Here is a 69,868-nt window from a genome sequence, read left to right on the forward strand (position 1 = left end):
TTAAACATGTCCAGAATTACTAAAATGAAGCAGAATCTTGTAAGGCATTTGGGGGTGGCATTGATTTCTAGCTTTTATCATCATTTAGACTCATTGCTAAAAACACAAGAAACTTGTAGTCGAGTAAAGAAATAAGATTAAAACACCATCGTTTTGAGATTAGATTCAGAGTTAAGCATAGTGTTTTGGGCCGATAATTTTGAATGTAAACACAATATGAACAACAGAGAAAACTTAATCAGAAAATCTAGTGGATGATAAAATTCCAAACAGAGCACGTAGATTTCTTGAGGTTCACTGCTCTACTCAACATTTTAAGCAGGTTTGGCTGGGAAGAAGCAAAGTAAATTTCTTGTACGTCTGCCCAAGTAGTTAAGTTAAACATATCCAACAAATAAGGAAATAAAGAAAGACCAAATGGCTAAAGAATCATTGGCGTAGAACTTCCAAAGCAATTTACTATTCCTTGTTCACAACTTCATTAACAGCTAACTGGACATCATTTAGCAAATGTTTTACAAGTTGAGAAGGAAAGAATCAGGGTTTTCAATAGAAATAAGAGGCAACCCAACCTTCATTTCAATTTTTATTTTTTATTGACATATTTTGGATTCCAATTCACATAATCTCGCAGCTTTCACAATTTCATCAATCGATTTCTTATATAATCGAGGACTGCATCCACGTTCACTGTCCAAGCAACTGCAACAGGGGAATAGCCTGTCCATGGATTGCTTGTATTCCAACTGCAATAGAATAAAATCAATTTAAAGAACAATTTGCATAAAATACAATTCTCTTAAGAGTATGCTAATCTGCTCATACTTTTTTAGTCCTTGATCCATCAGCGTGTGCCCAACACAGATGCCCTGAGTCTCAACCCTCACAACCCCATTCCTGTATGTAAAGAGATCAGGACGGACTAGTGCTACAAAACTGACAGGGTCATGAAGGAAAATCCCTGAAACATGTCAGAGAGGTCATTGAGACAAATATGAAAGACTACAATTATTGAACAGGTAAGTGCAGGGTTATCACATATAAGTAGTTACCATAAACACTATCAGATTTCACATGCCAATCTCTGTAGAATTTACATGTGTCGCTTACGAATTTAGCGTACTTTCCTTCAGATTGCCGCAATTGAAGGAGGTCATCATCTGAAACCGCAAACAGTGATCAAGTCAGAGAGATTCTATTTCACAATTCCCATAAGACATCACAGGAGAAGATGGTCTGGAAAGTCAAGCAAGCTATAAACTGGAGGTCCACCTGTAAATTTAACTTGGGTCGTAATATTTATTCCAACAACAGTAATGTTTGCCCCGGACGTAAACACAACATCTGCTGCTTCCGGGTCTCCATAAATCTGCAAGTCAGAGATTGGTGTCTTTGTTGAGATGAATCCAGTCAAGTAAATTTGGATAGTCTCCTACTTTGCAACTTACAACTAGAAGTCTAGAACTCAACATCAAACTATGAATGTGGCATTTAAAGTTACTATTAAGGAACAGTAACATTAGACTCATAACTTTTGGTGCAATAAAATTCATTCTCCTCAGAAAAGGGAAATGAATAACAGTCTTAGCAACAATTAACTGCAGTTATACAAGTATATGAGGCGAAAGTAGGCTAGAGGGATGAAAAAAAAATCCCACACAATTTTTCAGGACAAAGTTTTCTTCTAGGTAAAACATGAAAGAACTTGGTCAACCACTATTTACTTGTAGGATCATTATGACAGAAAGAAGGGCACTTACATTTGCTTCAGCAGCAGGATTTACATTTCCCAATGCAAAGAAGGCACCACCAAGTACGACCACCCTCTTCACCTTTTTCGCAAAGGAAGAATCCCTTTTGATTGCCTGAACAAGGAAACATCAACAAAATAGGGAAGATTATTAAGAGTTCAGAAGCTCAGGGCAGCACAGAAAATAAAATAAAAAGGATACTTCAACTTACCAATGCTAAGTTTGTCAAGGGACCAAGGGCAAGTATAGATACTTCACCAGGATGTTCAGAGACCATATCAACTAAAAATTCACAAGCATTCTTCTCAATTTTCTTTGTTTTTGGAGGAGGTAGATAAATGTTTCCCAACCCATCAGAACCATGAATAAAGTCAGCAACACGTGGCGTTCCACCCTTTTTCCAAAAAGAAACATGGTTATGACAAACTAAATAAAGTTTGTTATTAGAAAATTAAAGGAGGAGAAGGGTAATTAACCTATTAAATGTAATGAAAGTGGGCCCGAGAAGAAAAAAAAAATGACACAGAACTATAAAGTTGTAATCTCTAGAGGATGTTCCATATAAAAGTATAAAAAAAGCAGGCCATATGTTCCAAGGTTAATCTCAGTTGTGGTCCAACTCTAATGAAGACGACTAATGCAGGTTAAGCCAAGGAATACAAATCAAAATAATTACCTTTAGAGGCTCGGGGCTACCCTCCGCCACAGGCAAACCTTGATGCCCTGCGATCTCACACTATCCTTTTGCGCATTAAAAAACACTAATTGATCATGAACATACTCAAGAAAAGAAAAAGGGATAGACAGACAGACCCAAAGTCATTATAAAGACTCACTGTAAAAGAAGATGGATATCGACTGATACAAGTACATACCAGAAGCAAGGCATTGCGAGTGGCATCTTCTGTGGTAACATTACCAAATATTGTTGTCAAGCCCAAGATTTCCAACTCCGGAGTTTGAAATGCCATTAAGATAGCCATAGTATCATCTGCCAATTGCAAATAGAAATATCACACATGAAAACATGTTGGAGAAAAAAAAAAAAAAAAAAAAAAAGAGACATTCTTCGCTGTTCTAGTATATATAAACCAGTATCTATATATCCACAACCAAAAAATTTCCCAATATCATTTAATCAAACTTAGTAAATGTTATTTGAATCCTGCCCTATGCAGGAATTATAAATTTTTTAAACCTCGAACTGATTCATAAGAGGGCATATTGATACATTGAATGTAACAACTTCCCACCACCGCCCAACAAAACCTCCCCACTTCTCTTGTTCTCTAAGTTTTTCTTGCCTTTTCAAATGTTATAGCACATGCTTTTGAAAAGCTTTTGCAGGTACCACATCAAAAAAAGCAGTTGACTTCTGAAAAATCAAAATGTTAAAGTCAAAAAACTATTGTTGCCTTTCATTCTCATCAATTCCCTGTTCCAAAGTACCTTGGTGAAAACTGGTTTCCTGGTAGAACCCCATTTCGCCCTAGTTGTTGCAAAATGGGAAAAATAAGCAGTTTTTCGCAACAGATTGGGGATTCTATATCCGAAAAATAAAGTGAGGTTTGGTGCTTTGTCAGTTCCAAACTAATCTTATCAAAACGAGGCGAAAAAAGTCAAACCAGAAAAAGTGAGACATTGGCAAAAACATAATTCCACAATACAATCACATTTCACATACACAACTAATATATTTGCTAAAGGTTCTCATGCTAACGCCAAATCATTATTTAACAAACAAACAATAAAGTATTCGAAAAGAAAAACTTCAAAGTAGAAAACTCCGTTTGGCTGCTGAGAAAATGTACCAAAAATAAGGTAGATCAAATGAACGAAAAGCACAAGCTAAACTTAACTCTAAAGTTGTAAACAATTGAGCCTAATTCAACTGTTTTTGTTTTTCAGTTTTTTGGGCTTAGTTGAGGCAAGTTCCTCACTTTCCACAACTAAAAGCATCCCAAAACAAAAAAGTCAAATACTTTAGCCTCGCCTCTTTTCTTTTCCCACATTTTTCTCAGCAACCAAACAGAGGAATAACAATGCAAAGAACCTGATCAAGTGAAAAAAACACATGGAATGGAAATTGAACTCACCAATTCCAGGGTCAGTATCGATAATGAGCTTCTCGCGCTTCAGCTGACAACCCAAAACGCCGTCGCCTTCGGCACCGACCACCACACCATGAGAATTCGCCATCACGCTCTCCATAACCGCTGTCAAGCTCAGAACGATTAGGGCGTTACTTTCAGACAGCGAGAGGAGTATCTATATAATGTGTATGTATATGCGCGCGTATATTATATTATACACAACCAACATATACATACACACGTATATATATATATATATATATATTGGGGTTTGGTTTCGTCCGATTCGAAGGGACGAAGAGGGCGATGCGAAACTGATGAGCTGCCGCAAGGAGTCTCGGAGGTCTATGTATATTCCCTATAGTCTCGGTACCAAAGCTGAGTAGATGACGAACTGCCTTCTGTATTTTTTGACCAATCATAGCCCCACAGGTGGCATATTCTTAGTGGATCTCATTCTTGCCTAATCTCTTCATTCATTCATTTTGATTTATTAACTTTAATTACTTGGTTTTATTCTGTCTTCATTGTAAGTTACAACTTACAATGGTGAAAATTCCCAACTCAGCATAGTATTCTTCATTTGTGCTAAAATTGAGAGTTTAGTTGGGGACGTATCTAATTCTAGGCCTAGGTTGATTGAGTTTATCTCAATGGGTTTATTTATATTTATACATTTTTGGGTCATATTTTTGAAGTCTTGATTATCATCACTGATGTGAAATTCAATAATGCGAAATTGGTATTATTGTTTTTTATTCTTTATGGGATAATAAGTTATTTATAATTTGTGAATTATCTTAACCTAACATTCGATCTTGTTCAGTTTTTATTGTCAAATTTGTCATCCCCTTAGGTGCGGGAATATTCCTTTTGATGGTATCATGGGCTAGGCATAAAAAGTTTTGGCAAAGCCAAGATCCTGCAATATTGTAAAGCTATCAAAATGGGACCGGATGTAATGGGTGTGCCGTGTGGGGTTATTTTTGTTCCTTTTAACATAATATATTAATGTCAACTTTTTGTTTTCACATGTTATTTGTGGTTGCATACTGCCAAATGAATTCGTCTTTCTATTAAATAAATGTCAATTATGTTAAGCTTAATTCCTTGGCTATTAATTATTGCGGAGATAGGAACATGAATCAGAATGTTTATTAATATTAGTAACTATCAAATAAAGAGCATTACAAAAGTCAAATTTGGATTACACATCAGAATGCAATTCTCTGACTGCTCACGTTAATTTAATTGGTTTTTATTGCACATCCTCTATTTAGTTCACGGAACTCAATTCTTATGCCTTTTTCAGGATGAATGAAATGTAAGATTCACATTCGTTGGGTAATATTGAGAAAGTAAATCAATAATTTTCTTTTCATTTTCATTCCCTTATTTGGTTTGTGAATAATAAAAAATAAAATTGGTCTAATTTTTAAATTATATCCTTATTTATTAAACAAAAGCAATATTTTTTTAATTAATTTAATAAAATATCAGGGTTAGTTTAGTCCACAAAATAAGCAATAAATGTTTTCCCAAAAGGGAGGAAAACAAAGAGTTAATTACACTTACACCTCCTGAGGTTTATCGTCTTTTCACATACACCTCATGAGGTTTCAAAACTGTTGCATATAACCCCCTATAGTGAGACGAAAAATGATGAGAAATTATGCAAAAAGACATGTAAGGGGTAAAATGACCTAATAAGATTACTCAAGGTGTAAAGTCCAACCTAAATACAAATATTTTTGTTTTGTTTATTTATTTTTTTATCTTATAAGGGGTTATATGTAATAGTTTTGAAACCTCAGGGGGTGTATGCGTAATTTTTGAAACCCCAGAGGGTGTATGTGAAAAGACGATAAACCTCAAGGGATATAAGTGTAATTAACTCTGAAAACAAAACCTAAGCTCCACTAAGGATTTCATTTTCTCCCCAATAAGGGAAATCATTTCCCTTAGGCCAGGAAATAGAATTGATTTCTCATTCACATGCCTCCAAAATTTGAATCAAACAGACCATTAATATTAAGATGCTTATTCCAGTTGTTGAGCAACTTAAGGATGCACATTCAGTCATTATTCGAATATATATCTATTTAATTAATTAATTAATTCTTATCGATGAAATTTAAATTTAGAATCTTTTCCGACAAAAAGAAATTTAATGTCATCCGCTAAACTAAATAGATAGTACTTGAATTAACCTTAAGGGCTTATTTGGTTCACGGAATTAATTTCCCAATAATTCCTTTGCATTTTCCAGGGAGAAGGGAATGTGAAATTCTCTTTCTTGTGTTTGGTAAGCTTGGAAAAGTAAACTAGAAATTTAAAGCAATAAATGTTGTGTTTGATCAGTTTTCCAATTGTACTAGAATCTATTATTTATTTTGAAATAATAACACGGTTAGTTTTGTCAAAAAACAATAAATGTTTTCCCAAGAAAGGGAAAATCAATTTCATTGCTCTAGCAAAGGTTTCATTTTCCTCCCAATCGGGGCATCAGATTCCCTTAGGTTATGAATTAATTTGCCTTCTCTGTACTTACTAAACATGAGAATGAAATTTATTTTACATTTTTAGGCCTCTAAAACTTACACCCAATGAGCTCTACAGACTTAAGATGTTACTATTTCTTATTTAAAAGATGATAAGATAGTAGTATAACTTTGGTCAAAGATAAGTGCTCTATGATTATAGTGATACAATTTGATTTCTCATAAACTCAAACTGACGAGCAATTTCAGACTCCTCCATGGTGACAGTTTCACTTGTGACTGCATACATCTAATATTTTACGCATGTAAAATATTGTAACTTTGATTAAAGATCCTGCAATCAGATAAAAGATTCACAGCTTTCAATAATAGAGTGTCGGTCCAGATTAAATTAGAGTTATTCGTTGGAAATAGATCCCGGCCCTACCTACCACCTGCATTATAATTGAATCAAACAATGTGGTGGGTCTGGTGACGCCAGTATTACAAAAAGCACATATATATCTCTATTTATTAATTACTTTGGAAAGGTGATAATCATTGAATTTATTTAATCATAGTTGAAGTAATACACAGCAAGATGGCATCATAGCAAAGCATGCATGCCTAGCTAACGAATGTGCTCATGCTTGATTGATATTATCATTTGGTATTATAGGCAACCAAACCACTTTGCCTAGCCAGAACTTTAGCCTCTTTCACAATGTTGCTCTTCAGAACATGGTAGGGTTTGTCATTTGAAGACATGATGTGTACTGAATAGCTCAGGTTCAGCACAGCACATGGCAGTATACATGTGAAAATAAATAAAGGAAATGCACACATGTCTGGTAGTGTATAGTGGTATCCCACACAATTAGCACATCTTCTATGACTAAACAAAAACATGTGGCCACACATGTTTACCCCTAATGAGGTTGCTCTCTTTTTGTTTTGTTATCCTATTGTCATGTTAATTGTTATGTGCTCATACTTTGGTGGAAAACACAATTATACCCTAAATACTAAGAGGAAATCCTCCTCAAGATAAAGGATTTTTGGAATTTGCTCACTTGCAAAGATAATTAACATAAAAGGTAATTAATACTGAGAACCTCCTTAGTGTTCACGAGAAGATAGAATAGAAGAAAAGAAAAATCTTTTTACAAGTGACACATATGCTCAAGTCTCAACACATTGATTTTTAAGAAGACTAGACTTTGGTATTCTATTTTCAAAACTTTGCAGCGGCCACGGCCCCTCTTAGTCCCTTCTATATTCCGTCCCTGGTCAAATGCACTGATGTACTTTGGGCGACTGGGATTTGCATTCTGCACCATCTCGTCAAAATTTTGTGCTGCAACATTTGGCCCCTGCACCATATGAAACTATGAGATGCCAGAGACCTACCAACCTTTAGACAAAGAGCACAACAACCAGCACTGCACACCAATGTAAAAATATGAAACCACATGCAACGTTTAACAAAAATTGAATGAACATGACAACCACTCCTTTCTTGTTCGATCATAAGGGACTCTGTGAAACATTGGGAGCAGCAGCCTAACCAAAATTGAATTTCTGACTCTAAATCAGAAAAAGAGGAAGTTTAAGGACTTCCCGTATTCATTTGATAACCTAACATGCACATATGTCATATGGTCAAGTCTCACAGAGAAAACACATGTGCAGGCACACACAAAAGAAATAGCAACAAATGTTTTGGCAAACCAGCCACCAAGGTTCCTTGAGAGCGATTAGGATCCAATATTAACCACTTCCACAAGTATCACAGGCTAAACATCATAGCCACCACAAATGAGAGAAACCTTTCTCTATGGAAATCCTGAACCATGCATAATTGCAGATAAGCACATACAATATCTGGGAACACAAATATCCGTATCAATGAGCTGCCGGATAACCTCATGTATAAGCATAAGCTATGAACACAAATATCTGCATCAGATTTAACATACCTTTTTTAGTATATAATTGCTCACATCAGTAGATTCCATTAAGTAACTTCACGCATTTTGTTGTTTTGGGAGCTTATGATATTGGCAGGTGTCTTTACCAGACTACCCTTAGCATTTCCAGTGGCTTGTCCAGTGGAATTCCTAGTATTTGTTGTCTCATTTGCTACTACGGACTTCTTTATCTGCCAAAGAAGGGAGGGCAAAGATAAATTAAAAGTAAATGGGTGCAAAGATAACAATAGTATTAAATATTTCTAACATTATCATGCATATATCAAATTAATCTAACCACCCAAGTTTCAATCAAAATTGAGCAAAGATATCATGCATGTGCCAACTGCCAACCCAAAATTCACTTACACACATATACAGATGTATGAATGTCCATAAAATGGGGAAAATACACAGGCCAAACTTACAACAGCAAGGCGCTCCTTGTGAATATCATTTGTAAGCTGCAAAGACATAATCAAGAATTAATGAAGCATTAAAAGTTTTTTTTTCCCAATGTATGAAATACATCATCACCATAAGCACAAGAATAGGTCCTTAAGTTTAGAATACTACAAATAACAGTTCAATGCTTACTGGTTTTCTGAAGCCCTTAATCTCATCACCACCAAACCCAGGAAGAGTTATATTCCACTCTTTTTCTGTATGAAACAAAATAAGATACAGAAGATTAAGCACTACATGTACATAATGTGAACATAAAAATCATCGAGGACTTCTGCCACATAACTAACCAAGATGTAGAAGTATGTCTTTTGCTTCTAATGTAGTTGATTTTCGATGCTTGGCTAATGAGCAACCAAATGTTGTAACCTGCCCAAAGGAAAAGAAAATACTGTCAGCATAAGAATTATGACAAAAATAGAATAGCAATATCTCGAGAACTATCATAGAGTATAATGGAAATTGCTCGATCATTGTCGAGTATATTAAAAGAGGTGAAGCAAAAGAAAAATAAGCCTTATCCTATAAAATTAGTCCTGTCTACGATAATGCCTTATTACTGAGGCAAATTCTTCATGCCCAAGCATTATTTCAGCTAGACAAGATCTGGACAAAGGATATCCATGAGTTCAACCAAAACAGAAAAGATATAAATATTTAAAAATTTAGAAAATCTGAACATTAGGCATTTCAAGAATTCAGGAAAAATTCCCTCTTGAATTGCCACCAACTGACCAATCAAATACATTCAATGAAAGACATAAATGAAGAAGAAACTGAAAATTCCTTCTTAGAGAAAAACAGAACAAATCTCATAACACATAAATATGTGTACTACATGTTCTTCCGATTCTTTTGTCAAATAATATACAGATTCATACTGCAAGAACAAGCTCAAAAAATAACCATGGATAGAAAGCCTACAAAAAGGTCCAGTTTCACGAAATAATGCAATTCTATCCAGCCAAGAATTTCTTAGACATAAATGCTGAATAATAATCAGTGATCTCCTTTGGGTGGAAGACAATAAAAATATGAAATATTAGCTCAATCACTCACAGAATCAACAAATTCATCTGCAATGTCCATGAGAATGTCTTCAACTTCTGGATCCAACCTCTCCAATGGATCAATCTGTCAAAAAGCAGAAAACTTAATGACATAAGGCAAAAAAGAAAAATCAAATTGCACATGAATTCTAAATGAAAACAAAGATATTATATGCATCCACTCTAGCATGAAATGGATGTCTTCTAAATTTAGCTTTAACAATGTACAGATGAAACTTCAACACAAATTCACAAGAATATGATGATAGCAGCAAGAAATATAAATATGAAATATAGCCAACATGGCTAACCTGGTTGACTAGCTCATGGATGCTTCTTTTGCTAAGTATTCTATTACAAGTTTCATCAGTTTCTGCACTAGCAGTTCTATTTTGGTTCCCTGGTTGGACTGTGTTAGGCTGCACTGCTGCAACAGAGGAAGACTTCTGATTTACCAGGCTCTGACCCCTTGTAATTTGTTGCTGACGGGGAGTAGCCTGTGGGACCCTTGATGGTTGAACTTGTTGCCCAAAATGCTCATTTCCCTGATGCGATGAAGAAGGTTGTTGATTCTGCACAGATGACATATGCTGCTGCTGTGAAGCTGCAGGCAGGGAATGGTGCTGTTGCTGTGAAGCTGTAGGAAGGGGATGGTGCTGTTGCTGCGGAACATGTGATCTTTGCTGCAAGGATGATGAGTTCAGCTGCTGCCTATATGAAGGGGATGGTATAGGAGGCTTCCCTTGTGATCCAGATGATAACCATGGCTGAGTATGAGGCTGCAAACCCGGAGATGTATTTTGTGATGAACTAGGAGATCCCACAGTTGAGACTCGTAAAAGGCTATGCCCTTGGAAATTCTGCATAAAGGAAATGGAATTAGCAAAAACACTTATAGAATAGGAAAAAAGACTTTAAGTCACTAGAAATTTTTCACAAGGCACAACAAGAACAAGCTGTTAATAGCAGATTATAAAGGTTTAAAATAAATGAATTTGTGATCCAACTGACCCCGGAAGAGACGACAGGACACAAAATTGAACCCCCAGAGAGTATTTGTCTTATAAAATAATGAAGGAGAAATGATTCCAGGTTCCCCGATTCTTGGAAACAAAATTAAAATAACGCTATAGCATTTTTTGTTAATCATCATCATCATCAAATCCTTGGATGAACAATGAACTTAATAATGCAAGTCCAATAATTCCTTTTCTTCACCAAAATGTAGAATGTCCAGTTATTGATGCAAAGAGGCAACTGGAGAATATGCAAGCACCCACTGTACATTGCAGTAAGAATGAACAATCCACCATACTTATATGCAAGCAAAAAAAAAAAAAAAAGATGGCTTCATAATAAAAAATTCCTCCATAAGCCAACCAGGAAAACCTTAACAGGCAACACAACTTCTTCATAGGACAGAGCACTGTTACATGATATATATAAATTCACATGTGTCTATGAACTACAAAATCAACATTAAAACCGAAATAGTAAATGTGGAAACTGCATACTGACTTGGGAAGAAGGGGACTGAGCACTTGCGGTAGAAGGTGGTCTAAGAGAGGATTGCACAGGTCTCTGTGGATGGTGTGTAGTAATACCAGCTGGCCGCATTTGAGAACTCGAACCCATGGAACCCATCATCCCTATTCCCTGCATTCCTTGCATTGGCCTCACCTATATGTCCCAATACATCTAATCAATATTCAAGCAAGTAAACCACACAAAGACAGCCGCAATCTACAATAAGAAAACCAACCATCTATCTAGCGGCTTAGAAAAAATACAAAATAGATACAGAATAAAACCACAAAGTTCAGTTCTTTTGGTCACCCAACATGTCAAATAGTCACTATAATAGTTAATGGAACTAAAAGGTCACCTGGGAAGCATTGGAATTGGAAACGGGTTCGGGCAAATTGACCCCGCCCCGGCCCAGACCACCAAAATGCTGGCCATAAGAGCTCGAGAACGAAGTGGGTTGAGAAGGAGAAGGGCTAGGGTGGTGCGGCGGAACACCAAGGGCAATGCCGCCCCTCGAGTGCGGAGGCGCGGTGGCGGAAGGCGAGGCGGGAGGCCCGGAGGAAGCTGAAGAAGAAGGCGAGGGGAAGTGAGCAAAATGAGACTGCGGCCATGGGCGAGTCAATGTGGAGGGAGGCCTGGGCTGTGAAGAAGGGCTTGGAAGGGACTGGGGGGGCTGAGAAGGGACTGGGGGTAATGATGGGGTTGAGGGTTTAGGGTTAGGGTTAGGGTTTGGGGAGGGGTTAGGGATTGAGGTTGAGGTTGAAGGGGTTGCAGCTGAGGAAGGTGGTGGGTGTGGGTGTGGGTGTGGGTGTGGGTGAGGTTGGGATTGGGGTTGGGTTGGGGGTTGTTCAGTGGGGGGTGGTTGTAAGGTGGAGGAGGTTGGGGTTGTGGTGGTGGTGCTGCTGTTGGAGTTTTGTTGGTCCATGTCAGTTTGTGGGAGTTGGAGGGAGGGAAATTTGGTTTTTTCTTGGATTATGGTTTGGGTTATTTATAGGGGAGTTGAATTAGGAAAAGTGGAGCTTTTCTATTGGTTTATGTTAGATTTATTCTGAAGCCCATGGGACAATACTTAGGCTTTTATAATTTGAGCCCAATTCCATTGGGTTTCAAATCTGGATAAGGGAGATGGGAAAATAGCTAATTGGTGATTTTTAATTTCTAACTAGTTTGACAATTATTTTGTATATTATCATCCCTTTATCTCCCTCACATTTGCCATCTCTTCCTTTGCTTGGAAATTAAAATATTTGGTCGTGACATTCATTTCTGTATTTCTTATATGACGAACAAAATCCAACCCAGTTGACATGTCCACATGACTCTAAGTTCAGAAATGTTGTATTTGTAAAAGATTATAACATTGAAATTCTAACATATCCATAGATCATACATTTCAGACATTCATTACATGTAAGGTTTGCTTTACATAATGAGATGTTTCAATTTCAAAAACAAATAATAGTTTGGATAACTAGCAAGTCTCCAAAGAGTGTTCTTCTCAATACCCAACAGTTAATGCACTAGCATGGACTGCAGATTCTCCCTTAAAACTGCCTGTCTGTCCTGTCTACTCCCTGTAATTGACATCCCTTTTCCAAAAAGTAGAGCTTGTCAAGGCTGTTGATATAACACAGAAGGTAGAACACATCTCTTCCCAGTTGTGCATTTGGTACAAATTGAGCCAATCCCTGCCTAAGATGAAATTCATATCAGGTTTCCAGCATTATATGTCAGCAGATTTTGATATTTAAAGTCATGGCCACTGCTTCTATGCCCCTCACGAAGTCAAAGACTCATTTCTAGATGTAGCACTTTCATCCTCAAGAACTTGGTACTGCAAGCTCGGGTTTCCAGTCTCAAGTTCAGTAACAGGAGCAGGATCCTTTTCCCTGTTTGCAAACAATCATGTGTTCTTGTAATGATTAATTTCAATAAGGTAGATTGACTATTTAATACAAGGTTAGAAGACTCAGAACGTACGTTACTGAATAAATGATGAGTCCGATAACTACGACTGCAAAAGCTAGATAGTAAAGCCAGTCTACCTGCATTGGAGTCAATATCAAGTCAGGTTTGCTATCAGTGTGAACAAAGGGGATGGAAGGTGTGAACTTAAATAATTGCAAAAATTCAAAAATTATAGAGTGTTACCTGCTGGTGGTAGAAAAAGATGCGAAAAATAACTGCCCACATATCAGCTGTGAGGATAGAGAGATTTAACAATGTGGCTCCACTCAGCTGTATGCAAAAGACCCATTAGAGATATTAATAGTGAGTAGCTCTCAAAATTGCTTCACTCCATGGGAGGCAATGTATCCAATTGCTTTCTAAATTTGTAGTAAGTTCATTCAGATCCTAATTTGTTAATACAGTGCTTGCTAGAATTAAACAACTAAAGTATTTCCATCCACTTCCCTTTTTCAGGTATTTGCAATGGCATTGTAACTAGTTTTGCATCATATAAATGCTTGCATGCTAATAAAGCCATACTGAAAAGTGAATGATATTCTATAAGGCAATTTTGCCAACAACGGTTAATAAGAAGGAAATTGACCTTGAGAACGATTGGAACAAGTGTGTAGAACATAAAGCCTGATAGAGCATAGCCAGCAAAGGCTAATATCTGGAGAAAAAAAAAATAGCATTCAACTTAAGAAGCAAGGAAGGGATGTAAACCTAGTTACAAAACTAATAAAGGTGGAAGAACTGCCCAGAATGCTGCAGAACATTCACGACAGGATATAGGTACGATGAACAATCTTTTCACAATTTAAGCTGTGTATAATTTAAGCTGCATTAATTCACATGTTTATTTATTTGGTCAAATCAAATCACATATAATACAAGGCTAAGAATACTTACAATATCTGTAGACCACTTGATTGACTCCAGACTCTTTAATTCCATGATAGATCTAAAAGAAGGTTAAGGAATTAAAGAAATTATGTGTTCTTCAATGCAGAATCATGGTACAGATTTTATGAAGCCACTGTCTTGCATGCATTTCGTATGAAAAGGATACATCTGACACACACTCACTAGGAATCCATAAACGCCGATCATGCATATTACTTCAACACGGTCTTTTTTCTTAACACAAAACTCCTGCAGTTTAGGAAGGACTATGAAGATAAGCAACTCAAAATATGATATAAAAACAATAATATGTACAAAATCTGACCTGAAGTAGCTTCATTTCATACAACTGATACCTTTCTACAGGGATAAACTGACAGAAATTACAAGAGCTCAAAAGGATTCACCAACCTCACCAACATTGCTCATTGCAAAGAAAACTGTTCCTGCGATGACAAGAATGTCTCCAAGGAGAGGTCTTGAGCCACCTGAAGGATGAATGAAAATGATTACAAGATGCTACATAACTCGGTATGATTCCACTGATAGATTTAGAACTGTTTAAAGGATACATGTATTTCATTTTTTTTTTCTTTTGAAAGTTTTTAGTATACTTGTAGTTTCAATAACCAACTAGGAATACTTCACCCATCAGAGATAATTCCATAACTCAAAAGAAAATCATCTTTTTATAAGTTTGAAACATTATTCTTCACAACAATTACTCAAAAATAGAAAAATAAATCCAAAAAGGCATAAGAGAAAGTCACCTCCACCACCCGCCCCTGCATCAGAGAGGAGCACCAGACCAAGCCCCACCACACAGATGGCTGCACCAAACATTTGCCATAGGGAATATCGAGTGCCTAGGAAAATCCATGTGAAAATTATGACCCAAGCTATTGTCCAACAGTCCAATAATGTCACACTAGTGATTGATGAGAACTGGTATGCTTTGTTAACTGCATCAAAAAACATAAAGTTCATTTTTCCACATATCATTACCTATATGCAGTTGGGATTGGCCATGAAGGGTATTTTTTTTAAGATCTAACTCATCCTTGGTGTAAAATCATCCCCAACAAACATCAAAGAATGACCAACCCAATGTCACAATGGAGCCAGAGATTTTATCCCAATTCCCAACCACTAGCAAATCGATGTCCAAGGGAGAAATGATCAATAAGAACTTTAACCAGCATTACAAGCAGCAAATAAACCCCAGAAACGACTGATGCTGAGCATATGAAAGAAAGCTCAACCATTAGCACTCACCAAGATAGTTCCCTTCAACATCAACAAACCCCAATAGAAGATACCAATACCAAGAAACCTGCAAATCCCAAGTTCTCAGTTTCTTCATTGCCCATATCACCAAATGGAACATTAATGGCGAATCACAGTAAAAGTAGCTTAAACGACATTTTTTTTTATCTATTTCTTGAAACAGGTTAATAATGAAGGAATTGAAATTTGGAAACTGAGAAATACCCGCAGTTTGTCACGCCTATACAGCAAGATGCCCCCATAAACCAAAACCAAACTTATGTAAGTGAATGCAGTCTGTGTAATAGGCGTATCCACACCTGCACACATCAATCACAAAACCATTATATATCAAAACCCAACAAGAAATTTGAAATGGGTTGGTTTGGTTAAGGTTAAGGTTACCGAGATTGGCTATGAGAGAGGAAGTGAAGCTCATGAGTGCGAGAACAAAAGACACGACCTGACCCAGGAGCAATAGGTGCAGAGTTCGCAAGGTTCCATGGCTTCTCCACCAGCTGCTTGTTGGGCACAGGTTCATTTTTATTTGTTAATTGCTTGTTGAGAGTGAATATGTCGTATTAATTATTATGACCACTTGTATTTGAAATTTATTTATAGTAAGAAATATTAAGAGGTCGTTATGAGATTTGGAGTTAACGTCTGAGATCTGCTACAGTCTTCAGTCTTCACTGTGTGTGTAGCTACCGTTCTTGTGTTTCTCAACAGTGGGCGCGGGAGATATCTTTTTCTTGGCAAGTAGAAACCTGTGTCACGTGATGGTGGTAAATTGGAAATTTTGGAGAAAAAATTTAGATGCATCGTGTATTCATGTAGGTAAAGCTACTTCCGTGTGTGCAAGTTTGTCCACACGTGTGCGCACTTGAGCGAGCATTCGAATACTATCACCAGTCGTTCGAACGCTCACTCACATGCACATTTCTAATGGAAACTCACTTGAAGTTTTTTATAAATGTAGGATATAAAGTGTGTTTGGTAAGATATGTATAGAATTTTTCATTATTGATTGAATAAATAAAAGATCATTATGAGGTAGTTTATTGTTCATTTGCAAATTATTTAAGGCATGTTTACTAAACTAGAATTAAAATGAATAAAAATAGTATAAATTAGAATAAGAATGAATCATAATAAGGATAAATCAGAATCAAACATATTTACTAACCGTAAAGAATCAAAATGGGAATCAAGGTGATTCTCATAAAAGTGTGCAATAATTGGTAAGAATCATAATCAAATCCAATTTGATTACTCAAATGTTGTTGTAAAAAATAAATTATAAAAGAATATTTGTGTAATGAGTTTTCATAAAATGAAAGTGAGGAAAAACAATTGGATGAGAGGCCATTTTTGGTTTTATATTTATAGGGCATTTTTGGATTATTTTTAAAAAAATATATGATAAGGTAGTTTTGGCGTGAAAAGTTCATTATGAATTTCTCAATATCGGGAATCTCATGAGTTTTACGCTCTCCCCCCTCTCCAAGTTCTTAGGCCTATTTAACAATATGATTTGACTTATTTGCCATTTTTATAACCAATTCATCTAACAATTAATTTTCTTTACTCCTATAAAAAATTATTTTTCTTTACTTATTTTTATCTCCATAACTAATTTGTCTAATGGTTATATATCCACCATTTTTTTTTTATGTTTGACACATAGATTATCCAAAACTAAAACCAATAAATTTTCATACAAATATGACTTTTTCTCATACAAAGTATAAATAATGTTGTGAGCTTATTCATATGATGGCCATATAAAAATAAGAATTGGATGACTATTAACACACATTTATGATGAAGACAATATATAGTAAAAATCTTAAAATATCAACTATTGAACACCTATGATTTGATTATAATTACAACTATCTGAGCATTGTAATTTTATCATAACTACATAAATTTTACAACAATAACATGAAACTCATGAGATATTAGAAGAAACTAAAATTAAGTGATGAATACACTTATTTGAGATGCTTTGAGAACCAAGAACAGGAATCATTCCCAAGGGCTTTTAGAATCTTCTTGACGAAATGAATTCTAGCAATGTTGTGATTTTTATTCAGCAAGAGGATTGTGGCTTCCACCTCTTAGCCACTTTGATCAAAGCCTGTCAGCATTTGCTAAAGAGGGGATGGTCCTTAATTTGTCTCATGTTTACAAGAAAAGGAATCATGTTATTGACAAATTAGCTAAGTGGGCTATGCAAAATTGATTTCATATATGGCAATTCTGCAAGATCTCTTCTTTTGTCAGGGGAAGAATCCGCACGAATTACTTGAGTTATTCTTTTGACTTGGGCCTGTTCTTGTTATTTGGGTTTAGCCCGCATTTTACCAAAAAAGTAAAAAGAAATAGATTTCATGCATCTCACAAAATATCCAAAATCTTTTTTTTTTTTTTGAAACAAAATAATAATATATGTAGGAGGAATCAAAATCTCTAAAAGGATGCTTGTAAAGTAGTCGTTTCTGTTTACAAAAAAATTATAATTTGACACTAATTGTCTACTTACAAGAATTAATTGCCCCTTAGAAAATAAAGAAAACAAAATTAAATGTAAATTGCCTGTGGTTTGCTCGGCGAGGAGAAACTACTACTTACTTAGTTAAGGAGTAAAGGACCTTACTTGCGTTCATTAATACTTATTTAATACCACAAATTAACTATTAGTCTAATAATAATGTTAGAGAGGTCATAAATTCAAATTTTTCAAGAAAAAAAAAACACTCCTATACCAAACACATATAATATAGGGTCAGTTTAATATTGCTGTGAGAAAAAACAGCTGTGAAGTAAAGTCAGCTGTAAAGTAAAGCAATTGAGTGTTTGGTAAACTATGTTTTCAAAAGTGTTGTGAGTGCAAAAAACAGCATCAAAGTATTTGGTAAATGTTAATGTAAAAGTGTTGTGACTGTGTATAATTACTAAAATGGACATGATGCTGAAAGTGTCTTTCATTTATTTGTTTGGTAAAAATAAAATGTTTTTTATTTGTTTTCTATATTTGTGGCTTCAAATTTTTATTAGCATTAATTTTTTTAAGAACAACATTATTAAATAAGTATGCCTATTATTTTTTAGGTATATTATAATTTTAATCGTACAAATAAAATATCATAATTAATTATTACAATATAAAATATAACTAACAATAGACATTTTTTTAATTCAAAATAAACAAATAAAAATTATAGAAATCAATAAGGGTATTATGGGTAAAATAAAATATTCATTATTGTTGTGATTCACTACAGCTTTCAAAAGCACCTAGAAATCTGCTTTCTGTTTTTGTTGTGGGGAATTGAGAATTGTGAAGAAAAGTAATTTTTAATTTTTTTTACCAAACACCAAAATTGCTTTAGGTGATTGAGAATTGTCATCCACAACAGCTTTTGGGTCCTCCACCACAATCTCAAACGAGGCCATAGTCATGTTATTGATTTTACTCAACACGACAAGAAAAATTTGTTCTTAGATTTTGATGCAAACAACTTTTTTTTTTTTTTGGTAGCCGAGGGTGTTCTGGGCCAGTTTTCATGCACCAAACTAATTCCTTAAACCGATCAAAGACAAGCAATTCAGGCCGGGCTTAGAGGATTTACAAAAGATTTTACCTCTTTTATTGCCTGGCTCCAAGAGTCGTAATCCCTTACTGCCTGACTCCAAGAGTCGAATTGACAAACAACTTTGCATACAAGCAATCAAAACATAATCATCACCCGAAGTTTTATAACTTTAGTGGATAATGGTCACGATACCATAGTGGTCAAAGTGGGCAACCAACTCATTACATCCTTAAACGTGGCTTTGCTTAAGGTATGCAAGTATTGCAACCAACTTCATGATTTTTTTACCTTCATGAAAAAAAATGATAATAAAAAAGAAATAGATAAAAGAAGGGCTAATGGATGGTAGGGTTTTTTTTTATTGAAAAAAAAAAAAGAATTAATTACCCTAAGCTACATACTAGTTATTGTTTTTAATATGTAATACCATGATCAATAAAATGTAACAATTAGGTCACTTTATTAAGAATTAGGTCATTGCATTTGATTTCTCTCTCCACATTATAATGCACTCAACCCATACTTCCCACTACCCACCTTGATCTCATTCTCTCTTCTCTCTCCTCCGTTTCTCTTTCTTCTTCTTTTTTTTCCTTCTCCTTTCTCTTTCTTTTTTTTTCTTCTTCCTTTCTCTCATTTCCTCCATCAGTAACTCCATCCCCCACCTGCGTTGACCACCAGCCCACCCTCTCTCTCTCTGGACGACGTCGCAAGATCGATCTGGACAACGTCGCAAGATCGAGAGCTCAGACTTCCTGATCAGCGAGTTCCACGACCCCTTTCGCCGATTTATGTTTAGGTTCTTGATTTTTTTGTTTAGTTCAGTTTCTGAAACTGCAGTTTTCTGCAGTTTCTGGAACTGCATAAAAAACTGCTGTTTTACAGTGAACTTTCTGCAGTTTGTGAACTGAAACTGCAGAAACTGCAGTTTGTGTGAACTGAAACTGAAACTGCAGTTTCTGAAACTGTAAGTGAACTGAAACTGCAGTTTCTGGAACTGTAAATGAACTGAAACTGCAGAAACTGCAATTTATTAGAGTTGAAACTGCAGTTTATTGGAGTTGCAGTTTCAGAAACTGCAGTTTATTTGAGTTGCAACTGCAGTTTCAGAAACTGCAAATGAACTGAAACTGCAGTTTATTTGAGTTGCAAGCTTGTAGTTGCAGTGTAAATGAAACTGCAGTTTATTGGAGCTGCAGGCTTGCAGTTGCAATTACTAACTACAAGTGAAACTGCAGTTTCTGAAACTGCAAAGTGAACTGAAAGCAGTTTGTGAACTGAAACTGCAGTTTTTTTGGAGTTCAATTAATTAGAGGGACCACTAGTACTACCCAGTTTCTTTGATAAAGATTTCGAGATATGAACTAGTTCAATTAAGCTGCAACATAGTAGAGAGATGGACAGAGGAGAGAAGAGAGATAAAGGGAGAGGGAGGGAAGAAGAGAAGAGAGGGGGAAAGAGAAAGGGTCTGATACAAACAGAGACCATGAACGCCCAGATTTGTAGAAGATGGCCCGCAAAGAAAGTATAAGGCTTTTGGTGTGTTTTGAGTAATAAAAAAATGTGTCAGTACCTAATAATTAATAGACCCAAAAAAAAATTGGAATTTCTCCACAATTATGGAGATAAATATTGACAACTAATGGGTAAGGCTAAGGCAACATTTAATTTGAAAGTCAAGAGGCCAGCTTTATTTGTAATTGACTTGCTTATAGTTGTTGAATACATTTTAATGTTTCCCTCTTTTTCAAAATTGTCATAAAAAATTCTATATTTGTAAGTACAACGTCGCCAAAGGGATGAAGTATAAGTTTAGCAGAAAGATCAACTGGGCATATATGCAAGAGGGCTGAGTGTTAACTAGGAATGAGCTCAAACTTACTTTAGCTTGAATTTCCTGCAACAAGGAAAGCTTCTTACCAACCAGAGCTCAAAATGGGACACCTCATATTGACCTAATCGATCATCACTCTATCGTAATGTTAGTCAACTTTGTTTACATACAATACACAACATGACAGCTATATATCTCCTTCATTTAATGATCATTTCATTAATTCATTAATCTCTCTCAAGACTTAGACTTCGACTTCTTGTATAAATTCGAGACCTTACATTTTATGAAATTCACGAACTAAATAAGAATATAATGTTCATGTATTTTATCATGTAACTATTATTGTAAAAAGAAAGGAGATGTAGGGTGAATGATAGAATTAGTTAGTGACTGTGGTGTTCATAATGCATCCTCAACAACATGTTTATTTCTGTGGCAAAAAGTTTTTTTTTTTTTTTTTTTTTTTTTTTTTTCTGTTTCGTAGTGGGTGGTGTATACTGTTTAGGATAGCTGGATAGGTGAGCCAAATTCAATGTATACAAGCAGTGGTTTCCTTTTTCGGTTTATTTTATAGAAGATACAGCTGCGCGCGCCACCAGGAAGCAAAGCAAAACAAGAGCACAATAATCGTCACCTTTATTAATAACCCCACCAAACCAACCCAACCCAACCCAACCCTCCCTCACAAATCACAATAACACAACACAAAACAGGACTGGACCACTTCCAATTTATTTATTTTTTAAATAATTAATAATTAAAATCATATATCGACAATTCGACACCATGAAATCAGCCACGCCTTCTCAATAACGGTGCCCGACTGCCCACGCCACCCCCCCTCCTTTTTTTTTTTCCTCTCATGCATGATTTTCCGTGGCCTTTTTAATCATACCTTTTTTATCTTTTAATTCTACGTGTAAATGTGTAATGACTAATGACATCAATATCAATCACGAATTCACGACAAAGTTAGTTTAGTCATTTTCATAACTTTCTATGAGATCATGATTTTTCGTAGAATTAATTTAACAAAAATATAATTCAAGCACTACACTAATTAAAAATAAAACTTATATGTCTTTGTAATAAGAAACGCGGCATCTCTCTCAAGAGAGAAACAAAAACAAAAATAAAAGAAAGAAAAAGAGAAGAGAGAGAGAGGATGACAAGTTCTTCTCTACTGATTAAAATGAAATAAAATATATATAGACTGTACATATAATTTAGCCTTTCAGCTTTTATCTCTGAAATTTCACTTTGGTTTCCAGGCTGTCTCTCGGATAATTCCAGTTTTTCAGATTAATTTAATTCCTAAAATCCTAATTATTTAATATTGAATGATGATTATTCTAATTTTGTCCCTTTTCACCGTGCTTCCCCATCTTTCTCTCTCTCTCATTTTCTTTACGCTTTAAATTTTAATATTCCTCTGACCTTCTGGATAATTCTTCCGCCTTAAGATTCTGGCTTTCATTTCCGTCTCCAACTTTTCTTCTTCATATTCTTATCTCGCCCGCTGCATTTCGCAAGTCTCTCAATCCTTCCCTTCCCACAGGTACAGAATCTCTCCTTTTTAGTTTTTTCATTTTTATATATTTTATTTTCATTTTTGGAAAAAAAAATTTGGCCGGTTTTCGATCCCTTGCGTGTTCTGTTTGGTAGCTGAGAAAATTAGGGAGGAAAAAAGAAAAAAACAGATGGGCGAATCTAGAATCCGTAATTTTCGCTTGGTTTGGTTCCCTACAAATTAGTTTCTAATACGCGGATCTTCTGGACGATGATGGTTATTATTATTAGCCATATGACTCGCTGTTTTTGAGTCCCGAAACCGGAAGACGTAAATTTCTTTTCTTTTCTTTTTTTTCTTCCTTTCGTTTCTCAACAACCAAACAGCGAGCGGGCTTACGATTTTTAATCCTCCGATTTCTCAAAACTTTTTAACGAAAAACAGTTTGAGATTTTGTTGAAGTTCGTCTTATTAACTCATTCTCCTTCTCGATCTCAGATCAGTTGTCGTATCGACCTTAGACGATCTAATCAAATCAATAATCGCCGAAAACAAAAAAGAGAAATTCCATTTCCGATCAAGGAGATCTGAAAGCAGAGATTTTGAATCACAGCCATGGCGGAAGAACACGGATGCCAAGCGCCTGAAGGTCTCCGACTCTGTGCTAACAACTGCGGCTTCTTCGGCAGCCCAGCCACCATGAACCTCTGCTCCAAATGCTACAGAGACTTTTGCCTCAAAGAGCAACAACAGGCCTCGATCAAATCCACCGTCGAAGCCTCTCTCACCGCCTCAGCTTCCGTCTCTTCTTCTTCTTCGACATCCAGATCGTCTTCTCCGGTGATCGACTGCCTCTCTCAAACTCCTCCGCCGCCTCCTCCGGCGTTGACCTTACCGGAAGTCGCCGGAGACGCGAACGAGGCGGCGGCGGTAGCGGTCTCGCAGCCGAACCGGTGCACCGTGTGCAGGAAACGGGTCGGGTTGACCGGGTTCAAGTGCAGGTGCGGAACAACCTTCTGTGGGGTTCACAGGTACCCGGAGAAGCACGCGTGCTCGTTCGATTTCAAGACGGTGGGTCGAGAGGAGATCGCCAGGAGCAACCCCTTGGTCGTAGCGGAGAAGCTCGAGAAGATTTGATCTGGACTGTCGGATCTGATTACTTCATCCAGAACAATTCGAAAATCGATGATCGGTTGAATTTAGCAGCAATTTGTGAAAAATGGGGGGAGCCCAAAAGTCGAATCGTTGATGTCATAATCGCGTCATCACCAGCGTTCATCACGCACGTGTGTGTTGTGTGGGTGAAGCTGGTATGAATTATTATCTGCTCCTCTCTGCTTTGGCTTATTTTTATTATTAATTTCGAAAAATAAGTTAATTGTCGTGGGCTTGCTTGTAAGTTGCAAAAATCGAAAACTTTCTGTTTGGGATTGAAATTTCAGGTCCAATTTCCTTGTAGATTAATCTCTCTCTCTCTTTTAATCTCTTGTTTGCATCTGCCTGAATTTTTTGGATGTTTGTTTGTGTGTAATTCTTGTTTCGACAACTAGTCACAAGAAGTGGATGATGTCTTGTTTTTTCATACTCCACAAGCAGTCAAGCACAGCTTTCTATGTCCATCAAACTTGTCCCTGTGATTATCTTTTGTTTTGATGTTGGCATGCCAAAAAATGAAAGCTTCACTTGTGGTTGAGCACTTGAGCCCAAAAGAGTGAGAGAAAAAGCTACCTTTTCGTGTTCACTTTGCATAATGGGTGTCATGGCATGTGATTTTAGGAATCTTATAAACCCACTAAAATTTGGAATCTTGAACCCTTTGAAATTAGGAAATTTGACGCATAATATGAGGTTTTGTAGAACCCATGTAATGTGATATTTCTATTTCAGTGTTTGGATGTTGGCAAATGGAGTGGGTTTAGAAGATCAATTCCTATTTTGGATTTGCAGAAGTTGTGTTTGGTGTCAAGTCAGAGAGTAGTGGGTTTAGAAAGAAAAAAATCCAATTCTTAGTTTTAGATTTGCAAATGCTTTATGGGTGTCGCCAATTAAAAAAAAAACACCAGCCAAACCCATCGGGACATCCAAAAATCACCTCAAAAGGTTTTTTGATCTATCCATTGATATTTGCTTTGTGTTCGTCACCTTGATAAGAAATTGAACAAAGATTAGTAAATAGGTTTTGGTACAAGTTATAAGTTATAACAGGATTCCTTCAATATGTAACAAATTTTTCTCGGATCAACCTTGATATAAGGTATGTAGTGGGTTCTATTTTCTTTTTCTAAATAAGAAACGGAATAATTTTATTAACACAAGTACAAGTCCAACAGTGGCAAGCAGTTCAACGAGTATACATATAGAACCTTAAGCACTCAATTGCTAAACAGCCTTTAGATACAAGAACAACGAACAATATATCAAAACAAACATTACAGAAGATCTAATCATACAAAATGCAATATAGCAGCCTGCAAATTTGGATAAATAGAAGAAAATGGTATGTCATGAAATTTAAGGATACAGAAGCCTACATGATGCCCAAACTTTATTCCATAACAACTCCACCGCCTCCCCACAAATATTTTCATAGTGGTGGTCATGGTGTTGCTGTCGGATGGAGACGGCTATAGCCTTGGGTGGTGATGTTGTTGGGTATAGAGAATAAAAATAAATTGGGCATGATGTTGGGTTTAGGTAATTAAGGGTATTTTTGTAAAATTTTTTGAGTGTAATAATAAATTTTTATAATTTTAAATTTATTGTTAGGTGTAAATAGCATTTTGAGGCTATTAATAAAAAAATTGGGTCCGGATAATGACACTAATGCTTTATTTAGTGTGTTTTGGATATTCATCGGAAAGCCAAAATCATGGTTAATACATTTTTAGGGAATATTAAAGCTCATTTTCAGTCTGGTCTTGTGAAACAAATGCGTCCAAAAGTGATCAATGTATCACATTTATTCACATATTTGTTCCATTAGGAAAAGAAAAACTACCTACATGGTTTTGATCACTTCCAGACAAATTTGGTGATCAAATTAGTATTATTATTCTTTGAATTGCAATAGGAATCTAAAACATTTGTCGTTTCAGGCTGATTGTTAACTACACCAATGCTTATGTATGATTAAGGAATAGGATCTTTACTTTATTTTGCAAACCATTGGATGTAGCACAATTAAAGGCAGTATCAACAAGATCATTTACACAGCTGGATTTAATGAAAAATAAAAAGAGCAACCTTTCCTGACAAAAACATAACTAAATTTTTGCACTGATGCAAGAATCAAATTCCAAATTTCCAAGACATCCACACCCTTTTTTCTTTTAATTTGAAGTAGGATCTGCACTCAGGAACTTTATATAATCTTCTAATCTTACTAGAAACAATGAAGCGACTGAAATTGTATAGTTTTTGTGGGCCTATAATTCATCGTTGACAGATTTTTGCCAGCATGTTTTAGAGGCGCTCAAACTTTCCAACCATACTTGGTCCTTCACAACGAAGATTGCGTCGTTGTTGCGATGCCATGCCCAAGATGCGTGTGTTTCATTTACTATTCTCAGTCGTCCATGACCAAAACTTGGCTCTCGGTACAAGGAAAGAGGGGAAGGAGGGTCCTTGAACCTACATATATACCATCATATCATAAAGTTTAAGTAAATTACACAATAAACAAGGTTATTGACAGATAAGATAAAGTCAGAGAAATCAAATTTGAGTCAATTAAAGACTTATAATTCTTTTTTTTTTTTTTCAAGTGATGTTCGAGCACTACTCAAGATTTAGTTTTCAAAACCAAAAAAAATTAGTTGTCAAACTTTCTCTGCACAAAACAAGCAACATTCTAGAAAGAAAATAACTTGATCTATTTTTAAGTGTTCGGATAAATTTGTATCGAATTAACATACTCACCCCCTTACGCAAAAATCAAATCAATATATGGATATATAAATGTTTCTATTTTCACTTAGTCAAATAATGTAACATATATATTACGTTGTTACTAAATTTGAGAATACTTACGTTAATGCGAGTCCTTCTCGGTTCCCTCCGTCACCAATAGTCATATACACCGGACCACATGGATCCGCCTTATTGTTGTAAATCCTAGTCTGCAAGCGCAATTAATCATTAAATACAACATCAATCAGTCATTAACTTTAATTAATCAGCAATCAAATTGAAAAATTATCAGACTTACAAATCGTTCATATGCATGAACATGTCCTGCAAAAACCAAGTCCACCCTTGCATTATACAACAACTCCTCCATGGCCACCCTCATGCTTTCACCTTCACCCTGATGGGCAGTATTGGAATTATACCACGGCGCGTGTAGAAGCACCACAACCCACGGCGTCTTCTTCCTGTCAATCTTTGCCAAATCAGCTTGAAGCCACTCGTACTGCTCCGAATCGACGTCAAAGTCCGCGTAGGACCCAAGCATGATTACATGGGTCCCAGCAACTTCAAAGGAGTAGTACAAGTTGGAGGTGGACCCACTTTCTTCGTACGGCATTCGCCACCTGGCATTGTAGGCTATGAACCCGGTCGGGTAGATAATGGGGAAGGTTTCGACTTCATGGTTGCCTTGGGTGACCATCCATGGGCGTTTGCTAGCAACGGGTTCAACAATGCGACCGAATGAGTCCCAAAGGGGTTGTTGGGTATCAGCATAGGATAAATCACCAGGTAGCAGAAGCACATCGTAGTTTATGCTTTGAATATGAGCTAGGGTCGAGTTGGTCCATTCAGTCTGTCCGAGATCACCTGTAAGTATCTTATTTGTTAGAAATAAATAAAGTTTAGAATGAACAGTTATATTATTTGATGAATAAAATTTGATGGGTGTAACTGTAATTAAGAATACTATGAATGCACTAAAAATATATGAATTTGGTTAAGATAATCTTTAAACTTTCATAACCCAAGAGCCACTTCTTTGTTCAAAGTTCATCAGCTGCAAAAAAAACAAAAAAAGCTATTTTGCGTAAGGATTCATCGGTTTAGCCATGCAAACTTGTAAGTCCAACTAGGCCTTATTTTCTTTACTGACTTGTCCATCTCGGCCCATTTCCACTTACCGATTAATGTTTGGCAGCTGGCAGAGACTCTTTAATGCAGCCCAACTATTAAGGTGAAGGGAGAGGGGGATATTTTCTCAAGGAAAGATTCCCTCAGGAAAAGATTCCTTTAGACCAGTATAAATCCAACCATATATTAATGAGAAAGGGAAATGAGGCTCAAGCTTTTGTCTCAACTCTTAGATATTTTATATATATGGTTTGACTTATGTGAAACCCATTGTACAGGAGAAAGTGAAGAAAATAATTGGATTATTCTATAACATATATATTTTTAATCAGAATCAGGATCCTCATCAGATTCAAATGGATTGGGAAGTATATATTATAAACCTAGGACTGCAATTCAGGTTGACCAACCATGTTGTTTAGCCATATTTATCATCACCCCCAAGGTGTTGGCAAATAAGTTTATATGAATTTTCATGTCTAACATATGTTGCATAACACCTTAGACATAGTTTATCTTTTAAGTTTTAACCTTAACCTGTGCCCTACATAGCCCACAAAGCAAGTTACAACCAAGGTGTGATTTAGGACAGTATGACTTAAGAAGACTTTCTGTAGACGCAGCTAGCTAGCCCTTTATTGCAGCTTATCCTAAGGAGTAGTAGTTTAAACTCTTCTCCAACTGTTGTCATTCTGCTTAGCCTTAAAGCAACCATGCCTGACCAACTGATTGCCCAACATAAATGAAAAACGCAAGTCATTCTAATTTCAGAAACAAGCTAGGACTTGGGAGTGTGCATTTTTCGGAAGCTACTTATGGTCCCTAATTATATTTATAATGTAAAAAATGTGATGTGAACGTATGCTCAAACCCCGTCATGTAATCCTTCAACTCCCAATTTTGGTTAGAATTTTATGGGTCTAAAATAAGATCGAACAATACTTGTCTTGCCTCTAACTCCTGTTGGAGAATGAAAAGACTAAAAAGGATATACTTTTATGAGGAGTAGGAGGAGCTCATCCAACAGGGGTTGGAGGCAAGTATTGTTACTAAACTAAAAGACTAAGGGCTCATTTGTTTCATTTGTTACGCCAGACTCAGCTCAGACAAATTGGATTAGACTGGATTCATTGGATACTTAAAAATGAGTATTAAGTTTGTCCTTACAACCAATCATATGAATTTATAATGAAGTCTACCACCTTCTCTCTCATAGTGGATTCTATTATGTGGTGGACCTCATTATAAGCTTGTGTGATTGGTTGCGAGGACAAGTTTGTACTTATTTCTTCTTAGTGCCAAGCACAGTCCCTTAAAAAATGCAAAACATGTTATTTTTCAAAAGTTCCTATTTATGCCAAATGAAACAATTTCTTGAAATATATTAAAGAAGCATATGACTTACCGGCCACTGCAAACTCAAGGGGAAGTGTGGCTGGGGGTGTCTTGAAGGAGAACTCCAGACCTGATCCTCCACACCGGTAGAAGTATGTGGTGGCAGGCTCCAAAGGCCCAATGGTGACATGGTGGATCTTCCCAGAATTGTAGAGAAAATACTCGTATGATGTATGTTTCCCAGTAGCCTTTGCATTGTATTTCCCAGGTGCCTTTCCATATTCCACAAATGATTTCCCATGCTTGCTGTCAGTGACCCATGAGACTCTCATGTGGTCTTTCCCCACCAGTGAAATATGCACCTATTACAATTCCAACAACAAAATAAGGAAGAAGATAATAAATAATATGAATCTTTTAAGGTTCCTGATTCGTTCGTGATTCAAAAATTGTTTCAAAAAAACTTATTAAGTTTTGATTCTTGGGTTTTGGAAATGAAAATGGGGATTTGAAAACAAAAAAGGATATCCGAAAATGATACATATACCATTTATAATTGTACCTGTTGGGCGTCTAAATCAGAACGGTGATGAGGAGTGATTATGACACTGCGAAGAGGTTGCCTAACAAAATCATCATCTTGGGCTTTTGGGATTTGAGGGAACAGAGAGATGGTTAGGAGGAGAGAGAACAAAAGTAGACACAGTTTATGCATTTTTGGGTTTTGTGACTTTTGAGAGGTATTGGATACAAAGTGTGAGCAGAGACAATTTATAAGAAGTGTGGTTTGGGGTTGAGAGGGTTTGAAGAATATATAAAAAAAAAAAAAAAAATTTGAATTAAATTATAAAGATTGCAATGGCGTGAAGTAAGTCTGTTTGAAATTGTATCTTGTATATGCTTACAGCAAAGCCACTAGCCGCCAAGAATTCTTTGTCTATAAAGTATATATCTAGATGATGTTTCTATCTCTGGCATATTAATGCAGCTTAGGCTTGGCTTGGCTCTCTGATCTTAATTAATTGGGTTAATTTTTTTTTTAATTATATATATGCAAGAACAGAGAACATTTCCTGTTGTGCATGGAGGGTAGGAAGTGGTTTTGCCCAAAGCCAAAAAAAAAATTCTGTCATGGGCATGTAAAGTTTAGGCTTTTAAGATTGAAACTGAAGTTCGTTTATGGTATAAACAGTGTGTGACATTCAAACAAATGTAAGGATTAACAAATATTCTCTAGTCATATGAAACAGTGAATCGGTTAAAGTGCAAGAGTTAAAAATGTTCCATGAGAAAATGAGGTTAATTTGGTGCTAATTTTGTTTGATAGGTGACTGGCCAGCGAGAAGCTTCCTTCATGACCCTGCTTGTTGCAGTCTTGCAGATACATCTTTCTAAGCAATTATATGCATTTAAAAAAAAGTGTTGCTCCGAGTACTTGCTAATTAAATTATTGGACAAAGTACAAGAAAACTTGTAGTTAATTATTAAACATAGTTTAGTAAGAAAATAATATATAAGTTGCCTGATGGCTTTGCAACATGATGTAACATGTTGGCTAAATAACATATATATAAGTAGCCTGATGGGTTTTTTCCACACAAAAAAACAGAGTTTATTAAGAAAATATAATGGATCTTCAATTAATTGAATATCAAAATCTCTTCCAATGAGAGCTACAGTTTGTACATTGGAACAGATCAGCAGAAGCTACCTCGAAACCATCTTCCTCCCTTTGTAGAACTATGCGTGGAACGCTCTCAATAGTCAATATTGAATTACCTTGAGATGAGATCTGTTCATCAGGAAATATTTTCTTTTAAAATAGTTTAACATATTATGTTGTTATATTGTTAATTTGAAATTTTGAATCAATCATATATTTTTTTAAAAAATTAACCTAATAAATGATCTAAATTAATTGATAATTTAAAAATATAACATATTGAATTGCGAAACTTTCCCTACGTGTATATATAAGCCAAGCTATAGGCATTACAGCTTGCCAACTAGCCAAGCCAATCTGTGAGGAGTCCTTATTACTTGAGCTACGTTCAAGTACGCCTTCCGGAGATGAGTCGATCTTATTCGTTCTTTTTTGTTAATTACTTGAAGTTGAGGACTCATCTACGGGTGCGTGTGAAAGAGATATAAGTATATGTGTGTGTGAGTCACATGGAACTCAATTAACAAAGACTTCATGTTGAGCATGCACACAAGTAATATCAGCATATCCCAGGAATCTACCTTTTTAGGAGAATATAGGGTTTGGAAAATGGTGGATCAACTTGGACCAAACAATAACTACATTTCTCTTCTACCATTCTTCTTGGGGACTACAAACTTGTACATCTTTTATGTTCAATTTGTCATGAGGTGATTGGCTAGCTCTCTAATCAGAATTAATGTTACAAGTTTTGAATTAATATTATTTTCTTTCTTAAAACACTTAAATATTTAAACTTTCAGTTAAACAAGAAACTTATATACTTAATTTATTATTCTTCTTTTATATATATAATATACTCCCGTTTGATAGGAGAGGTATACAATTTCAATGAGCTGGGTCGACGCAACCCAAAATGTACATAAATAAATAAGTGAAATTAAACAGGTAGATAAGTATACCCTTTTCATAATTAAAGGAATAAAGACTGTCCCATGTTACAGTTCATATTAGAAAATGATGGATCATATGGGCCAGTTGATTAAGGGGACATCTGATATATGTCATGCATGAGGTCTAAAAGTGGAGCTTCAAAGTCACATTTTCTGGTGCACAAACATCATGGTATCCATCAAATTGTATGCAACACGTATGTGCAAATGAGGCCTTGTGAGCCATGTATCAATGCAAGACAAAGCATGTGTGGTTGCCATTTTGCCATATATGGACCAGTTAATCACCTCATCCTCAACTCAACCATCAAATATGAAATAGACATAACATTTTGTTTGTACATGACTGCAAAAGTAAGTTATGTTGTTTTTTGGTTCGTAACTACAGTATATTAGACGATCATGGGACCTAGAGTGCTCCGTTAGTACTGGGATTATTAGTAATCACTTTATGTTGGTTGATAATGAAATTTTTTAGTAGTGACCAAACACAGATAAATATATAATCTGGTTGTACAAGTCAGCCATTCTGCTTAGTGACACTCAGAAATTCATCATAATCTAGCTAATTAGTGGTAAATCTTATATACTTTGGTCTTCCTTTTGATAAAAAAAAAAAAAAAAAAATTACATTGGTCTTCCTAAAAAAAACAATAAACATGGATAATATCCATCTCTCTACTATTAAGATCATTAAATATTAGTACTTGGACCTTCCAGAATGTCCTTTAATTTTATCTTAATTAAAATAAGATCTACTTAATTAGAATATATATCCTTCAATATATATCTCATGCATTTTGAATCTATACCCCTTAAACATGTTTATTATGACCACGAGGTCCACGATCATTGCTGGGAAAATTAATGTCGGTGAGGTGCAGAGACTAGAGTTGTATGGGCTTTCAATCATATAGTTGTTGTCGTGATATATGATGTTGTTTTAGTTGACAAAATATTTACCAACAGGGTATTAATAAACCCATATTCACATACACGTTCATGTACATGTATCTAAGATATTTCTCAACAGCGAAAGTACTATAGATCGATTTCACATCGAACTCTTGTCATGCTAAATAATTTGACTAAGAAGACCATTTGTTACTTCAATTATGGGGTTTGATATATGATTTTAACTTTTAAGTTAGATTACCAAGCACATGTAAAATTAGAACTCGTCATTTGTTTAATCAATTAACAAGTCTATCATAATTGCGTGTGTAATGTGATCTGCAGCCAGATCATGCACACCGCAGGATGTAAGCAATTATTGTGCATGAGAATATCCTAAGCATATCCACTCCTTTTTTGATGATTGATAGCGATCGTACGTGCGAATAAACTTCAGAGAATCCACCCCCAGCTACCAATATTACTTAGTCTCTTCGGAAGTGATCGAAAAAGTTGGAATATGATGCCTATATAATTACGTACTAAAAAAATATATGAGCATAACGTGTGCCCTTAGCGTTTATACAAATCGAAAAATAGTCCAAATTGTTTTCGTGACGCTAGCTAGACCCATTTGAATGGTTTTTGTGATATATCATATATGACCTCTACGTGTTCAAGAAATTAAGTCAATTTTGTTAACGTTGTTGATTTCTTAACTGATGATTTGGATCACATTCTCTTAACGCCTCACGGATATGAACGAACTCCTTCTGCAGTTTAATCCTTTGTCAACTTTGATTTTTGGGTGTCATAGAGAGCCTAGAGGCACTAGGTTGTAGATTTAAATTTGTTTTTCAGCAATAATAATAATAATAATAATAATAATAATATATGAAATATATATATTATCATACATAAGCCCCAAAAAGCTTTAGTTCTACTGACTTCTACACCAAAAAAGAAGAAGAGAGGATCAGTCTTACTACTGTCTTAGGGTCATTACTAAAATTAGTTATCCCCCAAGTGAAAGTGGAGCATATATATATTACATAATTCGATCATCGCCTGCTTGTTGTAGTTTCATCGAACATGTTTCCTAACACATGGACATTACGTGGTCAATATTTTACAAATATAGAGGTCGGTGGAGAAGTTCCATGCATTTGGAATGTGCGAAAGAGAAATGATTTGAGACTAACACATGATGTGAGGCTGAGATTATATATTATCTCATTTTCTTGTTTTTTCTTTCTAAGAAAATAGAATTGCTTATTTGTATTAGAGAAAAATTTGAGATAAATGGGAAAAAAATATTTGGGGTTTTAAAAGAAGACAAAAAGGTCCCTTTAAAATTACCCATATTCCAAAACCTAATACCAATCCAAAGCGCACAATCCATCCAACTTTAAAAACTTTGCTCCGGCTAATGTTTAATCAAATGTTTTGGGTATCTTCTCGGAATGTTGTTTTAGATTGGGCTAACCCTAACTCAATTTAACATTTGAGGAATTTATGAGTTAGAATCTAGTTGGACCATAGATTTAGCACACCATCTTAATTCGGGCATCTTGAATCCAATATGATTCTAACTCGATGCTTTATGAATGGGTTAGAGTTGGGTTCAATAATTCTCAATCCGTCTAAATTTGAACTTAAATTGTTATGTGTGTGGGTAGAGATTTAATTGGTCTTCAAATATGTTCAAGTTACACCCCTCGCGAGAAGTCCAAAAACCACCCAGCATTGGATGCGGTCTTTTTTAGCTATTACATGTTTTTTTTTTTTGTAAGAATTTTATATGAACTAAATTATCAAGAAAAATATCCTAATTAAGATCTTAAGATCTTAGAATTTTATTTGAACTCTAGAGTACTGTGCCTGTGTAATAATCTTAAAGGGCATAATGATTTTATTATTATTAAGACGGTTGACCGTTAGCTTATAAGTGAAACTTTGGAAGATGAATGTTATTCACTTTCTCTAATTTACTTTCTTCATCGATTTTCTACTTTATTATTCTCATTCCGCAATGTAAATTTATGATTAAAATTGTTCATTTTTTAGATCTAACTATAAAGATCATCTCTGTAAAAAATTAATCAAATCAGAAATTGTTTGGTTATGTAACTGCGATCAAATAAACATACGGTTTTTGTAACTATTTGATTCACAGTTTGTTTATTTGATAACGATTACATAACCAAACGATTTCTGATTTAATTAGTTGATTTTTTTGCGGAGATGATCTTCAAATAATTATCTAAAAAATGAACGGTTCCGATTATGAAAATACATTGTGTAATTATGATAATAAAGAAGAAGGTTGGTGGAGAAATAAGATATATTTATTTTGTAATTTCATTTACATTAGAGAGAGTGCCTGTGTACAAAATTGTATATATCAATTTAAATACTTAAAATATGGGGGGGTTGGCCTTTACACATGTTCTGGTCGAGCACACTATAGATTGTGTTGTGGTCTAATTGACAGACAGCTATATTTGTATGCAATACGAGGTGGTGTTATGATAGAGTTTTGTTTGAGAAGTGTTTGAATAAAGTTGAACATGGCTATATATGCAAGTGCAGAGGCTGCAGGAACTGTTTCCCATTTTCTTTTCTTTTTTTGGTTTCTCGTTGTTGGGATTGGGGTTGTTTGGGGGTGTCCAAGGGTATAATCGTCCACCGCCGCACATGAACCTCCTCACTCTGCTTATCCACATCAGGTTGTACGGTAGGTAGAGGAAAGACCGAAAGATGAATCATTTTTTTTGGTTTTGAGCTATGTTAAGGTGATTAATATATTAATTTTTATACAGTAACGATCACTCGCTCACCTCTAACCACTCATCAACGAATTTCAATGATCGAAACCATTTTTATTGTCGGACAACATTCAAAGATCACCTTTATAAAAAATCAGTCAAATCGAAAACTATTTAACCAGTATATTATTATCAACATCATTTACCTATTTATTTGACAGACTATATTTGTCTGCATAGTTTAGAAAATCAAACAATTACGGATTTGACTGATTTTTTACAAGAATGACCCTTAAGAAGGGACCTAAAAAACGAATAGTTCCGATCATAGAATTTTCTGCTTTGTAATTGCTGGGTGGTTGAATGAGCGTAGAATTTCTCGCTCGCTAATGAGTGAAGGATCATTTCTGAATTTTTGTATGTGATGGTACTTATATTATTTTTAATGACTATCAAGTCACTTATATTATTTCTAGTGATCGACTATCAAGTAAAATAATTGTTACAACACGATGCAAACTGTGCTTGAGAATGTGCAACTTTCTTACAACTTACAAATTTGGGGCTTCCATTGACAAATGAAAGAACGGAACTGTAATAAAATTATTAATTGCTAATTTATTTCTTCATTCAAATAGGTAGCTACTTGAGTTTTTATAGATATAATCACCAATTTTAAAAATTGGACATTGGTGATGTCAGCAGCATGTCAACAAGTGGCAAAATTCGTAAATTTCTTTTTATTTTGTCTAGTTGTTAATTTATATAGTTTCTCTTAATTTCATTTTGGTCAATAATTACTATCCTAGTATTTTGAAAAAATTCATTAACTAATTTGTAATATTGAAAATATTTATTAATTTTTTTGTAATTGACCCTTTATTTATTACCATTAAAAGCCAGCCTTTTTGGTGCATACCTTAATTTGAGCTTTCAAAAAATCTAAAATGAGGATTTGCTCACTCATTCACCATTTTTTTTTTTTTTGCAGTAATACATTGTAAAATTGATTAAAAAGCACAAAAGAATCCTAATGAAGGAGAGAACTCATGAATGCTTACATACCAAATCATTATGATAGTAGTGAGCATGTTGTATATATTTAGAATGCTGCTGGGCATTCAAAATACACGTGATAGTGTCTCATAAATTCAGATCATAGTTCATTATAGACTCATTTATTTATACTAAGTTAAACAAGAAGACATACACTCTTACATCATTTGGATCCAAATTTGAGATCTCTGCCATTATTTATGTATCTAACCATATTAAGAAAAAAGTTTTGTTTTTTTGGTTGTTGTGTTTTTAATAAAATTTGAAATTTTGCATGCTTAATAAAATACTAATTACAAGCTACAGATAAAATTTGAAGCAAAATGCTGCTGGTATGTTTAACACGCAAGAATTAAGAACAAAAATTAAAATACTAATTAATTAATAAGATAGCCCATAATCCATTAGAGCCATATAATCACAGTACAAAATTGCAAAATCAATTGAAAAAAAAAAAAAAAAAACTAAATTTAATACATTGATATTATAATAATGGTGAGTGATTTCTTTCCATAGATTAGCTATAGAAGCAAAATCAATAGTGACAAGTATGAAGAATGAGAAATTATTCTGTATAACTGATATACTGCCACGTGGTATAACCAGTCTATGTGTTATAATAACATTGAGTTAATTACACTTACACCCCTTGAGGTTTATCGTTTTTTCACATACACTCCCTAGGGTTTTAACAATTACACATACACCCCCTGAGATTTCAAAACTACTGCATATAACCCCTAATAGTGAGACGAAAAATAATGAGAAATTATGCAAAAAGGCATGCTAAGAGGTGAAATTGCTTAATAAGATTACTCAAGGTGTAAGGTCCAACCTCAATACAAATATTTTCTTTTTTGTTTATTTATTTTTGACTCTTGTAGGAGGTTATATGCATTAGTTTTAAAACCTCAGGGGGTGTATGTATAATTTTTGAAACTTCAGGGAGTATATGTGAAAAAACGATAAACCTCAGGGGGTGTAAGTGTAATTAACTCGTTATGAATATTATACCTTATTAATATAAATACATCATTTAATAATACTCTTATACATTAAATTAGTTATACCACATAATTACATCACGATATATCAGTTTTACCCTATAATTTTTCTTTTCTGAATACAAGCTGTCACTGCAAAGTGAACGCTATCAAAGAAGCCGTGGCCGCAATGTCACCTCCCCGAACAAAACACACAATAAAGTCAATAATAACCGAAACGGCATTGAAGCCGTGACGAAATCCATAGCAAACAATTCTCAGACCAATTAACTTTGCATATGTTATGCCTGGAATATGCCATGGGACACGTGTCCACCTGGGTGCACCTCCACGTGTCACATGAAACCGCGAAGGGAGTTTTGTCAGAAAACGCTAAAATCCAGGGGGATGATATATATGGATATTATATAAACTCCTGCTATATATACATTTATGCAATACGAGGTTGTGTTTTGGTGGATCTTTCTTTCTTTCTTTCTTTCTTTCTTTTCCATGTGAAAGATCGAGTTTTGTTTAAGATCGAAGTGTACGTTTGAATAAAGTGCCGCTTGAAACTGTTGAAGATGGCTGTGCAAGTGCAAAGGCTGCAGGGACTGTTTCTCATTTTGACGTTGTTGGCTATGTCGGGGTTGTCTGGGGGTGTCCAAGGGTATAATCGTCCATTGCCTCGCCGGAGCCTCGCTGTGCCTTCGGATGATCCGGGCTCTGCTTCTCCACAACAGGTAGGTGTACTGTCAATTCAATTCTTGCCATCTTCATAATTTTGCAGATAATTATTAATTAAACATGAAAATTACAGATATTTTTGTATGATGTTTTGGAGTTATGCAAGCAGTTTAATTTTTGTTTTTTTTTTTTTTTTGGAAAAGGCTTAAAAGCCAAATGAGGGTCTGATTTATATAGTCGGTAGATGGATGATGAACTGTCTTAATTTTGAGCTATGTTAACTGTTAAGGTGAATGTTGAATTTTTGTATGCCACGATTTCGATCTCGAGACCATGAAGAGATGCGACTCTTATTAGGCGTCGACATCTTTCACATTTGACTAAAATGCATGTGGACAATGAAATATTTATAATATTTATATGAATAACATTAATTATTAATTGCTAACATAATTTTTTTATTTGTCACATATCACATATCACATATCACATTTCCTTTTTTTTGTTTTTTAAACCTCATTTGTATAAGTAATTTTCACTTCAGTTATTATATAGTCAGTAATGTGGTTAATAGATGCGATATATACTACTTTACTTTCTTTAATAAGATTTTATTTGAGAATCTACCATTTGTCTATTATTTTTTATTGTCTTTTGAACTTAAGTTTATGACACATTCAATTGGTTTTGAGAGATGACCCAAAACGACATCTTTACATCTTAACATTGTTGAACTAATACCATTTTAAAATTCTGACATTACTAACACTTTTTTTGCATATAAAGAGACCAAAATGCTCCTTGTTTAAGTACCACACTCTAACGAGATTCGGTTCTACCATGGCTCAAGCTAGTTCAAGCCGATAACGTGTTGATTAAGAGTAAATATGGTTCATGACTGGGTATTTAAACGAGGGGTATAATGTGTCGATAAAGAGTCGATGAGGTTTATGGTTGGATATTTAAATTAGGGACATTTTGGTCATTTTTCATATAAAAAGTGTTCCTCATATGAAGATTTCAAATATCCAACCAAACCATCTAAATTGGTCATTTTGATCAATAATGTTGACATCTAAAGATGTCTTTTAATTTGGATCTTTTCCTAGCAACCCTACCAAACCATGCATGCATGCTCTTGTTATTAGTTGGTTAATTGGTTCATAAGACTTACACTATTTGTATTTGCTATTGCAGGTGCATATATCTGTGGTTGGTGCAGACAAAATGAAAGTGTCATGGATTACAGACATCCCAAGTCCCGCAAGAGTGGAATATGGCACATCACCTGGTGTTTATGGAAACTCTGCAACTGGATCTACAACTTCATATGAATATACGATGCTCTACACGTCTGGGGAAATTCATGACGTGGTCATTGGTCCATTGACACCCAAAACAGTCTATTATTACCGATGTGGCCCTAGTTCTCGAGAATTTAGTTTCAAAACCCCACCTGCTTCCTTCCCAATCAAATTCGCAGTCGCAGGTGTGGTAATATTTCATTTGTTCATAGTTGAATCTACTCTAAATCTTATTTATTTATATAAAATGAAACTAATACTTTACCCTAGAATATTACATGAACTGTGACCATGGACTCACTTTAGAATATAAATTTTATTTTGTATTGTTCTTCTACCTTAACTTCCATTTCATATTAAACTAATACTTTCCATCCAAAAATTACAAGTCCAAAAAGCTAAAGTAACATAATGACACAAATTAAACTGACATAACGATCAAAATTCAGATACTATAACTAAAATTTTGTCTTAAAATTTGAAAACAGTTGTTGCCTCTAATATAATTGATTGATTTAGTGGCCTAGCTACTCGTTTGTTATTAATTACTTAATGCAGGAGATCTTGGGCAGACTGAATGGACAAATTCAACCCTCGACCACATATCGAAAATAGAGCATGACATGTTCCTACTGCCAGGAGACTTATCCTATGCAGACCTGAAACAACCTTTATGGGACTCCTTCGGCCGCCTGGTTCAGCCACTGGCTAGCACACGGCCGTGGATGGTCACACAAGGCAACGACGAGATCGAGAAGATCCCGCTCATCCACAGCAAGGGCTTCACGGCGTACAACGCCAGGTGGCGAATGCCGTACGAGGAGAGCGGGTCGGACTCCAACCTCTACTACTCATTCAATGTGGCAGGAGTCCATGTGATCATGCTGGGGTCGTACACTGATTTCGATCCCAACTCTCCACAATACCGATGGCTGCAGGCAGATTTAGGAAAGGTTGATCGGGGAAGGACTCCTTGGATATTTGTGCTTATCCATGCCCCTTGGTACAATTCTAATACTGCTCACCAGGGTGAGAATGAATCCGTTGACATGAAGAAGGCCATGGAAGGGTTGCTCTATCAAGCTCGTGTTGATCTTGTTTTTGCAGGACATGTACATGCCTACGAGCGTTTTGTAAGTTTTCCTTCACCAAATTAATTTCTTGGCCGGGTTTATATGTTTCAGGCACCGTACCCCTTTTAGCCAAGTTGTTAATAGATGTAAGTAATTATTGGCTGACCATATTCTATGGCATGTGATGTGCTTATTAACATCTAGTCGATCATTACAATTTATGTAACAAATACGCATAATATGCTCAACTAATTGAGAGTTTCTTTGCTTGTTTTTTTCGTGATTTTTGGGTGCATATAGCGTCACAAAAACAAATATTACAAATAACTCATTTTCCATTCATTAAGGTCTCCATAAATGTGTTGCTTCTAGATAGCATTACTCTAGCTAATAAACATATCAATAGTTACATAATGTGATAAGCTAATGTGGTTAAAAAGGATGTGATTGTTTAGCATTACTCTTAACTACTTGATTTAGTTTAATTTGATATTAATCCTTTTCGATCTCTCTATTTTTTCCTCATAGACTCGCGTTTACAAGGATAGAGCTGATAGATGTGGTCCAGTGCATATTACCATTGGTGATGGTGGCAACCGTGAAGGCCTTGCCACCAAGTAAGTTGGCTTGCAGTTTTAGTTTTCTTCTTTCCTATACTTAATTAATAAATTAATTAATTACTTATTTGATGATTAAGTTTCTGCCCATTTATATAAACTTGTTTGATTATATAGGTATATAGATCCGAAACCTGAAATATCGGTCTTCAGGGAGGCCAGTTTTGGTCACGGGCAATTGGAGGTAGTGAATGCCACGCATGCACTGTGGACATGGCATAGGAATGAAGATCAGGTGACTGTTGCAAGTGACTCCCTTTGGATCACAAGCCTCTTGGCTGATCCTGCTTGCAGAAATTAAACTCTAATCAGAATATGAATCTATCTGTAACTCCCATTAATCCAAATAAGATAGAAAAAAAAAAAGAGTAAACTTGATAGGGGTCCCCTATAGTACGTATTTTTGTTATTATCCGAGAAAGTACAATAAATTAAGTTGCTCATGTGTTAGCACCGCTTTATTTTAAAGGAGCACGTACAGTATGTTTTTTAGTTAGAAGATGGTCTTCGATGGATTCATGGATTGTATTACTTTTGACTATCTTATAACCCATATTGATTCTAAAATAAAGTTATCTAGTTTTGGTCTCAAAAATAAGTCTAGAAGAAATAGGTTTTATTCTTCAATACATGGCTCTGCGGATCAGGAACACATATATAGGGACAATGCCATTTTATCCAATTATTTTGTTAGAATTGAGACATTTACTTTAGTAAAGTACTATTCAATCAACACAAATATTTAATATTAGATTTTTAGATAGGGGGATTGACTTTGTTTAAACTTTTGGGTGGCTTAAAATTAAACTTGGACAGTAATTGCATAACTTGCCTAACCCTTGAGCTGACTGATTATGATGATCTAAATATTTAGGAAAATGATGTTTGTCTCAATAATTTTTCACAACTTTAGTTTCCCAACTGATATATCATCAAATTATTTAACAAAGTTTATCTTATTCTTTCGTAAGTTTTTATAATTTTTTTGTAAAGTTTAATGTATGAATGTCTAGTGTGTTAGGAAAAAAAAATTTGGGTGAAAACATTAGGAAAAATAAGATTTTCCAAATAATTAGTATTAGGTCAAAATAAACTTTTTATTATTATTATTATTATTATAGTCCATAATTTATACCACCCAATTATAGCAAAAAATTTGTTGCCGCCCCCAGCCATTACCCAACAAACCAGCCGCACCCTAAACACATCCTACCAATAGTTTAGGCTTCATAATTACTAGAATTTACATCTATGCCATTAACCAAGCCCACAGCCCAAAAAACCGTTGGAAGCCCACAAATTGCCAGAAGCCCACAAAATTCCAAAAACCCACAAACAAATATCCCACGATCTCCATCACGAAAACAGTTTCAGACCCTCTCTCTCCTACGAAAACAGTTTCAGAACCCATCCCAGTTCAATTTTCCCCACTCCCCCCTCCAAGACATGCTGACGCACGCTGAAACCACTGTAACTGAATTTTGGTGAAACAGTTTTTTTTTTTTCTAGAATTGAAGTTTTTGTTAAAACTCAATATTTCGCTAAAACTAAAATCAAACACTGAAATTGAATTTCATTACACTAAAACTGAATTTCAAGAATTCAGTTACACTGAAACTGAATTTCAAGAATTCAATTACACTGAAACTAAATTTCAGAAATTCAGTTACACTGAATTGAAGAATTCAGTTATAAATTCACTTACTGAAACTGAATTAAGTGATGAAACAATTACATCTTAACTAAAATGCAATTACACCTTAATTAAAAAACAATTACACATTTACTAAAACAATTACACTTCACTAAAACAGTTACACCTTCACTAAAACAGTTATACCTTCACTAAAACAGTTACACCTTTACATGACAAAAAATAACAATTATATCAATTCATGCGTCGCGAGTACATGACAGTCGCCACTGCCTCGATCTGTTTCTACCTGCAAATTTGATTCATCATATTTCAGAACCATAATTTCATTCAAAATTCATTTAAAACTCATGTTTCACAAACTGAAACTGTTTAAGGAAGTGAAACTGACTTTTCTAGAACTGAAACTGAATTTACACAGTTGCACTAATTAAAGAAACTGAAACTGAATTTACTGAATTCAGTTGCCCTTTTCAATCGTCGAGGTACCTGTTTAAGACCAGACAGTTCAACAAATCAAACAAGGTTCACAAAATTGTTCGTTCAACGGCCGAGTCGGGCGGTGACCACCACGCACGGTGGCTACCCAGTCCCAATCAACACACATAAAATCACAGAACTCACCCAAAAATATTCTCGGACCTCAAATTGAGCTTTTAGGATTCGGAGGAGGCTGAACAGTAAAAAAAAACACCCAACCCGCCGCCACAAGTGGCTGATCTAGCGGTGACAGCAGCAGCCCAACCTGAAAACCAAGATTTGAGTTAAAACAACCCAACCAATAGCAAGAGCAGATCGAGGGGACAAAGATTGATACCTGGATCGACAGAAAACACCACCAAAATCGGCCCGAGAACCGCCGGAGAAGCCAACGATGCGAACCATCATCATAGGCTCAACATGACGCGAGAACTCAGATGGATCGATGATCGGAGCACACCATCGTGACGAGCTCGATGAGAGGAAGAATTCTGAGCCGGAGTTGGGCCGCGAAGTCGCCGGAAACGGCGAGAGCCGTTGGCGTTGACCCACTGTGCGCGGGTTGGGTTTTATGTTCGGGGTGTTTCTGGGTGAAACGAATACCAAGGGAAGAGAGAGAGGAGAGAGGCGAGTTCAACGGGCCAAAAACCACCTTCATCCGCCGCCGGACGCGCTGGTGACAGAGGCGGCGAAGGTGAGTTCTCGCTAGCAGGGGAGAGATGTGAGAGAGAGAGTGAAAATGAGAAATGAAATTTCAAAACTGATTTTTAATAGCCATGGGTTATAATCAGAATTTTCAAAATAGAAGGGGTCAAATCTAGCTGGGTATAGGTTGACTATGGGGTTTTGAGAGAGGTTAAATGTCCAATAGGGGTTAGGAAATAGTTTTATTAAGAGTGGAGGTTTATAAATAACCAAATTCAAACTTGGGGGTTTAAATAGTTTACAGTTATTATTAATCAACTGTTATTCATTAAACTTGAATTCAGGATTTACTCTATAGAAGGAAACTGATTGTCATCCAGACCAAATGGTCATTGACTTAAGTTAAATGAACTCATCATCATATAGTCCACAAAGGTGAAGAGTTGTATAAAAAAATAAATTAAAAAAAAAAAACAAGATAAAACATCCTTCTCTCTAGGGCTGGGTCGGTTTGCCCGAAAAACCGAGACCGTATCCGAAACCGCTCCAATCGATGCCGAGAATAACCGTACCGGAGAGAAACCGTACCGAGATATCGGTTTGCCAACCGAACCGGTATGTTCGGTTCCGGTTCCGGTTCTCAGATCTTAGAACCGTCAGTTTACCGAACCGAACCGAGTATATATAACATTTAATTTAAATATTACATTTTTATACATTTCTATATCTTAAAATACCTTTCTATATACATTTATATACATTTTTATAATTTATATAAAAAATATATAAATTTATAAATCCTAAACCCTAAACCCTTTCTATACCCTAAGCCCTATAATTAATAATTTATATGTTTTTTAATTTATATAATACATTTCTATATAAAAACTAATTAAAAATACCCTAAACTAATATTATAACATATCCTAAACAATTTATACCATATAACTATAAACTAAATATTAAACCCTATATCATATTCTTATATCTCATACCCTAAACCCTATTGTGTATTTTATCAAATCTTATACCTTATAAGGCTTATTATATCCTACACTGATATATTATATACCATAAGACTATAATTGATAATAATTTAATAATTTATAGTTGGTATATAACTAATAACAATTGTCTATATAAATGTTTAGCATGATAATATGATAATAGTCTATAACTAATAACTATAATCTATAGATGTTTAAAGTATAGAAATGTATTATATAAAATATATTTTATATAAATTATAAAATATATTTAATACAAGTAAAAACTCTAAATCCCAAAATATCCTAATGTCTAAATTACTAAAATACTAATTTTTTTTTTATTTTCTCTTTCTTCCCCATTCTTTTTTATACTTCTCTAAACCAAAAAGGTTTGTTCCCATCAAAATTACTTGACACATACAGCTACAACCAGAGAAATTGACATTTACTCACTTCTAAAAGAAACAGACCTATATAACCCCATCTAAACCCTTTTTTCTCTGTGCGTGCGCACTGCCCAATGCCCCACCTTCCTCCCTATTCTTATCTTCCTCTTTATTTTCTCTGTAACCATTTCCTCTCTTATTCTCTCTCACTTTCTCTCCCTGCGCGACCGTGCCCGGCCAAGATTCACCGTCACCGGCCACCTCCCAGCAATCCAAGGCCATTGGTCGACTCCCCAAGCCGGCGCCAACACAACCCAGCCGCCACCTAGCTCGGCCGGCCTCCCCATGCGACGGAATCACCGCTCCAAGCCGTGCCTTCCTCGCCCCGGATTTCTTCAAATTCCGGCGGTATTTTCCGTCGACCCAAGTATCAAAGTTTATCCTCTCTTCATTCTCCATCTAATTATATAAATGGATTGGGTTGTTGCTTAAAACTGAAAACCCTCTGTCTCGCTGCCCTCTCGCCACCCATTCGTCGCACCGTGTCGGTCAAGGCCCATACCGAGCCGAGCCGACCGAAAATGCCGGTCAACCGAGTGCCGGTTTACCGGCATTTCGGTTCCGGTCTCGGTAACCAAAAGGGCCATCCGAGGGGGTCCGGTCGGTTGCCGGTTTGGGGTTCTCGGTTCGGTAACCGGACCGAACCCACCCCTACTTTTCTCTCTCTCTCTCTCTCTCTCTCTCTCTCTCTCTCTCTCTCTTTCTCTCTCTCTCTCTCTCTTTTTAAGAAATGGTAATTCATAAATTAACCAATGTTGACATCAGGTGCCACAGTGTCGACCAACCAAGTAGGGCATTCATCCCACAAAATTGGTTCCAAAACGTAAGCGCAAACCTAACGAGAGCATGAGCGGCAAATTACAAACACGAGAATTATAAAAAAAAACTAAAGAACTAAAATTACTAGAGAGAAACTTAATCTCTTCAAGTAACAATCCTTCATATGAGAGTGACATACTAAACCTCACTAGTGACCGCCTTAATCGCTAGATGTGCACCGAAAACAAGACCACATCTTGAAAGACACAATCCCTCGCCACCAAGCGGCTGAGACACTGCCACAAGTACCTCCCCCTTATCATCCCGACCAATAACCCCAAGTCCATAAACACAGTCGACACTCCTTGTAGAAGCATTCAATTCACATCCAACCAAACCACACAGATGGTGGTCGAGACCACTTGACCTGCGAGGTAACCCCAGCTGCCCAAGAAAGAGAGAACTGACCACCTCATTCACTAATTATTTTTCTTAGTCTAATTGAGCTCATTATTGTAAGTATAGATACACCATCTTAATGAAAACAAAAACACAAAAACACAAAAAAAAAAAAAAAAACACCATGCTAATTAATGTGTGGACTGCACTAACCCAAACTACAACAGTCTTTTCTCAATATCTAGATTTTTTTAGTAGGAACCCAATGAAAAGATAATTGGGCCTTCTAAATGGACCTAGTGATTTGATTACTACACTCAACAAATTTCATAATATCAATTTTCCCTTTATTTAATATTTCTTTAAAATTTATTGGAAAAAAAGTAAAATAAGATTAGATTTGGGAGTACTAATAGCCCTCCCCCTTATTTTACTTGTACATTTATTTGCATATTTTATTAAATGTTTTTGGAGTAGCAGTAGTACCTTTGCATGATGAGTTGGTTGATGGCCCATTTGCCACTGAATGGACTGAGATAAGCTAAAAATTTATTATGCTACAAGGGAGTCCAACAACAAATTTCTCAAGGATGACCTGCAACAGTGTATGTTGGACATTTAATATGGAAATATTGATCATGACTGTGGAAGAAGAATATGCTCTTGTCATCAGTGCAGCCAACAAAATTTCAACCATAACCCATCCCCCATCCACAACCAAAATGATAGATTTCCATTAATTGTTCACATACTCGGATTTTAATGACCTTAAGAAATGCGTACGAGTAAAATAATAGTAAATTCATAACCACTTTTTCCATCAAAGTTTTGTAATGTAGGATAATTCTATTAGCAGACTTTATGTTATGTCCTATCACTAGTCACTACCTTGTTTGCCAATAGTTTGCAATAATACTGGTGTAGGTAATCGAAGACTGCCATACTTATTTGCCTCCTAAAATTTGAGCACCATCCTTTTTGATTCATAACGATGTTTTTAAAAGTCAAATTGGTGGTTATAATTTTCTTGTTTTATGATGAACTAAACTGTAGCTCTGATGGGAAGTTACTTATGTATAGTTTCCTCCACCAGAGTGAACAATAATACTTTGGGTTTATAATGTTGCATAAAGCATACTTTCGATCTGTATCTGCAATAGTATTACACTCATAGAATGGACTTTCTTGGGTTGTGGATAAAGATTAAAGAGGTTTGTGTATATATATTGGCAAAGGATGAAGGTAGATGATTTGGTTTCCCCATTAATCATTTACCTCTTTCCAAAGTTGTAATCTGATTATGGAATGAAATATTGGCCACGGTTTATGAAATAGATTATAATATTAAAGATACCAACTATTATCTCATTTGTTGTAAATAAATAAAGTTGAGAATAAACTTACTCATTAAATAAATGAAACACTACCACATTAATTAAAATTCAAAAATTTAAAATTATAGTCAATAACTCTGACACTACTCTCAGACGGAATGAATGGAATATAGTCATACTCTGTTTTCTCAGAGATGCAGTGGTGGCTCTGCCCAAATCAACTTGCTAGCATCTACAAAACTGACCATTTATGAGTGGGACAAACCATTCATATGAATATATGATCATGGGTGGATCTAGTAATGGGCAAAAAGAGTCAATTGACCCTATGAATTCAATTTATTTCCCCAAGATTTTGTGTGTTTGCCCCTTTGAATTTTAATATATTTACTTAAAATATCAGATATAATGTGTTTAACAAAATGCCTTAAAAAGACAATTAAAATAATACTATAAAGTTTCTTTCATTTTAAGGTTGAGAGTTTTTTTTTTTCTCTTTCTTATGACTATGAGTAAAATTTTTAGATCTACCACTGTGTAAAATAATACTTCACAGTTCCTTCATTTTAAGGTAAAAATTTGAGAGCTTCTTTTATCTCATTCTAACCTATCAAATTTTTTAAATCCTTATGATGATTATACATTGCTCAAATTCTTTTCAATCACTAAAGATTGCTTTTAAGAAGTTTATGCAACAAATTGTCACATGCATCCAATTAGAACTCAAAATGGGTAGTACAAAATCCAGATTGCAAGTAGCTAGAAACTCTAGCCCACCTACAACCGTGTGAACTCATTGTGGGATTCAAGTAGTGATCTTTAGATTCAATCTTTCAGGCCAACCGAACCAAGAACATATGGATTGATCTTACACGTGTGGTCCCCTAAAATTACCACCCTAAAAGTTAAAATTATCAAACCCTAAGCTCACGTGTAGGGTTCAATGCACTTACTAACCATAATAATGTAGAATTTCATCATTAGCTATGCAGGAATTGGAATTATGTGAAATCATTAAAAACGACTTCAGAAAAAGCAGTCCTCTTTGAAAACCCTTGCAATGTTGATGAGGTCATGCCCAAAAGCCCATGGGCTTAGCTAGCTCTTTTAAAATACACACATAAAACCCCAACCTCCCCAACTCATCATCCGTGGGTCACCTAAGACTATGACCCTGCCAATAGGAACACAAACTCCCCCCATGATTAAAAGCCGAAATTTGGGATAAAATCATGAAAATCTCAAGCCTTTCACGTGTCTCACATCAATGCCATCCAATCAAATTACAGGGGTCAACTGTCTTTGTTTCCCCATGGGTGATGCAATCATCTGCATTTTCTCTTTCTCCAATTTTTGTTTGGGTAAATAAAGGGGCATTACCCATATGGAGGTCTCTGCATAATTGTAATTATAGGCAATGTGCATGATGATGGGTGTTCATGAATGCCTGTGAAATTATCTGTGGCCATGCAAATCTCTTGAGCACTGCCATAAGGCATTTATGAAAACAAACAACCCCTAACCCTTTGAATCATGAAACCCCATGTATTTGTTTTTTCTTTTTAACCTCTCTGTTTTCTTCTTTTTTGATGGGTATTAAAGGGTGGCTAAAAAATTGCTGCAAAAAGTAAAATGGGTATTTAAGAAGGGGTTTCAAGGATTACAAGGGGGAGAGAACCATTATTATTGGGGATGGCCATCATTGGTTGTTTCAGAACAGATTTATTATAGGGCTTTAGATTCATTCATTACACACTAAGTCAATTTGAGTCCACACTCTTGGAGGGCTGTGCAGAGCACCCTTTTGCCCCAATCTATTGGTTGACTGGATAATACTTTGAATGACTTTGAATGACGGGTGGATTGACCCGGTATATTTAGTACCATTATTTTTATTTGAAGAGGGAAAAAAGTGAGAGTCCAACTGTTAATGTTGGTTGATGCATGAAATTAAATTTCAAAAAGTTAAATTTTTTTAAGGTTTCGAAGTATTACCGAAATTTTGTTAAAAATTTCAATTGTTTTAGTTTAAATTTTCAACGAAAACGAAAATTCTTTTGAAATTTTCAAATTTTTGAACCTTGAAATCCGAAATTTAATTTTTTTTATCCAACTTATTAGAGCAGAAAAGTAACTATCTTAATACTTCAAATTTGATTGAAATTTTTTCATATAACTATTCTATATAATTTTCTTATTACAAACTAGTCATATAAGGTATGAGAGATGAGTTATATACAACGGTTATATACAAGATTTTTCTATTCTTAATTGGACATTACTTAGGTCACCCCACGGTTGACCTCCATATACACCCAACCCCTCCCCCCCCAAATGATTGTTCGTCAATTAAGGCTTATGATTGAAATAGTTCATTTATTAGATTACCTATTAAAGATTATCTTTGCAAAAAATCAACTCAATCGGAAATCATTTGAGTATATAACTGTTATCAAATAAATGGACGATTTGGTTAAGAAATCATTATTTAAATACAAATTGTCCATTTATTCTATTTATTCGATAACAGTTATATAACCAAACAATTTTCGATTGAGTTAATTTTTTACAAAGATAATTTTTAATTTGTGACCTAAAAAATGAACGGTTCAAATCCTAAACATGTACTGTCGAACAAGCATTTTTAAAAAGTGGGATGACCTTGCAGTACCCCTTCGGGGTGATCTAAGCACTGTCCTTCTTAATTTTCTTATTACAAACTAGTCATGTAAGTTATGAGAGATGAATTATATACAATCGTTATATACAATATAATTTTTTTTTTCAAATTTAGACCTTTAAATTTGGGCCCAATTCATGTTAGTTTTATTTTTGTCTGTATTACCTTAGGTCCAAATATAAGATCATATCTGTTAAACTCTAAACAAAAAGTTGTAGCCCAAATCTAAAGGCCTAATATTTTAGATTAAACTCTGTACTTAACCCAAATGCTCAATAATTTTATATGACAAATTACCCTTAAACCAAAAATACAAACAATAAAATGAAAGTCTATTTTTTAATAGTTTGTCTCAAGCCCCCAAAAGCCCAAGGCCCGCCATAGAAGTTAGCAATATTACTCTTGTAGTTTATTCTTCTGTATGTTAATAAAAATTGTATATTTAATAGTCCTATACTCCTATATTGAATAAGTGATTGTCTAACACTAAAAATAAGTGATTGCCAAGTATAACGTTATGTGTTTTTTCTTTCTATTTCTTAGAATAATTTATATGTATAAATATATATAGGCCATTTCTTACACAAACGATTCCACATGCGTATGTCCGACTCCTCAAATTAAACTAGCCTCTATTAATTTGATTTGGGTTACTTGTTAAAAATACGATGATAAACTCTAAATCCAAGTCCTAACAAGTATTTTTATCTTAAAAATATGATGTTTTGAAATAACACCTGCTAGGCTGCTAGTGTGCTAGGTATGGATCACATGGCATTTTAAGTTTTCTTAAATTTGCAGAGGTGGGTATTTGGTATTTTGGTGAACGTTGTTTTGAGAAAAATTGAAAATGAAAAAACAACCGTTGAGGTCAAAAAGGTCATCTTAGGCATTGCCAGCCCATGGATTCAAACCCCATAATTAGATTGATGTAAGCAAAGCCCCAAATGAGGAGTGAAATGAACGAGCTCCACGAGGGGAAGCAAAAGCCAGTGGACAAATTTACCCCTGGGATGATAGACCCATCCAAAACACCACCTGTCAACCATGATGTTTCACGTTAAGCCACTCATAAAGTCATAACCCATGAGGGCAATGAGGGCTTGAAGCTGGCCGGCCCCAACTCTTCACCCCCTCCCATTATTTCAAGCTCACCCCCTAAATTTGGCCAAAAAAGAAAAACCATGATACTACCTTGGCCTATAATTATGATTGTAATAACGCAAAACAAAACACTATCAATGGGTGCAAATCGTGCAAGTTGTGGCCAGAGGGTAAAATGGTCATTTGGTTGACCCTAAACAAGTACCCTTTTGCTACAAGGTAACCCTAAACCCCTACCCTACTCAAATGGTCATTTGGGTTGTCTACAAAACACCGATTTAGGCACATAACACTGTTTATTAATATTATTATTTCACATTTGGGGTTGTCCATATATGGATACAACTTTGATATGACCCAAAAGATACAATATAGCAGATAGATTTATTGACCAAAATGACAAAATGCAACAAAAATTTAAAAATTATGGCTGAAATTGATTATTGCCAACAGTTCCCAACACAAAGAAAATGATGAAATTGAAAGGGAATAAATTACAAAAATAGAAGATGAAGAACAGCTTGAACAAGAAGAGGGTGTGGTGTAGTGAACTGTAGCATAAATAAAACAAAAGAGTAATTGATGATGGAGAGAAGGATGTGGAGGGAGGGAGGAAGGGGTGGTGATGATGGTTTAGAACCCAATCCAAACCATCATTGCGAATCTTGGGATGGCCTAGCCCACCATCATTTTACAAGCCCTAGCCATAAGTCCCATAATTGTCCCTCTCTCTCATATCCATAACTAAATGACCAAAATGCCCCTAACTAGCCTCTCTGCCAAAACCCAAAAAACCCATCATCATTCACATGACGCCATATCGATCATCATAGAAACCAAAACACAAAAATCTTTTAGGCTCCTAACCGGCCGCCTTCCATGCTTACACATGCATGATTGTTGTGTCAGAGAGAGAGGGGCATGTCCCCCCCCCCCTCATGAGCCCTCTCTGTTTCTCTCTCAAGCTTTCTCTCTGCATTTTGCTCTATAAATTAACACCCTCTTTGTTCCCTTTGTCCCTCACTCACCTTCACACACAAACTCTTCCTTTTTCACTGCTATTTCTTGTTACAAACCAGATTGCTTCCTCTGCTAAAGCTCTCTAACCAACCACCTTCAAAAGGTGACTCCTTTATTCATTTTTTTTATCTAACATATAAACACCTTCTCTCTCTCTCTCTCTCTCTCTCTCATAAGGTACACATGATGTTATTTTCATGAGGCCCTTCTTGTTCTTGTATGAGAATTGCTAGCTAGAGGATAGTTCACATTGGTTTGTTGTAGTTTCTTCTTTATTTGTCTGTTCCACACCTCATTTTGAGGAGAGAATGTCTCTGCCTTTAGAATGTTTCTCACATTGGATTCTCCAACATTTGTTTTTTAATGGTTCTCTCTCTCTCTCTCTCTCTCTCTCTCTATGTGGAACTTCCATTTTCATTTTCTTATTCTTAAAATTAATAATTTCAATCATACCCTCCTTCTCGAATATGCAAAAGGAGCATGAATTGTATTTGTGAATGCTCTTCCAATGAAACAGAGAGGTTCAAGTCTGCAGCTTGGTTTTTGATTTTATCCTTTTCTTTTATGTATGGGAAGCCGAAAGACACCATTTTTCATTGAGTGCAGTTTTAGACTACTTATTATTCCATCTCTCTTTTCTTTACTAGCAAACAACCCACTTAGCACTCTATATATATCTAGCATAGTGGTCCAAAATTTGTTAAGTTGCTCTGCTTTCCTCTGTTTTCATCTCCTTCTTTTGTAAAACCATCATCAATATATCTAGTAAAGCAGTGGAGAAAGCAAAATATTGATTGTTGCACATTGAAATCTGTTTTTGAACCTTAATCAGTAATTGGGTAACATTTCTTTGATTCAATATGTTTATTTTCTTATCATTTTCTTTTATATGGGAATTAATCACACTTTAATGCTTCTTTATTACCTATGCTTTGAGTATTTTTACAATTAAAAATGTCTGAAAATGTGTTGTAAAATATAGTATAATGGTACTGTCTCTATGTGCAATAAAGAATATTATTATCTGAGACTCTTTTTTTCTGATACTGTTTTTTGGTGTGGTTTTGTTTCAGGGGCATCATCACAGGAAAACCAAAAAAACTTAATTTTCACAGCAATGGAAAGGCTGAACTCAAAGCTGTACTTGCAGAACTGCTACATAATGAAAGAGAATGAGAGGCTAAGGAAGAAAGCACAGCTTCTCAACCAAGAGAATCAAGTCCTGCTTTCTGAGCTGAAGCAGAAGCTGTCCAAGACAAACCCAAAAGCCAATGCAGCAGCAAACACTATTCCTGACCTCAACCTCAGCTCTACCTCCACCTCAAATCCTTCCAGTTCCAGCAACTAAATAAGTAGCTGGGTAAAAGACCAACCCCACTAGGACTTACCTTTTTTGTGTAATAGCTTAGTCAAACAGTGGTAGTTCCAGTTTTAGATACATAGGACAAGTAGTAGCAGTAAGTATCTTTCTATCAAGGATACCTCTGCTTCATCTATTTCCATATCTTATCAGTGTTTTCTTTTTTGGGGGGGGGCTTAGGATATAATTAACTTGCTGGGTCTACAAGGTAACAAGGATATGTATCAAGCCATCTCTCTGCTAGAAACAAATATAATATCATTTTAGCTTTAGCTCTCTCTCTCTCTCTCTCTCTCTACTGCAAACTGTTCAACTGAAAATCCAAATTGGAATTAGTGCTCTCCACTAATTGCTAATTTGGTACAAGCCAGGAATCCATCCAACCTCAGTATGTACAATTTATCTCTAAACAAAAATAAAATAAAATATGGATTACTGCATTCATTCACGTTTAGGTTTATGAATGCTTGAAAATATGCTTCACAATGTCCAAATCACATGTTTTTCATGAATCCCATAATCTACTTTAACCCAAAAATTAAAAATTAAAAAGAAGTAAGAAAAAAAGGATAAATATAAAGTTGCATATTGCTCCTATTTTATCAAGAATTCAAATTTTCTGTACCCCATTTTTCCATTTTCATCTTATTGATAACATCTCCTACCTTGTTGCACACTTGATAGAGCATACCTCTGCATTTCATAATTCTCACTTTTATACATACTATTTATCAAAACACAAACACAAACACGTGAAAGACACAGATGGACAAACTGTAAATTCCACATGGCAAAATAGTTCAACATGTGGGTTATGTGCAAAGAGCCAAATACTTAATGGGCAAACTGGTTCATGCCCAGAGATTATACAGCCAAAAACAGAAGTAAGCAAATAGACAGATTGCTTTGTTGTTTTGTTTTTTATTTTCAGAAAGGATTAATATTAATATTAAAAGAAAAGAAAATGAAATAATTTTAATTTGAAAAAGAGGCTTTTCATTCAGATTCTATTTGAGAAGAAAGAAGAGAGTGATGGGAGGATCTAATCAGAGGCAACGTCATCAAAAGATTCAGCACACACGAAGTCAATGAGGGTTTATGTAGTTTGAAAAGATTCAAAAAAAAAAAAAAAGTGGTAACCCACAGCATCAAACTCATGGACATGACAGGGCCTCTTAGCATATCCTTGGGTTGACCATCACACAACATTCAGAATGTCCAATCAAACCTCAGAATGTGTCTAACAAACCCCTACTATGGCTATGGACCTCTCTTGATGAGACCACCATACCTCAGCAAAGTTGAAGGTTGAAAAAGAGCACCAAGGGTATGATGACTGAAATTTCCCTCCAAGACCCAGAAAGAGGGTTCAGCCAATGAGCCAACAGATAAATTTCAGACCCAAAATTTATTTCAATGAACCCAAATGCTTAGATGGGGTTCTGTCTTTGCCATTGTGCTATACTTGTTTTAATTGTTTTCACATTGTGTCCTTAAGATTATGGCCATCATGACAATATCTAAGAAGTTTGAAGTGTGGAAGAAGGTATGTAAAATGCAGGTCCAAAAGACTAGACCCCTAAAGTACTTAGATGTTGATTGGTTTCAACATTGTTTAATGGAACATTCCATGATGAATCCATCTAAGCTCTTTGTGTTGCCTAACCAAACGTTATGGCTTATGAGGTACTGTAAAGAAGGATTTGTTTGGGAAAAATTGATCCCCAATGATTTTCAAAATCTTGTGACTGATGGAGACTCAAAAACTCTGTTTGATATCTTCAATTGTTAACAATTAGTGACATGGTGCATTTCCTAGGTCATTAAAAACTTATAAAAAAAAGATTAGTGCACAATTATAAGGAATTTATTATGTTATTACTAATGTTATAATGCTACAGTTATTAAATTTGTTCATTAAATAATGTGTTTATACATATGTCACATCATTATAGTTTGTTGGTTGGATGTTCTTAGTTCTGAATTTCCTCAAGGTTCTCCTTTATACTTTTTTGGTACGAAACTTATCATGTTTTAAGTTGTTAAATGAAGATCTAGTTAAGAATATCTAAGTAAATGGTATGCTTTCTATTAATTGTTGGATTTTCATCCAAAGACTAAAAATGTGTAAGTTTCTTATTAAATTACTGACTTAGAATAATGCTATATTTACCACATTTTTTATACCACATTCTTATACCATCTCACGTGTCATTACTTTATTGGACATAATTTTTCTTTTTCTTTTTGGGTTTTTATTTTTATTTTTTAGTATCCAATGTATGAATGCCATGTAAGTTGCCACATAAGTTGGTATGAAATTATGGTATAAAAATGTGGTATATCTAGCAGTACTGAATTACTTATGGTCAAGTGCTTGCGCGCTCCTCTATTAATAATAATTTCTTAACATGTAATAAAAAGTAAATCTCCTTACAAACCAAGTCACCAAAAAGAAAATCACAAAACTCATGGTTCACACACCATTGGGCATTCAACATTCTCGTGGTTATTATCACGGAAGCGTTTTAGTCCCGTTTAGTTCCCGAATTTGAGGGTTGGGGGTCGTACAAGACACGTTTGGTTATCTTATATTCATATGCACTGTTGCCTTGTAAAACTTATTTAATGTAATTATTTGCTATCAAAATTTAATAAATAACATTCATTAATTAATTGGTTCATTATTTAATTGTTTTCCTCTTCCTCATAGAAAGAGGTTAAGAAAAGTGAGTTCTATATTGTGTCTGGAAAAAAGAAAAAGAGCAACGTCTATTCATGGATTAGTCTTAGACTAGATCAAGAGTTTGATTCCCTTCAATGTAACCAAAGTCTATTTTAAGTATTTATTCATGTCTATTATTTGTATTTCTTAGAAATTAATGGATCGGTCCGGTCTTTATAAATTAAAAGATTGGTCCAGGTGGACCGGACTGCAACCCGCAACCTATGAGCTAGCCTGCTAAAGAGTACTTGGTCTATTGCCCATGAATAGGATCTTGGGCCATACATTTAGTCCACAAACCAGTCCAACCCAACTCGTAAGGCAAGGCCAACCGTTTCCCTTAGGGTCTGACCATCTGTTTTCTTTTTGTCATTTTAGCTGAAGAAACAATGTCCACGTCATACTCATACGAAATCATGCCACAAAGGATATAAGGTTAAACAAACCTATTCATTCTGAAAATATCACAGCTTAGTTCCCAGAACAAAATCCATTCCAACATTTGCAATTATATGTTCTATCATTATACAAATCTGGGTGCGTCATTGGAAAAAGAAACCACAGGAAACCCACCATTCCAGCTACAAATGCCACACTTACTATCCCTGAGAAAAAAATGAAGATAACGATGAGCCTTGACCAACAAGAGTTCAACTAACACAACAAAGTTACAAAAAAAGCACAGCCACAAGGAGACAACAAAGCATTAGAGGAGGCCTTTAAGTGATACATCTTCTGTTTCATAATGAGGTGGTCCAGGGCAAACCCAAAGGCCATGGGAAGGAAAAGATTTGCTCAAGTCTAGTTCTCTGTGAACAGGACAAACTCTAGAGCTGCATGCATGCCCACCTTGTGTGCGAATGCAATGGGGCCCCTACATGTCCCAAAACTTCAATAGAGCTACAAGTTTCATATTTCTTCTTTTCCTTTAAAAATGGAGAATTTTATTATTGTTTCCAACAATCATTTAGGTGTTTTTCCCTCATCTCCAATTACACAATTGCCTTTCTATGTTGGCAACTGTAACACAATGGAAAATTATCTGTTCATTATATTTCTACGGTATCTCTTCATTATTTATGTGCAAACACCCAAGTTTTATGAAATAAGTTGATGATGGTAAGAGAAAAAGAAAATCAATAGTATAGATCTACAATTATAACTCACAGCACTTGCACAAGTTTCTTAAATATAATCAACATCTAGACAGAAGAAAAATCAGAATTAGATTATCTTTTATCTGTGCATTCTATAGTTCTCAGGTACGCATTTTGTTACTAGGAAACTCTACTCGCATACCTATCCCCCGTGAGACTAGCACAGGCAATCCCATAAAATTGCAAAATACATGAGCAACTAAAGGAGCAAGGAAATGTCCTGCATGGAATAAATAAGACACGTATCAAAGACATAGAAAAGTATCTCATGGAAAAAAGAGTAAACGAAAAAGCTCCTCATACACACCTCATAATATACTATTTTATGATCCATATAACACGAAGCTTATGTTATGAAAGGCAAGACACACGATAACAATAATATAGAAAAGTGCCAATAACCACGTACCAGTTTGAATGAAGAGAAAAGATGCATATGAGCCAAAGATCACAGTATAGCCAAGCTGCAGACCTGAAAAAAGCACATTTCATCCATAAAGCAACATGTTGACAAAACAGTTTTTATATGTAAGTGGTCCCCAAAATGCAAGAAGTAAACAAAACACAGGTTAGCTTGATAAATGAAATGGGCGGGATCCTATAATGCAACTGCCCATTTCTCAAGGCTGAAATCTCTGTGTCCATGCAAGGAGATAAAAGTTGAGCATACCTATAGCCATGGAAGCTTTGATCCAGTTAAAGTTTTGTCTGCTATAGACCTCCATTAGATGGTTTAAATGTGCTGCAAAGAGTAATAATGCACAATAAGACTCCATGATCAATCAACTAATGTGACATAACAACAAAAAATTACACTATCTTATATGGAAATGTCATAATGAGTTCTTAATAAAGCACTAGGGACAAATTGAAGTGATTATGCTGCACAAAAAAACTAGGGAACAGAGAGTAAAAGTAACCAGAAGAACAAACCTTGACCATGATAGACATTTACTATCTGCAAGAAGTGACATTTGTTGACTTACCCAGGCTGAAGAAAATAGGGCAGAGAAATATGACAGTGTATTTTTGGAATCCTCCACAGAGAAGTAACGGTATCATACATGCTCTAAACACCAACTCCTCAGTAATCGGAGCCTGTTTAAAAAAAAAAAAAACTGTGAATGAATTGATGCCATGAAAGATACTTTATAGGCTTTATGCTTCAACCAACTAAAGCCAAAGATTCATGTCAATAGGGCACTCTATATATTCATCACTTGATAATTCCACTTACTAAGCAGGCCAAGTTAACATGAACTATATTAATTACAGGGTATACATAATATACGCAAACTAATTCATTTTGAAAGCATATAAGGCAACTAACCACAACATAATTACGCCAAACCAACACATTGGAAGCAATTGCATGCATACAGGCAACAGTCTTTTCTGAGACATTTTTGATATAATCAAATGAAAAGCCTCCACCAACAGCACAGTTCATATGGTCCCTCCACGAATCAATCAACAAAAGAGACTTGAGGACCAAGGATCCAGCGTATATAAGAGCAGTCAACGAAAGAGGAAAGACCACAGCTTGCCACTGTTTCATACATAAAATTGCAATTCAGCACGCAAATTTTAGCAAGCATTCACCGTTTCCCAATCTGCATAAAGAATTTAAACTCAAGGCTGCTCGGTAAACACTAAAAAAACACACACACACACACACACCAAGATTGTATCTTATAGCATAGTAATACTCACAATATGGTCCATTCGAACGCCATATACACCAAACAGCTCTGATGCCTCTCTGCTTCTCATCTGGCAATATTCAACAATGTGAACCAGGTGAGCTATTCTGATCATAACCCATAACAAAATTGCAAATGGTCTACGTGTAATTGCTGCTAGTAACAGGAAAATAAGTAGCCAAATAACAGTTTCATTTTATTTCATATCATAGTTGAAAATGTTAAATGCCAGAAACCCAATTCATAAACCTTAAGCTAAGTTCGATTACAGGTTAGCTTACTGTTCAAAGCCAGCAATCTAAGTTGAAGATCCGTAAAGGGTTAGCTGAAAATGGAAAATTAAAGCGAAAATGGGGGTGGGGCTTACGGGGAGGAGGAGAGCAGAGACGATGATGGAGACGATGGAGGAAATAGCAGCGCATATGAACCGTCGGGTCATGAAGCTCTTGAAGGAAGAGGGAGGAGGAAGACGGAGGATTAAAGTCGGTGCGTAGAGAATGGCCACGTAGAATAACGCCATGGCGGCGCAGGCCACCACCGCCACTGGTTTCGAAAGAGCTCCGTCCTCCATTTCCTAATCCCTAGAGAGAGAGGTAGTGAGACAGTTAATATGGTTGATTTCGATTTTGGAGAATTGGTAGTTCTTAGTTGACTTGGAGATGGAGAGGACTGCTTGGAATCTCAGCCATTCTTGTTCAGGAGGAATGGAATATGGATGGTGTCGTTTTGACTATGGGCTGTGGTGCTGCTTTCTTACGCAGAAAAGCCCACACTGGTGGGCCTGATCTTATGGGCTATGGGTCTATCATCTATGGCATCACCACCAACTTTTTGGTAGTAGACGTGGCAATTCGTGTTAGCAGGTCATAATCATATTGTGTTATTTCGTGTTCATGTTAAATATCAGTCATTCCATTCACTCATTCAGAGTTCATTGCAAAACTTCGATAGCTCCATTGAAACTGCCCATCTCTTTTGGTTAATTTTATTAAATAACCTCTTTTAATATACAATAATTTTTTTTTATCCTTCCCTCCTAAAACTTGCTTTTCTTACTCTTTTACCTATGAAATGTTGAATTTTCTCTCGTAATAAAATCTCCAACCTTATGTAGACCGCGAATTCCACAACGTACTAGACCAGAAATTTGACAATCTTCTTTTCCTCTTCGGGTGACTGCGTATTCCACAACTGGACCAGAAAATTGACTAGTTGCTTCTCCTTTTTCAACGACGATCGTAGGTGATGACGACCACAGCTGATCAGTAAATGAAGAAGAATATAAAAGTTGAAGAAGACGAGGAAGAGCAAGAAGAGGTTGTTCAAGTTCAAGGGGGTTATGGGTTTTCGAATCTAGACGACAATCTTTTTTCATAGCAAAACAACTCACCACCACCATCCCATCAGATTCAACCCACCACCATCCTCCACCTCCCCACCGACCTCTTATCTATGTCTCTCTTATCTCTCTCTCCCCTTCCCTCCCAACCCACTAAGAGAAAACACTCAAATCTGGGAAAAAAAAGCTGCTTCTTTTTTTCTTTTTCTTTTTTCAGATTTGGGTTGGGAGAGAATGGGAGAGAGATAAAGAGAGAAGATGATGCGTTGCTGGCCAGTAAGGGAGGTGGGGCCGGCAAGTGGGGAGAGGAGGATTTGGGTTGTCGCTCTCGATGGTTTTCGCTGTCTCCATGGTTGCTGCAGGAAAGTGGAGGAGAAGCAACTGTTGAATTTTTTTTTTTCGAATGTACGGTCTATATATGATATATATATATAAGGGATATTTTGGTCTGAAAAAATGTAAAAATGTTAGAAATGTAAGTTTTGCAGGATAAGTGTCAAAAAAGTTTATTGTATATTAAAAGGGGTTATTTAATAAAATTACCCATCTCTTTTTGTTCTTGCATTGAAAGATGAAATTTTTTTATAATCATAATCTTAAAAAAAAAATCGAATATGCATCATTATTTTTAGACTTTTTTACATTTTATCTACCTGAAATTTAATTCGTTTTTCATCTCACCTCCTAAAAAAAATTCACTCCATGTGACACTCGCACCTTACTTTAAAAGATTTTGCAACTCGAATAGATTCTATTACCCTTTTTGTTAAGAATTAAGGCATTATCTTTTCATGTTAGTTTTCTATTGTTTGACAAAAAAAATTAATTAATTAATAACTTCAACAACCCCACCTTTCCCTCCACGTACCCACCATTGGCGACTACCCATTGCTGATGGTCCCTCACATCGACCACCCCTTGTGCTTCGGTGGTTGGATAAGAACTAATGTAGAGGTATGGGTTTATAGAATAATTTTCCAGTTTTTTTATTTAATTGAAAATTATTTTGTTTGAATCTTCTGTTCTTACTTATTTTAATTATTAGTTGAATTAGGTTGTTTAGCATCTTTGAATGCTCAGAAATATATTGAAAAATCGGGTTAAAAGTATGGGTTTGAAGATTTGGGTGTCCTGATCAAAATCTTCAAAATTGGATTTTTGATTCATAACTTAAATCTTGTGATGACTTGATAGAAGAGTTGAAATAGAGGTTATTTACGTTGATTTCGAAACCTAAGAAACCTATTTGGAGTGTTAGATTGATAAAAAAAAAAAATTGAATTGGAAACTTTAAATCAAAACTTCAAAAAATTTCTAGAAAAAATGGCAGTTTCATGTACTTATCTTAGTGGTCTTATATCTTGAATTCTAGAACTTCGTTTGAAATCTAATAACAATATAACAAGTATAAGATTGTTTAATTTCATTATGGTTTGATAGGTTAATATCAGGACCAAAGTTGGAGAAAAAACTAATATGAAACTGGTTTGAAAATTTTGGGAAGATGATGAACAACACTAAAAAGAATAAAAAACCTCTTATTTTTAATGAAAATATAGACGAAATGTAACTTGGGTTTGACATTCCAAAATTTTTTAAATTAAGGTGCCACATTGACTTAATTTTATTAAGTTGTAAAATGAAAAATGTGTCATAATTCAAGTGAGTAAAGTGTAAAAAAATCTTATTTTTAATTAATTAATTACAATTTATCCCCCTAAATTATTGGGAGATTCACATTTCGTCTCCCAAATTAAATTTTTTGACACTTCATCCCTCACACTATGTTCCGTCAGAAAAAAAATAAATCAAATGGGAAGTCATTTACTCATTTTTGCACACGTGGTAATCTTTCTAAGTGCTAAATGTAGGGCTAAGTTTTTGTATCGCGAAATCGAAAAATACTGAAATTGTGGTATGTCGAACCAATGGCAACGGTTCTCCTCCGAGCCGACCCTTTTCGGTGGTGGTGGCGAGATTGCAAATCCCAAATCGTTGGAGTACCGACATACCGATACCGCTCCGAATTTGCTTTTTTCTTCTTTGCTTCTCTGGTTTTTTGTGCAACTTCTTCTTCTTCAACCCAGCTTCTTCTTCTTCTTCTTCATGCGAGCTCTGACTTGCAAGCTCAACCACAGCCACAACCATCACCAACCCACAACCACCACCATCCCACATCCACCGATATCGCAGAGTACCGACTGGATACCGTTTGAAACCGAAGAACTCGGTAATTGTCCACCGTCGGTACGGTGTCGGAGTCCAAAACCTCCATCTCCACCCCTATCGGTCGACACTTGCTATTGGTGTTTTGGTACAGTTACCGTATTGAACGCACCCCTAGCTAAATGTGTAGAACTAATGAAGTAGACTATGTTTTGACGAATGTGATCTTCGATTTGACGAAACGTAGTGTAAGAGTCAACTATGAAAAAAATGAATTTAGAGAGCAAAATGCGAACCGTCCAATAATTTGGGAGGTAAATTGTAATCAACCTTTTTTAATTTAGTGGCAAATTGGCAAAGGTACTTAGAGAGTGGGTGTGAAGAGAAAACAAAGAATGTTTTTTGGCATAAAAAGCAAAAAGTGTATTTAGAATCCTCCTTGAGTCCTTTCGCTAAGTCTCAGGACTTTTCTTTTTCAGCAATTTTAGTTGCCTTAAGAGCAAAAGTGTAATTTCAAGCCCTAAAGAACGTCACCGGGCCAATACAGCGCGGCAAAAACTCGCTTCCAAAGTTCCAATCAACCAAACGACCCCAATAAAAAGTCGAAACTACCCTTACAGTCCTCTCAATACAACCGCTTGCTGTTACTCGATCGGAAAATTCCCACTCAACGATTCCTCTGCTCTCGATCCCCCAATTCCAAAACCCTAAAATCTCACCCCCAAATTCCCCAATTCACACTCTCCGATCCCAAATGACGAAGGAGTTCGCCGTGCCACCGGTGGTTTTCCCCTCAGGCGGCAACCCCAGCGCCGGATCCAACAACATCCAGCAGCGCCGCGTCGCGACGGCGCCTTTTCAGCCCCCCCGCTCCTCCACCTCCAGCATCCCCTTCATGTCCTTCGACATCGGCTCCGCCGCCGCCTCCTCCTCCGGCAGCGCCCTCTTCGGCGGCCCCATCGGCGTCGCCGGCTCCTCCATCGGTGGCGGCGGCACCAACTTTGAGGACGAGGAGCCCCTCCTCGACGAGCTCGGCATCCACCCGGACCAAATCTGGCGCAAAACTAAGTCGATCCTCAACCCGTTCCGGTCCAACCCGGCGGTCCACAAGGACTCGGACCTCTCCGGCCCGATCCTCCTCTACATGTCGCTCTGCCTCTTCCAATTACTCGCCGGGAAGATCCAGTTCGGCGTGATCCTCGGCTGGATCGTCGTCTCTTCCATCTTCCTCTACGTCGTCTTCAACATGTTGGCGGGCCGCAACGGCAACCTCGACCTGCACCGGTGCACCAGCGTCGTTGGCTACTGTATGTTGCCTGTGGTGATCTTATCGGCCGCCTCGCTCTTCGTGCCGCAAGGCGGGCCCTTGCGGTTCGTGGTGGCAGCCGTCTTCGTCTTGTGGGCCAGCAGGGTTTGCACCGGGCTCATGGTTGCGCTGGCCGACGGCGGCGACGAGCATCGCGGGTTGATAGCGTACGCGTGTTTCTTGATTTACACTCTGTTTTCGCTTCTTGTTATATTTTAGTGGCATTTGGGTTATCACCATTTTAGTACTCTGCAAGTTTTGGTGGTTGGTTCATGATAGTGAATATCTTGAACATCTTGTAGGTGTGGATTTAGATTTTCTAAGGAATAGATGAATCTGATGCTGTGATTGGCTTTTATGGGTTTATGCTGCTATTTGTAGAAAATGGAGATATTACTATTACTTGGAAATCAATCTATTCATCTTGTTTAGAGACATATGTCCCTCATGCTTATTGGAAATGGATTTGGGGTCACTTATGCTTTCCATTATGCTGCTTTGTTGCTGTTGTTGTTGCTTTCATGGTTAGAACTAAGAACAAGACAGGCTAGTGGAGACGTTGCACTAATTTACTTCATGGTGTGGGAGAAAATGTTAGTCTCGATTCCATCTTTAGGGGAAGGCTTCTCTTCATGAATTAGCTGATACATTTCGCCCATTCTTCTATATGGGCTGATCTGTCATCTTCCCTCTTTGTAGCATAGTAGGTCCTTGTCTATATGTTGGTATAAGAGGGGTTTATATCTGAGGTTCCCTCTGAATTTCTGTTTTAATAGTTCAACAGTTTGCCTAAGGCTGAATGACAAAACACAACCATGAGATTTAAACGATAATCCAATTTCAGTGTGATGGTTGCTATGCTCAGACTGAACACACAAGACCAGAACAGGTTGCCTACATCAAATGGTAATGGTGTTTTCTGTGCGCTAAAGTTGGTAAAAGAATGACCTGGGTTGTCGGTGTACAGAAATAGTCATCTAGGCCACATCTCAAATTGTTAGGTGCCAAATTGAACAACCTTAACTAATTTTTATTTTTCTGTTTAGACTAACAAAGCTGAAGGTTTTAGGTTATTCTTCTATGTGATGGTCTTAAAATGTGCTAACTATGAAGCTGTAGTGGGTCTTATAGTAAATACGGTGATATGGATATTTTGGCTAGAGGTTGAGTCATGCAATGAAGGGTCCTCGCATTTCTTTTTGATCCCTTTTTTAGAACTTTTGACAAGTTTTAATCGTCTTGTAGTTGCTGTAGATTTTCTGAAAGGTTTGCTTGCTGAATAATTGAACCTTGATGCCTTTTCCCTCTTTTTACATTGGGCAAAATTCAAAATTTAGTCTGTCATTGCTTCATTAATATAGCTCTAACAGATTATTTCCAGTATCTAATACCTTAAAAATGCTCCTATGCTATTTATTCTAAAAAGACCCAAGAGCGCTGGTTTCTTGCGCGAAAGAAAACTTCTGACTGAGACTTCAAAGTTAAAAGTTTAACAGGAATTTGCAAGATGCATAAAAGATAAAAATTACTGAAGATACTGAACTTACTGTGCTTCTGTAAAAGGGAATAGAGAACTGCTAATGGTATTCAAATCCCTCCTATATTTCAACCTTAAGGCATGAAGCTAATGAATTGTACTACATGTTGGAAAAGCAATGTGACCCTGTATGCTCAAACCTTTAAGAGTTGAGGCTAATGCTCAGATAACTGCAAAACTTATGGAATTTATATATTATCAGTTAATAGATATCCAAACTTGAAGAATTGGTATTTAGAGATTGTTAAATTTTGAGAATATTGGCTACTGCTTTTGGTTGGTGAAAGGTTTAAGTTCAAATGCAAGGTTATGTAGTGTTCTCTTCTCCACTAGGACAACTTGTGACCATCTTAGGTTGCTCATTGTTTATTAGAGAAATTGTGGATTGTCTTCTGTTCTGTTGAGGTAGTTAGGTCTACTGCGCAAGACTTTAGTGGTTTTGGTAGATATTAAATCAACAGTTCCTCCCAAGAGTGGAGCTTGAGTTTTTGTAGGTTTAAAATGGATGCCTTGTTCTGTTATTAACTGGTCAGCCAACTACAAAATCTAAACTTACAAATATTGAATTCCTATGAAATAGGATTCTCCATTTATATTCGTGCTGATCAAATGCATTGAAATTGTATAATAGATTCGAAAGTCATTTTAATTAGGTAATCAGTAATGTAAAAATCGAAAGAAGCCACAACAGGCATATGTAATATGTCATGTCATGTCAGCCATACGTGGGGTTGGACTTGGAACACGTGCTCTCAAAGACCAACCTCCACATTCTTTTTTGTATCATTGTAGATTTGTTGAAGGGCGTTCTACTTACCACCTGAACTCAACCCCACCACCCAACACCCAAAATGTGAGAGACCATATATAAGTAGGAAGCCACATCCATGAAACTCCAAAAACCCACCATGGCTTCTCTTCTTGGAGGTTCGGCTTCTGCAGAACACGCAGGAGGAGCGGGTAAAGGTCTAGCTGCAGACATGGAAGACGAAGATGATCTTTTCGAGATCAATCTCGAGGCGGTTGACAGCATTCCTTCACCACACTACCACTGGGACAGCTATTTCACTGCAACTGGAAATGCTCTGCTTGCCAATTGCCTGCTGCCTGTAACCGATATTTCTCGTGCCATTCCGATGGTTTCCAAGGCATTGTCATCCGAGGGGACTGGTAATGTTGTGATGGTACCGGAGGCTGTGCCCTTGGGGCAGCTTCTTAGGCTGCCATTCTTGGGGGCTCTTGGGCTTCACCAAAAGGAAGCGAACCCCAAATGGAATTTGATTGGGAAAAATGAAGCCCATTTAGATGTTGGGTCTCAGCCATTCGAAGGAAGAAGATATTACACCAGTGTTGATACTGTGCGTGAGGATATTAAAATTTATGGGGGATAAAGTGTTTGTTTACCAATACTCAATCTTTATTATGTTGAATGGCCAAAAAAAAAAAAAAAAAACCTTTAGTATGTTTTGCAAGTCTCTCTCTCTCTCTCTCCCTCTCATATGGGTCTCATATAGATTACAGAGGTATTGCTTGTCCAGTTAACAATTTCTTGAAAGGAGCCTAGAGTGGGAAAAAGATTTACGAACCTTTATTATATCATTTTTTTTTTCTATATGAAATTTTTATTATATATTACTTATGCTACAGCGTAATCCTTTAAAAATTGACATGATCAGTTAACTCTCCAAATTACCAACTAGTTATTGGTTTAATAATATTTTCATTCACTTTATTGAAAGAGATTCAAAGTTTGAATTCTCTTTCCCAAGATTAAAAGATAAGAAAACTCCCAAAATCATAATTAATTCTTGTTTGATAGTGCTTTTAGAATTGTCAATAACTATCAAAAACATTTTCAAATTATTAAAAACGTTTTTAGTAATATTTGGTAGAAATAAATATGTGTTTATGAATTATAAAAGTGTTTTTAAGAGGTTTTTTAAGAACATGTGCTTCTGAGTATAAAAAACACTCTTACTTAATAACACTTTTTGTTAGTAACATATAAAATTTGTGAAAGTACTTGGAAGCAGTTTATGAACAAGCATTTGGTGAAGCTTCTTCATAAACCACTAACTTAATCTAATTTTGTCAAACGATAGGAAAAACTCTTTTAACTATCCAAAAGAACTTTTAGACCTTATAAAAAACCATGCATTTATTCACCTCTCTTAAACATAATAAAAATTAATAATTTTCAGATTAATTTTCTGAATATCTAATTAATATGCTTGGAATAATATCCTTGCTACTTGCATCTCAACTTACATTTTACCTTGAAAAATAATTCAGATTGATTGACCATACTTAGCGGTCAATATTCATATGGCATACCTCAATGAGTCAATGAAATACAATTATGTCTACCAATCCCTCAAGTATAATACAATCCTTAAACTTTAAGCACACTTAGACAATGGTATCCAAGAAATTAAGTAATATTGAAATATCAGTGCACAAGATCCGCTAGACATGCATGTTTCATATCATCATTCATTATGATATTAATTACCTTTTTATATATTTAATTATATATTACTCCTTGATGGCTGATCCGATGAGAAATACTTGTTCCAATATAGGATTTTGCTCCTTTAATAAACAAAATTTGAACCAATAAACACTTTGCACTAAAGGATTGGATTTAATACAAAGAATCAATGAATTATATTAATTTTAGTATTTATAAATTCAATTCAACAATAATTATACATTGTTGCTCGAAGTTTATCCATAATTTAAATAATTTTGTGTATAACATACCATACCAGATGGTAATAATTAAACACTATCATATGATTATGTATTGATGCGATTAAGAGCATCTGCAATGGTAAAGCTAAAAACCCAAATTTGGCCTTGGGTGAACTGCAATGGTAAGCTATCTCACAAACTCCAAGAAATTTTTTTCCAGTTAGAATTTTTTGTACACCAGTTTTGGCGTTGAAGAATTCTAACGCTATTTGTTTTTTTTTTATTTTTTTTTTATTTTTTTATATTATCCCCTTATTACCTTTGTCTCTCCAGTTATAAAAACTAGGGGTGGGCACGAGATGGAGGGGGATGTGACTTACCTCATTCCGTTGTCATCTCATGATTTGAGTTCGGGATCGGTACGAGATGAGATGAGAGTTTTGAGATTATGGTACCATCTCGTTCCGTACCAAATTGGTTCGGTACCATCCCGATCCAAAAAAAAAAAAAAAAATTCAATTGATTGGTTGACTGCTTTGCAATGTACAACTGTACAGCTGTACAGAATATTGGACATGCATTGATTAGTTGTGAATAAATGAGTGTGTAAATAAGTAGCAAATATTATGAAAACAGAAGAGTTCAAAAGCCTATCACATATGATCCTTATTTGCTTGTCCAATTCGACTGGCAGTGGTGTTACTTTGGTAGAATTGGGCTTAGTGTTATTTATTGGGCTATGAAACAAGTTAAAAAATAAATTGGGCTTAGTGTTATTTAGGTCCATTAAATGAAATAATTAAATTTTAATTAATTGGTCCGGGACGGGACCATTTTGGTATTGAACATTCAGGACCGATCACATCCCGTTTGAAATCAGTACAGTATGGGATCGGTACGGGGTTTGAAAATAGAAAAACAAAATGAAACCAAACGATACGGAATGACACGGAACGGTATGGTTTCGGTATTTTCGGTCTTAATGCCCACCCCTAATAAAAACATTATTTACTTCCATATTCATTATTATTTTTAAATAATAATCATTATCCTTTTATATTTTTTTATTCATAAAAATTACAAATAATTATTACAAAGTCCACTTTTGAACTCTTAATAATAAATTAACCCACCTATTTTACCAAAATGATAAAACAATCCACCTAATTAGTTTTAAACCCACATTTAAAAAAAAAAAATAGGTTGTTTTATTATTTTTTTAGAAAATTAGGATTAAATACCAAATCCTAATAATTTTTTGGTATAGCATAAAAACTATATAATATTTCAATTGAACTACTAAATTTAAATCTAGTTTTTTAGATTAGGTTACAAACATGTTGGCCCTTTTAATTTTAGCCTTTTCCATTTGACATTTTTGTCCTTTGCCCCACATATAATGGATGTTAGTTAAAATTTATAAAGTTTTGACAAAATTGCCCTTGAGGCTTTTATATTATCTTGAAAATTTGCTAATGTAGTCTCAATTTCACATTTAGTTGTGACTATACGATACTCTCAATTTCAAAATTAATTGTGACTGAACGATAGTTACATTTAAGTTGTGAGATAGTCAAAATAATGGTGTGAAT

The 69,868-nt window shown here is 35.6% G+C and overlaps 10 protein-coding genes across 12 annotated transcripts; 5 read left to right on the forward strand and 5 right to left on the reverse strand.

Annotated features, from left to right (window-relative positions):
* Positions 1-418: 418 nt before the first annotated feature.
* Positions 419-4,201, reverse strand: URH1 (uridine-ribohydrolase 1). Its single transcript, XM_086246990.1, has 9 exons — positions 3,848-4,201; positions 2,627-2,742; positions 2,428-2,487; positions 1,963-2,145; positions 1,761-1,865; positions 1,273-1,369; positions 1,053-1,160; positions 826-961; positions 419-746 (listed from the first exon to the last, which is right to left on the reverse strand). The coding sequence occupies exons 1-9, from the start codon at positions 3,960-3,962 to the stop codon at positions 638-640; spliced, it is 1,029 nt and encodes a 342-aa protein (XP_086103116.1). The 5' UTR covers positions 3,963-4,201; the 3' UTR covers positions 419-637.
* A 3,208-nt stretch (positions 4,202-7,409) lies between these two features.
* TAF12 (TBP-associated factor 12) lies at positions 7,410-12,280 on the reverse strand. 2 transcript variants are annotated; one of them, XM_086247604.1, is made up of 9 exons: positions 11,694-12,280; positions 11,327-11,488; positions 10,120-10,668; positions 9,819-9,893; positions 9,050-9,128; positions 8,892-8,956; positions 8,723-8,758; positions 8,304-8,485; positions 7,410-7,697 (listed from the first exon to the last, which is right to left on the reverse strand). In XM_086247604.1, exons 1-8 carry the CDS (start codon positions 12,258-12,260, stop codon positions 8,342-8,344), a joined length of 1,677 nt encoding a protein of 558 aa, XP_086103730.1. In that variant the 5' UTR covers positions 12,261-12,280; the 3' UTR covers positions 7,410-7,697; positions 8,304-8,341. The 2 variants fall into 2 exon arrangements, with proteins under 2 accessions (XP_086103730.1, XP_086103731.1); XM_086247605.1 differs by lacking the exon at positions 7,410-7,697 and having other exon boundaries at positions 8,346-8,485; positions 8,664-8,758.
* Positions 12,281-12,645: 365 nt separating this feature from the next.
* On the reverse strand, positions 12,646-16,054 carry LOC147282012 (uncharacterized). 2 transcript variants are annotated; one of them, XM_086247440.1, is made up of 11 exons: positions 15,863-16,054; positions 15,683-15,777; positions 15,467-15,524; positions 14,962-15,057; positions 14,603-14,679; positions 14,358-14,440; positions 14,198-14,249; positions 13,890-13,958; positions 13,487-13,573; positions 13,316-13,380; positions 12,646-13,224 (listed from the first exon to the last, which is right to left on the reverse strand). In XM_086247440.1, exons 1-11 carry the CDS (start codon positions 15,996-15,998, stop codon positions 13,113-13,115), a joined length of 930 nt encoding a protein of 309 aa, XP_086103566.1. In that variant the 5' UTR covers positions 15,999-16,054; the 3' UTR covers positions 12,646-13,112. The 2 variants fall into 2 exon arrangements, with proteins under 2 accessions (XP_086103566.1, XP_086103565.1); XM_086247439.1 differs by having other exon boundaries at positions 14,962-15,153; positions 15,863-16,053.
* Positions 16,055-22,285: 6,231 nt separating this feature from the next.
* LOC147282013 (zinc finger A20 and AN1 domain-containing stress-associated protein 4-like) lies at positions 22,286-23,688 on the forward strand. Its single transcript, XM_086248408.1, has 2 exons — positions 22,286-22,454; positions 22,905-23,688. The coding sequence occupies exon 2, from the start codon at positions 23,022-23,024 to the stop codon at positions 23,541-23,543; it is 522 nt and encodes a 173-aa protein (XP_086104534.1). The 5' UTR covers positions 22,286-22,454; positions 22,905-23,021; the 3' UTR covers positions 23,544-23,688.
* Positions 23,689-25,535: 1,847 nt separating this feature from the next.
* Positions 25,536-29,568, reverse strand: LOC147282014 (purple acid phosphatase 22-like). Its single transcript, XM_086246351.1, has 5 exons — positions 29,344-29,568; positions 28,852-29,143; positions 26,614-27,182; positions 26,436-26,524; positions 25,536-26,036 (listed from the first exon to the last, which is right to left on the reverse strand). The coding sequence occupies exons 1-5, from the start codon at positions 29,494-29,496 to the stop codon at positions 25,832-25,834; spliced, it is 1,308 nt and encodes a 435-aa protein (XP_086102477.1). The 5' UTR covers positions 29,497-29,568; the 3' UTR covers positions 25,536-25,831.
* An 8,004-nt stretch (positions 29,569-37,572) lies between these two features.
* On the forward strand, positions 37,573-41,275 carry LOC147282015 (putative purple acid phosphatase 20). The gene is made up of 5 exons (XM_086246838.1): positions 37,573-37,841; positions 38,983-39,274; positions 39,648-40,222; positions 40,691-40,779; positions 40,897-41,275. Exons 1-5 carry the CDS (start codon positions 37,683-37,685, stop codon positions 41,078-41,080), a joined length of 1,299 nt encoding a protein of 432 aa, XP_086102964.1. The 5' UTR covers positions 37,573-37,682; the 3' UTR covers positions 41,081-41,275.
* Positions 41,276-52,245: 10,970 nt separating this feature from the next.
* Positions 52,246-53,736, forward strand: ZPR3 (binding protein). The gene is made up of 2 exons (XM_086249241.1): positions 52,246-52,392; positions 53,363-53,736. The coding sequence occupies exon 2, from the start codon at positions 53,407-53,409 to the stop codon at positions 53,635-53,637; it is 231 nt and encodes a 76-aa protein (XP_086105367.1). The 5' UTR covers positions 52,246-52,392; positions 53,363-53,406; the 3' UTR covers positions 53,638-53,736.
* Positions 53,737-56,805: 3,069 nt separating this feature from the next.
* Positions 56,806-59,928, reverse strand: FACE2 (farnesylated protein-converting enzyme 2). Its single transcript, XM_086247706.1, has 8 exons — positions 59,602-59,928; positions 59,245-59,304; positions 58,862-59,080; positions 58,518-58,629; positions 58,202-58,273; positions 57,941-58,003; positions 57,674-57,751; positions 56,806-56,979 (listed from the first exon to the last, which is right to left on the reverse strand). The coding sequence occupies exons 1-8, from the start codon at positions 59,803-59,805 to the stop codon at positions 56,846-56,848; spliced, it is 942 nt and encodes a 313-aa protein (XP_086103832.1). The 5' UTR covers positions 59,806-59,928; the 3' UTR covers positions 56,806-56,845.
* Positions 59,929-63,203: 3,275 nt separating this feature from the next.
* LOC147282018 (Integral membrane Yip1 family protein) lies at positions 63,204-64,520 on the forward strand. Its single transcript, XM_086247817.1, has one exon. The coding sequence runs from the start codon at positions 63,494-63,496 to the stop codon at positions 64,262-64,264; it is 771 nt and encodes a 256-aa protein (XP_086103943.1). The 5' UTR covers positions 63,204-63,493; the 3' UTR covers positions 64,265-64,520.
* A 1,970-nt stretch (positions 64,521-66,490) lies between these two features.
* On the forward strand, positions 66,491-66,973 carry LOC147282019 (uncharacterized). The gene has a single exon (XM_086248154.1). The coding sequence runs from the start codon at positions 66,491-66,493 to the stop codon at positions 66,971-66,973; it is 483 nt and encodes a 160-aa protein (XP_086104280.1).
* The last annotated feature ends 2,895 nt before the right edge of the window (positions 66,974-69,868 follow it).

Source organism: Dryas octopetala, chromosome 6, assembly GCF_963921425.1.
Source record: "Dryas octopetala chromosome 6, drDryOcto1.1, whole genome shotgun sequence".
NCBI classification, from domain to species: domain Eukaryota; kingdom Viridiplantae; phylum Streptophyta; class Magnoliopsida; order Rosales; family Rosaceae; genus Dryas; species Dryas octopetala.

Bases quoted from the DNA above. Each gene is read 5' to 3' on its own strand.
- URH1 (XM_086246990.1), bottom strand. From the start codon at position 3,962: ATGGAGAGCGTGATGGCGAATTCTCATGGTGTGGTGGTCGGTGCCGAA. The intron at 2,146-2,427 runs GTAATTATTTTG...TTTTGGAAAAAG, and splicing joins GTAGCCCCGAGCCTCTAAAG to GGTGGAACGCCACGTGTTGC. The intron at 747-825 runs GTATGAGCAGAT...ATTCTATTGCAG, and splicing joins ATGGATCAAGGACTAAAAAA to TTGGAATACAAGCAATCCAT.
- TAF12 (XM_086247604.1), bottom strand. From the start codon at position 12,260: ATGGACCAACAAAACTCCAACAGCAGCACCACCACCACAACCCCAACC. The intron at 8,759-8,891 runs GTAAGCATTGAA...ATGTCTTTGCAG, and splicing joins TTAAGGGCTTCAGAAAACCA to CTTACAAATGATATTCACAA. The intron at 8,486-8,722 runs GTAAGTTTGGCC...CTTCTTTGGCAG, and splicing joins ACAAGGAGCGCCTTGCTGTT to ATAAAGAAGTCCGTAGTAGC.
- LOC147282012 (XM_086247439.1), bottom strand. From the start codon at position 15,998: ATGAACCTGTGCCCAACAAGCAGCTGGTGGAGAAGCCATGGAACCTTG. The intron at 15,154-15,466 runs GTGAGTGCTAAT...TTTTTGATGCAG, and splicing joins TGTTGAAGGGAACTATCTTG to TTAACAAAGCATACCAGTTC. The intron at 13,381-13,486 runs GTAACACTCTAT...ACTCCAATGCAG, and splicing joins TCTTTTTCTACCACCAGCAG to GTAGACTGGCTTTACTATCT.
- LOC147282013 (XM_086248408.1), top strand. From the start codon at position 23,022: ATGGCGGAAGAACACGGATGCCAAGCGCCTGAAGGTCTCCGACTCTGT.
- LOC147282014 (XM_086246351.1), bottom strand. From the start codon at position 29,496: ATGCATAAACTGTGTCTACTTTTGTTCTCTCTCCTCCTAACCATCTCT. The intron at 29,144-29,343 runs GTACAATTATAA...GAATTGTAATAG, and splicing joins CTGATTTAGACGCCCAACAG to GTGCATATTTCACTGGTGGG. The intron at 26,525-26,613 runs GTAAGTCTGATA...TTGCGCTTGCAG, and splicing joins TTCATGCATATGAACGATTT to ACTAGGATTTACAACAATAA.
- LOC147282015 (XM_086246838.1), top strand. From the start codon at position 37,683: ATGGCTGTGCAAGTGCAAAGGCTGCAGGGACTGTTTCTCATTTTGACG. The intron at 39,275-39,647 runs GTGTGGTAATAT...TACTTAATGCAG, and splicing joins AATCAAATTCGCAGTCGCAG to GAGATCTTGGGCAGACTGAA. The intron at 40,780-40,896 runs GTAAGTTGGCTT...TTGATTATATAG, and splicing joins CGTGAAGGCCTTGCCACCAA to GTATATAGATCCGAAACCTG.
- ZPR3 (XM_086249241.1), top strand. From the start codon at position 53,407: ATGGAAAGGCTGAACTCAAAGCTGTACTTGCAGAACTGCTACATAATG.
- FACE2 (XM_086247706.1), bottom strand. From the start codon at position 59,805: ATGGAGGACGGAGCTCTTTCGAAACCAGTGGCGGTGGTGGCCTGCGCC. The intron at 58,004-58,201 runs GTATGCTCAACT...TGCTTTTTTCAG, and splicing joins CAAAGCTTCCATGGCTATAG to GTCTGCAGCTTGGCTATACT. The intron at 56,980-57,673 runs GTATGCGAGTAG...TTTTTTTCTCAG, and splicing joins GCTAGTCTCACGGGGGATAG to GGATAGTAAGTGTGGCATTT.
- LOC147282018 (XM_086247817.1), top strand. From the start codon at position 63,494: ATGACGAAGGAGTTCGCCGTGCCACCGGTGGTTTTCCCCTCAGGCGGC.
- LOC147282019 (XM_086248154.1), top strand. From the start codon at position 66,491: ATGGCTTCTCTTCTTGGAGGTTCGGCTTCTGCAGAACACGCAGGAGGA.